At 36.6% G+C, this 72,089-nt stretch overlaps 1 protein-coding gene across 1 annotated transcript; it reads right to left on the bottom strand.

Annotated features, from left to right (window-relative positions):
• Positions 1 to 34,926: 34,926 nt before the first annotated feature.
• On the bottom strand, positions 34,927 to 71,867 carry MS3_00000756 (uncharacterized protein). The gene is made up of 11 exons (XM_051208401.1): positions 71,837 to 71,867; positions 71,334 to 71,796; positions 67,082 to 68,949; positions 64,453 to 65,061; positions 60,263 to 61,041; positions 54,405 to 54,724; positions 52,240 to 53,010; positions 50,373 to 50,903; positions 47,786 to 48,245; positions 41,491 to 41,981; positions 34,927 to 39,133 (listed from the first exon to the last, which is right to left on the bottom strand). The coding sequence occupies exons 2-11, from the start codon at positions 71,628 to 71,630 to the stop codon at positions 39,092 to 39,094; spliced, it is 6,168 nt and encodes a 2,055-aa protein (XP_051064236.1). The 5' UTR covers positions 71,631 to 71,796; positions 71,837 to 71,867; the 3' UTR covers positions 34,927 to 39,091.
• Positions 71,868 to 72,089: the final 222 nt, after the last annotated feature.

Genomic DNA, 72,089 nt, shown 5'->3' with positions numbered 1-72,089 from the left:
CCATTATTTTCTCTCTCACCCCATGTTGACCATATTTATTCTGATTATGTATCGCACAATTTCATTTCACTTATACACTGATTTCGTTGACTTGGACATGTACTAAAGATGTCCTCCCAGTGAATTCCACATCGTGCATTATTTGCTGATGTCGGGACTGGTTGGAAAAATCGGAGAGGTGGTCAGTTTTTAACATGGTGTTGTGGTATGAAAAAAGCTGTACGTGATTGGCTTCTGTTAGTTCTTCACAACTCCCTGGTTGGGGTTTTAGAGATGATTTGACACGGTAACTTGGGTTGTTGTCAGAAATAGCTCAGAATATAAGTTAGTGATGAAACTCTTGTATCTTTCTTTCATTTTCTTAATGTAAGTGAGAGGAACTCCTGGTTTCGATTTTAATGTGTTTGTTTATTGCTGATTGATCTAAATGTATGAACATCAACTGGTAGTCAAACACCATGGTATTATCTTCGCGGATATCGATGCACATGGACAACTAGGGACATACATTCAACTGGAAAAATGTTGATGTCTTGGATGAAGGGAATACTAAAAACACCGAAGAAATTTTAAAAGCTTAGCACTCAGGTCAGTCAGCAGTCCATAGACATACTGAAATCGATCCAATTTACCAAACAAACAGAAAAGCGATGAACAAATATAAGGCTACGAATCAGATGAAAAAGTTATACAATCAAAATAAAGATACTCGCAATAACAGGTTAAAGGTCAATAATAATCAATTAAGATCGAGGTCGACAGGACAAACTAATCATCACATATAAAGAACTTTGAACGCTTCACTTCTACCTGGAGTTTTTGGTGATAATATTTGTTTAATAGGTCAATGAAATCTCCATCCAGCTCAAAATAACGGAACTCCACCGAAATTATCCATTTGAACTACAAATCTTCTCAACCATCTCAAAGTCATTACCCATTCACTGTTGTTAATCTCACCTCAGTGATTTCGATAATTTTCGTTTATAATGAAAACTATCCATTTAAACTATCATTACTCTACTTTTATTATTACTATTATTTCAATGGTTGAGATCATGAGTCAATTGAAGCTAGACCACCATGGAAAACCTGGAAGCACTGGACTGCCGTTTCGTCCTAGTATGGGGCTCATCGGTTAGAAACAGGTATCTACCTCAGTACAATGGAAGATGGTCGCTCAATTTCGTGGATTGGTTGAGGTTAGATATTAACACCATTGGATGCCGGCCAGCTCAGTGGTCTAGTTAGTTAGGCGCCTGGCGCGAGACTGACAGGTCCTGAGTTCGAATCCCGCGGGGTGCGGGATCGTGAAGCGCACTGCTGAGGAGTCCCATACTAGGACGAAAATGCCGTTCAGTGCTTCCAGGTTTTCCATGGTAGTCTAGCTTCAGTTGACTCATGATCTCAACCATTGAAATAATAGTAATAATAAAAGTAATGATAATTTAAATGGATAGTTTTCATTATAAACTAGCTTCAAATATACGAAACTGATCGAAATCACTGAAGTGAGATTAACAACAGTGTATGGGTAATGACTTTGAGATTGTTGAGAAGATTTGTAGTTCAAATGGATTATTTCGGTGGAGTTCCGTTATTTTGAGCTGAATGGAGATTTCATAACAATCTCCACAACCCATAAACTGATAATTACTATTATTATTAAAACCACTGATAATTATGTTATTTTATGTTCATCATCATAGATCAACTATTTGACTTTATAATTATTAATATAAACACAACAACAACAACAACAACACCAACAACAGAATGCATTGAAGCATGTGATCTTTGATGTATGAATAGAATAGAGTTAGAAAATCGATCCGATACGTGAAACTTATTTACTTTGTTACTAAGCCTGTATTATTATTACTATTACTATTACCATTACTATTGTAAAGCATATTGAATACTTTCAATGTTTTTATTTATGTATCTGAGTTTTAATTCCTTTTTTTACTGTGTCAGGCGCGTTTATTTCAAATTCCTTAGTGTTTTTTTTAAAAAAATTTGTTTTGTTTGTTTGTTTCGTTCAAAAATACAAAAAAAAAAGAAACTCTTACGATGTAAATATTTGCATTGATTAAGATTGTTATTGCAGTGGGTTTATGGTTTTTGTTCTGTTCCTAAGATAAAAAAAAACAACTTTTTTTTTGTATTTTCACTATGATTTGTACCGATTGTCTGACATATGTAGGTAAGTGTGTGTGTGTGTGTGTGCGTATGTATGTACGTTGTCATAGTCTTTAAATGTATACTATATTGACAATATTGTCGGAATGGATACAAAGTGACATTTCATTCTATCCCTATATATTGGATAATCACTGATTAATAGTAGTCAATGTCATGATTATGTAATTCTTTAGTGTTGATAGGGTTGTTATTGATAAGCTTGACTTCTACTGTTGTTACGTTGATGATACTTTCATTATTATCAGTATAGGTTTGTGGAGATTGTTAAGTTATTAACTGAGGTCTTGAAGCCATGACCAGTGGAGCTAATCAGTGTTGGGTAGAGACAGATATCTACCTCAGTACAATGGAAGATGGTTGCTCAATTTCATGGATTGATTGAGATTAGACATTAACGCCGTTGGATGCCGGCCAACTCAGTGGTCTAGTAGGCTAAGCGTTCGTACGCGAGACTGAGGGCCCTGGGTTCGAACTCCGCGAGCGGGATCGTGGATGCGCGCCGCTGATGAATCCCACAATAGGACGAAACGGCCATCCAGGTCTTCAACGGTGGTCTAACATCAAACCAGTTCAGGATCTCAATCAATAACTTTCATTATTGTCGATCAGAACATTAGAAAATATGAACTATTAGAGCTATTTAACAACAAACATCCAGGAATTAAATTTACATATGAAAAGGAACTAGACAATAAACTACATTTCCATGATGTTTTGTTAAACACAAAAGAACACGGTCCTATCAGTAGAAATGCGTATAGATAAAGTTCTTCATCAAGCCAATACACACATTTCTTAAGCTTTGTACCCCTTCATTATAAGAGAAACTTAGTCGAATGTCTGGCAAATACAGCTATTAAGATATGCTCAGTCGATACAATTAACGAGGAATTAGAGTACATGTATAATATATTAATTGAAACGGGTTATCTGCAGAGTTACCTGAAGAAACACTTGTGTGTAACAAACAAGAAAATAGCGACATCAACGGCTAGTAAGAAACTTCTCTTCCTGAAGCTGAAATTCAATGGAGATGTAGCTGTTTATGTACTATGTGATATACGGACTAGAGCAGTGAAGAGAACATTTAATGCAACCAACCTCTGTCTATCGTACTCAACCTGATCTACGGTGATTCCCCGACTAAAGGATAAGTTACATGGTTATGCCACTTCTATGTGTATTGACGAATTCAGCTGCTCCTGTAGAGAAAGCGATCATATTCCTACTAGTTTTCCTTATGGCGTTAGTTCTCGTCTTGTACACATAACAGAAGCTATGGAAATTCGAGTTAACAATCTAAGTCTTTGTATTCATAAGAAATTTGTAACACCTTTATTTCTCCCTTGGCCTTAATAAATGATTTTATTGTTTTTCATACTCTTTCTTCGTTTATTTTTCTTCGCCCTTCTTGCCCTTTTGTTTTTTCTCTCAAACATACGTTTCACGGTCCAGTTATCTGAACATTTCTTATTATCATTAATTTAAAGGATTCTATATTGTAATGAATTTTGTTTGATGATCAGATAATTAAAATGAACCATAGACTAGGTTTCATGTTTGCTAGTACGCATCATCAATCGTGTGATTGGATTCTTAAGGGAACTGTCGTTTCCTGTGAAATTCGATTATGTATCATCTTGTGGCCGTGATGAAAGGTATTATCACTGATCTACTTGAGTCATAACTGATCCCAATAAGCAGGAACTTTACTTACTTACGTACTTACGCTTGTTAATCCCCATGGAAAAGCATAGGTCGCCCACCATCACTCTCTATTCAACCCTGTCCTGGGCAGTCCTTTCCAGTTCTTTCATTTCCATTTTTTTTAATTCAATAGTCTCTACAATCCAATACTGATACTTATCATGTGCTCAATAAGAACTCTGCTTCAAGATGGATTTCCTGAAGTCCTAGTGAGAAGACATAACCAGTGGAGTTCGACCGGGTCTGTTGTGAAGCAGTCACTCACTGAAGACAATTGAAGAATATCGTGCAATATCGTGGATTAGTTGAAGTGAGATATTAACACCGTTCGATGCCAGCCGTCTCAGTTGTCTAGAAGTTGAGCATTCACGCACGACACCGAGGTCTTTGACTTCGAATCCCAGGTGAGGGATCGTGGGTGCTCACTACTCAATAGTCCCATACTATTACAGAACGGCAGTCCAATGATTCCAGGTTTTCCATGGTGGTCTAGCTTCATAACCACTTACTAGTCCATAGTCCCCTAGTACTGTTATAATCGAGAAGTTGGGTGGGAAAACCGTTCACAACTTAACATAAAATTACCGAGTTATTTAATAAAATATAAAAACCATATGTTCAATCATTTATTTGCAAAATGTCTATTAATTGTCTTAGACTTTATTATCCCTTCATTTCCATACCAGTCACTCTCTGTTCCTGTTCGCTTCTATCCGATTATTCATAACCTTCTACTGTCAGACATTCCATTTCTGATTGGTCTTATATACTACTTATGTCGACATAAGTAGCACACTACATAGTACATGTGATCATGAACTGTTACAAAGAATGTGTTGAAATCAATAACAAAATCGATAACTACTCAATAAAATAATAACAACGTGATTCATTATTATTTATAGTTCTTTTTAAGAATTACTGATAAATGATGCTTGATCAAAGTATTATTGCCTTACTTAATTGCGCCTGTTACTCCTCGTGGAGGAGCATAGTTCGCCCACCATCACTCACTAGCCCACCCTGTTCTGGTCAATCCTTTCCAGTTCTTTCCAGTTGTTATTCATCCTTTTCATATGTGCTTCTATTTCCTGACGTAGTGTGTTCTTTGATCTTCCTCTTTTCAGCTTCCCTTCAGAATTCCAACTTACGGCTTGCCTCATGATGAATAATTAGCAGGGAACTTAGATCAAAATCTTTCTACTGACTGAATAGTAGCTCAAGCTGAAATCTAATGTTGATGAAAACTCGAATCTAGTCATTCTCACTTCAAATGAGAAAGCATTATCTATTCACGAAAGTCGTCAAGATGAAATGTTACTACATTCAGTCATTATGTTCCAATGAAGAATAAAATCATACATCTTGGCATTCATTTGTGTAAGTTTAATTATTCTTTTCTCATCGTTCAGTAAAACTACAATATCTAGTTTGTTTGTTTTCCGGAACTTTTTCATTCATTTAATGGATGAGTTCTAGATGTAAAAGTATAGTTTTCACCGGAGCTTTCAGTTTAATCATCTAAATATGTCTTCTATCAACACAACTCTGTAGCATATCTAACTTGCCTGTTGAAAAAAGCGTATAGAGTGAAACTCAGTGCTTGAAATAAACTTTTCAGTACACTGGTTCTTTTTGTATTTGTTTGCACTTTTAGATCGATCAATTTATTTTGACTTTAGATATTGTTTATGTCTAGTTTTCTTCTGGAACCCTCTGGATGATAACTGAACAGTGCAAAAAAGGTAACTGTCAACTCCCAGGTTGTGGATACATCGTAGGAAGTGGTATGCAATATGATGAGTGTAAAAGATGGTACCAAAAATTCTGCATGAATCTAACGTCTGAGGTTTCAACTGGTTTAGTACAAATAGTTGCGTATGGTTGTGTCAGCAATGCTACTCGGGCGCAAACAGCTTTCTCTCCGAAGCCATTGCATTGGTGAATGCTGCAAAAAGAAGTATTACCAAGAGCAATCGAGATACGTCAAGTGGTGCTCACTCGCTCGTTATACCAATAGACGTGAAGTTACCTCATATAAGCTCAGAATCGATCGACTTACAAGGGCCAAAGGAGGAACGACCGCCTTCAAAGAGGTCCTCTAGATATAAAAGCTCAAGAAAAGAATTTTCTTCTGTACTATACCCTCCAAATGGCAGTCAGCAGAAAACGCCCAGAAAATCTAATCGAAACTAGATTATATCGTCGAGAATTATGTCGTGTTCGTACGTTGGGTCGCCATTTCTATAGTGTCTTAGCTTCGTCAATCAATCATCTTGACAACCGTATTTATGTAAATCTCAACGGTTTTTGAAATTAGAAGGCAATAAGAAGCAACAACTACAGTTTATTAGCGGATAGCAAATCGAGCAAATTTGAAGTACAGAGGTGAATGTGTGTGTGCGAACAAATACAGAGGCAAATTTACAGTCAAATCGAATTAAAGCGCAGATATGAAAAGCAAAGGTTAATAGTAGGATTCGCGTACATATATACATGGGGAAGAGAATGATTGGTCTATCGATATTCAAGCGGTTAACATTCTAGCTAGAGAGATATGTGCGTAGGCTTTTATATGTGATCAAGCGTACATGTTTATACAGATATGGTAATGATCATAATATTACAAGGAAATAAAGGAATTGTTACTGTTCGACTAACATCGTCTGTTAAGTAAGTTGACTAAAAGGGTTTAATAAAATTTAACCATAATCGAAATTAATTGTAGGAGAGTTGCTACAATTCTAAGGAATACCCAAAACACTTTCACTCGTACATAAACCAAAAGACTAAGCGAATAGGAAATATTCCAGCATTATGGGGAGATAGTAGTACTTCGTCGATGGTGGAGGACGACTATGGTAGAGCTCAGGTATTCTCAAAATACTTTAGCGATGTATATATCGTAGAGAAACACCTCCCTTCCAGTTCATATAAACCTCCACAAACACTCTGGACAACGTGAACATTAAAGAACTCGATGTATTCGATCTGCTAAATAAGCTTGATATAGGCGAATCCACGGGATCCAGTGAAATGCATTCTAGGTTACTAAAGAAACTAGTGGATTTTGCCGAGAGTCCCTCAAATATATGTTTTAATATATCTGTATCTCAGTGTTGATTATCAAAAGACTAGGAGAACGCCATAATAAGTCCTGTATTCAAAACAGGTACGAAACATAAACCTGAGTACTATTGACCCGTTAGCCCAACTAGCGTTGTTGTTAAAATTTTAGAAAAGATTAGTCGGAAGGAGTTGTTTAAGTATTTCGACGAAAACCGGATTCTTTCTGAAACGCGGAATGGCTTTAGAACAGGTCACTCATGTTTTGCTAACCTATTAGTAACTCGTGAAAGTTGGTACGCTCTTAAAGACTGAAAGTTACCTATAGACGTAGCCTACATTGACTTCAAATAAACTTTTGACAAAGTTCCTCACAACCCACTGTTAAATAAGCTTAGTAATATCGGGATCGTGGGTAATTCATTGATGTAGATAAAGGACTCCGTAGTTGGGCGTCAACAAAGCGCACAAGTGAACTCGAAGTTGTCTAGCTTGGAAACTGTGCCCATCGAAGTGTTTGGGGGGCCAGTGTTGTTCCTGTTGTATGTAAATGACCATCCTCGTCTCCTATCATCATCGGTCTTATTATACGCTGACGACGTCAAGATATGAAGAGCGATAATAAAAGAATGTGGTAGTTTAGAGCTTCAAAATGACCTGGAGGGATTATCTTAATGGCCTGAAACTTGGCAATCGCTAACAAATGCTTCCAAGTGCATTATGATGCATATTGGTCATCAAACATGTGTTGAGATAATGGATTCCAATCGTTGATGATTCAACGGGATAGTCGGTAGTCAGCTGAAATTTAGCTACCTGTTGTCCAGACACACAATAATTTGGGAGTCATCGTTAACCAAAACTTAAAAACTACTGCACACTACTGTGTGATAGCCACCAAAGGTTTTAGAACCCCATGGTAAATGCATGCGATCGTTAGCCCTGTTGACGTTAAAACCTTTTTAACTTTGTATACAGTATTCGTTGTTCTAAACTCGAATACTGTATACAAGCGGCTAGCCTATGCCTAAAAAGAGACAGTGAGCTGTTGGTAAAGATTCAAATAACTTCAGCTAAGCTGATTCTCAGTATAGAAAAGCTCTTGTATCATGCTTGACTGGCTAAACTAAACCTAATTCCATTGTTATATTGAAGAACCAGAGGTGACTTGACCATAGTTTTTAATTTACTTAGTGATGAATTCGAATATAAAATGCCTTCATTTCTTTTGTTTTTCAAAAAAGCGTTTTTATGAAGACACTCTAAAATAGTTCACATGGAATTCATTATGTCAATATATGATTAAAGTTCCATCTAGCGACGCTTTCAAATGAAAGTTGAGTCAATGGAAAGACCTTCATTGTCAGGACTAACATAGGCCTCCTGTCCTTTCCAAATTGAAATTGAAAATACTGAGAAATTCTCGATATTGCTTACTTACTTACTTACTTACTTACTTACTTACTTACTTACTTACTTACTTACTTACTTACTTACTTACTTACTTACTTATGCCTGTTATCCCCAATGGAGCATAGGCCACCGACCAGCAATCTCCAAACCACTCTGTCCTGGGCGTCCCTTTCTAGCTCTATCCAATTCTTGTTCATTCTTCTCATAGCTGTTCCCATTTCTCGGCGTAATATGTTCTTTGGTCTTCCTCTTCCCTTTTAGCCTTAAGGATTCCAAATGATGAGGGCTTGCCATGTGATGCAGTTGCGTGCTTTCTTTAATGTGTGTCCTATACACTTCCGGAGTTTCTTCCTGATTTCTTCCTCCGCTGGGATCTGATTTGTTCTCTTCCACAATAAGTTGTTGCTAATAGTGTCTGGCCAACGGATCTGAAGTATTTTACGTAGATAACTGTTAATGAACACTTGTATTTTCGGGATGATCGCTTTCGTAGTTCTCCAAGTTTCCGCTTCATACAGTAGAACTGTCTTGACATTTGTAATGAAAATTGCGACTTTGATGTTGGTTGATAGACAGTTGTTTTGAGTTTCAATTTAGAGTTCTTCAGTTGTAGATATACTGCCGTTGCTTTGCTGATACGCTTCTTCACATCTACACCTGATCTATCATGTTTCTGCACTTTTATTAAATCATTATAAAAAAGGATAATTAATGGTGGAGATTTGTAGCTCAGGTAGATGATTTTGATAGAGTTTTGTTCTCTGAGCTGGATGGTTTGGTCTCCTATTGGGAGACACAACCAAAACAAAGAAGTAAACAATGACAAATTTAAAGTCAATAAGAATCAACAAGCTGTGAAACGCATATGAAGAAATTCGAACACTTCACTTCTATCTGAAGTTTGTGCTGATGATGTGTCGTTCAGAAGAACGATGAAAGCTCCACGATCAAACTATCCAGTTCAAAGAACAAAACTCCATCAAAAGGATAACTAATCTCACACCCATCACATGAATCACATATCAAATTACTTTTCATTGAATATCCAATACTAAGCTTTAACTGTTTCGGGATTTGTTCAAAGGTCTACCATGGTAAATGACTAATATGTATATACATATGACTAAGTAGACATTCTAATCCAACGGAATGAAAAAATCAATATAATTATAGTAGTAGTCACAGATAAACCCAATATACCTATGTACTCCTTCCCTCCTATGAACGAATAAGGTAAAGTAAATTGTGACCAGTATAGACAATGATATAGAGAAAGCTTATAGGTATATTATTGTACATGTATATACATATACATAGAAGTAGAAAATACAAAGAATTTGGACGGTGGACTATGATTTATTTATTTTGAATTGAACAAAAAGAAACTGTAATATCACTCTATCACACACACACATACACACCATAAGTGAATGATGAAAAGTATGCCTATTACTTAGGTTTATCTTATCTTAGTTCACCTGTCTCATGGTTCAGTACATGTATAAACATACACGTACCAAGAAAGTTATATTTATATATAGCGTATGCTACTTATGTTGACAGATATAAGTAGTGTCGGAAGGGGTTTTGTGGATATGATAGTAATTTTAATAGTCAATTGAAGCTAGACCATTATGGGAAACCTGGAAGCACTGGATGACCATTTCGTGTTAGCACGGGACTCCTCAGTGGCAGTGCGAATCCATAATCCCGACTCGAACCCAAGATCTATCAGTCTTGAGCGCAAGCGTTTAACCACTAGACCACTGAGTTGGCCGGCATCCAACGGTGTTAATGTCTAACTTCAACTAATCCATGAAATTGAATGACACATTCACCATTGTCATCAGTGAATTACTATCTCATAACAGACCCGGCTGAACTCCATTGGTCACTATATCTCACTAGAACTCCAGAAAATACCTCTTGAAGCCAGTCATAATTAGTATAAATCATGAATCGGAGGTGGACTGTATGCCAGCAGAAGATTGAGAAGATTCAATTGAACAAAACAGGAAGCGAAACAGAAAATAATTGTAATAACAACAAAAATGAAAGAATGATAAAGTATGTCAAAGACAACTGATGGAAGATTTGAAAATTATGTATTTAATGTATGGTTCCTATAAAATCATCAGATATACACCCCACAATACACTTACATACACACAAATGAGTATATAGATGATATGTGCTACCAAATGATTTAGAAAGTATACTGAATTCTTTTAAAGGAGAAGTTTCATTTAATTTAAAAAATCCAAAGAATATTGTTAGTAGAAGAATCCAAGCCTGGATGTACCTGACTTCATTGAGAACCACAAGCAAATGAACTCCATATCAAGATATAATCCACTTAGGATGTATACTTACCAATATAGATTGATCAGTTGTTATCCTTAGTATTGTTTAGTTGTATTGTATTGTATCGCATAGAGAACATCAATTCTATCAAAACTGAATATGTGTCTTGCTAACGTATATCAAATGGAATGACACTCAAACCCCAGAGTTTCCTGTCGATTACCTCCAACCACCGAACATCTCAATAATAACGCACACGATATCGAGTTATTTTGATTATAGGTAGCAATGAAACTTGATCGATAGAACTAAATAGGAATCCAAGGACTGAACAAGCATGACATTGGAAACTATTCAGTGATGAAAAGTTTCTGGAGGCCGTTTTCACAGGAAAATTTTCATGGTGAATTGATGGTCAATTGAAAAGTCTAAAGAAGAAAAACGATTCATAGAACAGCTTTTGTTGAAGGTATACTGTATGAATGAGTTTGAAACAGTTGTATTGAATTTTCAGACGATTTTTAACTTATCAAAAAAGTCTTTGTGAATGGATTTCGGTTAAAACAAGTATTGTACATTTGGTTATCATTATGTAATGTCACAACTTGATCTGATAGACCCTAATAAAAAGTAGGATGGAAGAAAACTAGGGGGGGGTGATCAAAATGTGGAATCAATTCACGAAATCATTGATTGTTGAATTGAGTTATGTTGATAGGTGTCAACTTCCTGTTTAGTATCCAATTAATTATGGCAAACAACAGTTTCAGAAGTTTGGTGAATGGGTTAGAATTGGTTACAAAGCTGTAAATGTATTCACTTTTTGTCTTCTCTTAAATCTTGAGTTTTATAATTACACTTTATACTTTTTCTTATTCTATGAATTTATTCTTTCTTTTTGAATCACATTGATAATGTCTAGCCTTCGACTTCAAGGTTTGATCCACAAGACAGTGAAGCAACGTCAGGAGATACAGTCCCATGGTAGCTGGTGACCAACGATTGGTTCACATGCCATTTGGTCTTTCAGGATACTGGAGCCCATGTGCATCATTGATTTGGAATGAGGGTTTTCTAACTCCTCTAGGTAGATTCCCCGTATCTATCAACCCGTTAAAGCTCTGAACATTCGCTTTTCGTCTTCCCAATTTCGTAAACAACAATAATGCCACGAGAAGTCAATGAGTAGGACTCCCCTGTCAGTGGTTGTATTCACGTAGCCATATGAGAGCATTTGGAGAGAGACAGCTAATCCTACCCACCCTCGACCGTACCAAGACATTTGAGGATAATACTTTGTAAGAAGTATATGCTGTTAGTGACAAAGTTAAAAATAAATATTGTTATCAAATAGAAGACTATGTAGAGTGTAGCAAATCTCTGTTATCACACCCCTATGCATTTGTTATAATCTTTGGACTGATAAATTATTTCAATTTTCTTCTTTGTCCTATCATTCATGTATATATAACCTCGACAACTACCTATGTGTAGAATTGAGTACTCTTCGTGCATATGTTGGCTAGTAAGTATGTATCTGTCTCTTCAATGTAGTCAGAACATTCAGCTGCCTTGTTTCATATCTCTCATCTCTTGTCTACATAAAGGTATGTTTAAACGATAATCTACCAACTTAATTCATATTTGGATTTTTATTACTACCGTTGCCTAAACCGAATTAACCTAAATAGAATATACAAAAACCAAATGGAAAATTTATATTCATAACAGAGTCAAACAGCAAAATTATAAGAGTAACGATCAACAGCAGTAACAAATTTATGTATTCACCAAACTTTAAATACTGGTATATTTCATAATTGAATTCATAAGTTAATTGAAACTAGACCATCATGGAAAACCTGAAAGCACCATAGTATGGGACTCCTTAGTGGCAGTGCGCATCCATGATCCTGCCCCGCGATAGATACGAACCCAACACCCATCAGTTTCACGAGTGAACGCTTAAGCTTTAGACCACTGAGCTAGCGTCATTCAATGGTGTTAGTGTCTAACTTCAATCAATTCACAAATATATTTTTGTATGCTTTGGACAAATACTTTATTGTAACCCATGTTCAATACTGTTATCACTAAGTATATTTCCAAAAATCCTATGTCATATTTTGTTTCTTATTTTTCACTTATTACAAATCATTTCAGGGGCATAGTACGAATACATCATCAAATGAAATGTCCATAGTATTTCTCGTGTTTGTAGACTATGGTATATTTCAATGGATTCCTTCGTTTTCCTTCTATTAATTAAAGATTGACAATGTGATCTAGTACATTTAAATAACCATACTACTAGTAGTGCTGTTATTGATCTTTTCTTTTTTTAGGAGGGTCGTAAGGGTGAGGTAGGGAGGGAGGAAGGATATGGTAGACTATTGGTTTCATTTCAGATCGTTTGACATTTTCCTATTTGTTTATTCGATCATCTTATTGTCGTTCTGATAGTAATAAGGGACACTGACAACTCTGTCTGAATTTGTAAGACACCATTATGATGTTATTTCCTACGAATAGAGAAAAATAAGTTGAAAAAACCCAGAGAAATAGAGAATTTCCTTGTTCTAATGTTAATGTACCACAGTGAAAACTATACAGTTGAATCACTGAATTGTAATTGTATTTGAAGATCTCGAAATAAGTATTCAGGAATCAGTGGAAATAGTAATGAAAATGAATAGGACTGCATCACGAGGCAAGCCGTAAGTTGGAATTCTGAAGGGAAGCTGAAAAGAGGAAGATCAAAGAACACACTACGTCAGGAAATAGAAGCACATATGAAAAGGATGAATAACAACTGGAAAGAACTGGAAAGGATTGACCAGAACAGGGTGGGCTAGTGAGTGATGGTGGGCGAACTATGCTCCTCCACGAGGAGTAACAGGCGCAATTAAGTAAGGCAATAATACTTTGATCAAGCATCATTTATCAGTAATTCTTAAAAAGAACTATAAATAATAATGAATCACGTTGTTATTATTTTATTGAGTAGTTATCGATTTTGTTATTGATTTCAACACATTCTTTGTAACAGTTCATGATCACATGTACTATGTAGTGTGCTACTTATGTCGACATAAGTAGTATATAAGACCAATCAGAAATGGAATGTCTGACAGTAGAAGGTTATGAATAATCGGATAGAAGCGAACAGGAACAGAGAGTGACTGGTATGGAAATGAAGGGATAATAAAGTCTAAGACAATTAATAGACATTTTGCAAATAAATGATTGAACATATGGTTTTTATATTTTATTAAATAACTCGGTAATTTTATGTTAAGTTGTGAACGGTTTTCCCACCCAACTTCTCGATTATAACAGTACTAGGGGACTATGGACTAGTAAGTGGTTATGAAGCTAGACCACCATGGAAAACCTGGAATCATTGGACTGCCGTTCTGTAATAGTATGGGACTATTGAGTAGTGAGCACCCACGATCCCTCACCTGGGATTCGAAGTCAAAGACCTCGGTGTCGTGCGTGAATGCTCAACTTCTAGACAACTGAGACGGCTGGCATCGAACGGTGTTAATATCTCACTTCAACTAATCCACGATATTGCACGATATTCTTCAATTGTCTTCAGTGAGTGACTGCTTCACAACAGACCCGGTCGAACTCCACTGGTTATGTCTTCTCACTAGAACTTCAGGAAATCCATCTTGAAGCAGAGTTCTTATTGAGCACATGATAAGTATCAGTATTGGATTGTAGAGACTATTGAATTAAAAAAAATGGAAATGATGAACAATAATCATCGTTGACAAGTGATTCACACTTAACATAGTTGAACTCCGACGGTCATATAGATTGACTGAAGTTGGAAATCTATGAACACCAGTGTAAGTATTATTATTGTCAGCTTTATTCAATATTATATTTTTGGTACAATATAGAATTCTCAGCACAAAGTATTTCAACAAATTTCCGTTTCTTACTTCTTGGTCTATCCTGACGACAAATTTTGAATGATCGCCAGCTAGATATTAGCGGCTCAGGGATGGAGATCTGAATAATGTACATTTGAAGCGAATAGTAATGCATGTGAGTCCAAGAGTGAACATCAACTTTGAGATGCAGGTACATTCAGCTGAAGAATGGCAAATGGGACGAAACTCGCGTCCTGGATTCCACTGTTAGTCACCATCCATCTTTATTCTTTTGTTATAGAATGTTCTTCTATATAAGATATATATATTTGTAATATTTTATTTGGTCACCGTACTACACTATTTTGATTTGTGTTCAAAGCAACAATCAACTAAACTCATCTATGTATTTTCAAATCATTTTTGTAATTATGACTTTTAAATATAAAAGGTTGACGAACAGTTAACAGAATAACTAACTAACTAACCAATCCAGGACTCGAGTTTCGTCCGAAACGTCAGTGGGAACGTTCAAACAAACTATACAAAATGAATTCACATCTCATTCCATCGCACAAACTAATGGCTATCTGTACTCAGTAACTAAATGAATAACGTGACGGCGTTTGAAGCAAACGGTAATATGTTCACATAACTAACTAACTAACTAACTAACTAACTAACTAACTAACTAACTAACTAACTAACTAACTAACTAACTAACTAACTAACTAACTAACTAACTAACTAACTAACTAACTAACTAACTAACTAACTAACTAACTAACTAACTAACTAACTAACTAACTAACTAACTAACTAACTAACTAACTAACTAACTAACTAACTAACTAACTAACTAACTAACTAACTAACTAACTAACTAACTAACTAACTAACTAACTAACTAACTAACTAACTAACTAACTAACTAACTAACTAACTAACTAACTAACTAACTAACTAACTAACTAACTAACTAACTAACTAACTAACTAACTAACTAACTAACTAACTAACTAACTAACTAACTGGTCATGTGACTGATCAATGGATTAAGTAATTAACGGACTATCTGTATATCTATCATGAATAATGATTAATAGTTTATATATATTTACTGCCTAAAACAGACTATTAATCTATTATACTACTATCATACTACTACCATTGCCATCATTACTATCACTATTGATAATTATACGCACATTAATACTTCCTGTTTGAAAATAGAAGAAAGATTACTAAATAAACAGGAACTTATAAATTGTGCATTATAGTCATAATTTTCTTCATTTCATTTTAAAAATCTTCTCATAAGTCAATTGAAGCTAGACCATTATGGAAAACCTGGAAACACTGGATGGCCGTTTTGTTCTAGTATAGAACTCCTCAGTGGCAGTGCACATCCACCCAGGGTCTGTCAGTCTCGAGCGTGAGCGCTTAACTACTAGACCACTGAGCCGGCGGTACCCAACGGTGTTAATATTGTATGCTCACTAGTGACTGGTTTCAAGAGGTATTTCCTGGAGTTCTAGTGAGATACAGCGACCAGCGGGGTTCAACCGGGTCTGTTGTGAGATAGTAACTCACTGATGACAATGGTGAATGTGTCACTCAATTTCATGGGTTAGTTGAGGTTAGACATTAATCGCTCGCGCGCGATACTGATAGGTTCTGGGTTTGAATCTCGCGAGTCGGGATCGTGGTTTCGCACTGACACTGAGGAGTCCCATACTAGGACGAAACGGTCATCCAGTGCTTCCAGGTTTCCCATAATGGTCTAGCTTCAAATGACTCATCATCTCAACTATTAACATGCTTATTTCACTATTATACCTATGAAAGTTAAATATAACAAGAATGACAGTTACGAAATCAAATTTTGTAATATCTACTAACTTACTTATCTACTTATCCACTTACATTGTATAGTTAATTATTCCAGTGATACATCTACATAAATACATCCTTATGAACATACCTACAAACATTTATATATTGTTTAATAATAATAACTGGTCATAGTTTGAAAGAAAATGGAGTGTATTTATACTCACTCACTTACTTACTTACTTGCGCCTATTGCCTCTCGTGAAGGAGTATAGGTTAACCTCTAGCACTCTTTATCCAACCCTGTTCTGGGCAATTCTTTCCAGTTCTTTCCAATTGTTATTCATCCTTTTCATATCTGCTTCTATTTCCCAACGTAATATGTTCTTTGATCTTCCTCTTTTCAGCTTCCCTTCAGGATTCCAAGTGAGGGCTTGCCTCATGATATAGTTTGACGATTTCCGTAATGTATGTGTCCTATCCATTTCCATCATTTTTGAAAGGAAAAAAAGGAGTGTATTTATAGGATATAGTTACTACTCACTATTAGTTTAACATTGATTCTTTTATATTTTGAATGTCAACTTATTAATTAAAGAAAAAAACAATAATGATATCATTGAATGAATATGTAATATATTAAGTAAATGAAATAGGGAATTGTAAAAGGGATAACGTGTGTATGCATATCTTTTCCTTATATTAGTATCATTAATGTTTTCGTTTTACAATTGATTGATCACTGTGTGGTGATCAACGTCATGCGTGTCAAGTCCTTATTTAGTGCAGATCGAATGCTATCGACCAAGTTACAATGTGGCCACCAGTCTAGATGACTCAACAGTGCGTACACTATGTTGAGATGAGATGGTGGTTGGAGGTAGTCAGCAAGAAACCCTGGATCCGGGTTTCGTGCTACATGGCACTCGTCAGCAAGGTGTACCTGTAATCTTGAGGAAACTGGTGCTCCCTGACGGGTTCGATCCCGTGACATCCAGCTTCGCAGTCAGAGACGTTACCACTGACACGGGACCGAATCCGCCAGGGAACACCAGTTCCCTCAAGATTACAGGTACATCTTGCTAACGAGTGCCAAGTAGCACGAAACCCGGGTCCAGGGTTTCCTGTCGACTACCTTCAACCGCCATCTAATAGTTTCCTTTCATTTCTCTTCTCTCTTCTTTTTTCTTCTCTTCTTTTTTTGAAATTGAAACAAAGAAAATAGTAACCCTGTTACATAATCACCATACTGTTTTCTTTCTTTTTAATTCAAAGAATGTTCACATCTGTTTTTAAATGTCATTTGTAAGTTGAATAACTTATTTAGATTAGTTTATGTAAAAGTTAATGAAGATACAAAGTTTTAGAAAGAAAGGTTTGCTTTCTGTTTTTTCTTTTTTTTTTAAAGTAGTGATTGTACAATTTAGGGATGTTTCACAACATAAACTAATATCTAAAGATGGATAGTCGCTAGTATACTGGAATCTAGGATATACGTTTCGTCCTATTTCGGACTTGTCACTTAAATCTAATTACATCTCAGAGTTGATATTCACTCTGAAACTTGAACTTAGTACCGTTCAGTTTAAACGTGATTATGTTATCCAGTTAGCTTCTGATAAGTTCTAATTAAGATGAAACATGCATCTTACCGGATTCCACCGCTAGCCATTACCCATCTTTGTTTATCATGCTTATGACTTTTAAGGTAATATCGAAGCAATACTTACAGTATACACATATGTCAATAAGGAAGAGACTGATTAATTGCAGTACTAAACATCAATGGGAAGATTCAAGTAAATAATACGAAGTGCATTAAGAGACTGATTTCGATTGGAAAATCATTAATACTCGGTAATATTAGAAGATGGTTTCATTATGGTATGATATTCTTCAATATTGTACATATTTGATCTTGTATGGAATCTAGTCCAAAATTGATATTAGAGGTGTGAACTAGTTAATATCAACTAAACTATTTAAAAGTTATGCACTTTCAATCAGGCCTAGTGTTTTTTTAAACGAGGATCTCTGATGACATCATAACTGAACACAGTTGAGGAATACAATACTAAAATAATATCATTGCCTATCACATATGCTAGTTATCTACGCAAGATACTCGAGTTCCATTGGTTACAAACTGTCAGCAATAACTTATTGTGATATAGAACATACCAGATTCCAAAGAGGAAAAGATTTGGAAAAGACTCTGGAGGTGGATAGGATGTACAATACATAAATCATTACACTTCTTTACGTAACAAACCCTAATTCGAAATTCTCAAAGCAAAAGGAAATGCGACAGACGACTGAACATATGGTGTAAGGAATTGTAGTCAGATATTAAAGATTGAGTAGTACTTGATAACAACTGGAAAGTAGACCCCAAGACAGGGTTGGTTGGAAATCTCTAGTTTGGAACTTATATCCCAAGAGGGATAGAAGACATAAATAATAATAATAACTAGTGATTGATAATTCATACACACTTTCGTATACTACTATTGCTGTGCAGTAAATTATTATAATTAGTAGTATATACTTTCATGTTTTTTTTCTCTAATTATCTTATATTTTTCGAGAAAAATGTGGTTAGAATTAGGTAGAATATGTATCAGTCAGTCAGCTACAACGTACGACCAGGTACATATATGCATCGGTTCAAGTCGTCATACCGCATTAGCACAACAAGATGAACACCGCATTGATAGAAGAAGTTAATTAAGTGGTGGTAATATATAAAAGAATGACTACATATAAGGATATAGTACAAGAACAAAGAATCAGTTCTCACGATTTAATGAAAGACAAAGAGTGTATACACCTACACCATTGTGATCGATTCTGAGCCATTTCACCCAGAGTCTCCAACCATTGGTTACGATAGTCACGCGTACCCCAACCAAGTAGTCTGCATGTACCATCAACTTGGCTCATACTAGAAGTTAGTAACTTCAAGGAATAGTGCCACGTTTTCGCTTGGCCGCCTCTCTCCATATATAACTTCGCATGAAACCTCTCTGGAGCTACTGACTGTCCCAAGCTCGGATAAAGGAGTAGGGTTGGGCATGGGGTTAGCAGCCCCATCCTGTAGAAAACTAACTCGCCGAAAAAACGCTAACCAGAAAAAATAATCTAACCATTTAAACTCTGCTCCGAGAGTTAAAAAGTCTTCATTTAGAAGAATTATAACGCCTCATGGTGGAAGCTGAGTTCCTTTGGGAGTCACGAAGCTGATGCCCCTTCTAACAATCAGAGCAACTATTTAGGTTCAAGAAAGAGTGAACTGCAGAATGCTGGTTGGCAGCCTATGCTTCACTGTCAATAACAGGCATAAGTAAGTAATCTATACATACATATATAAGAAGAACTCAATCTTCATGTTAAGAAATCCAATAACTATATTTATTCATCAAAAAATGAAAAAAATATGTACAACATTTTTCTCGTCGTTGTTTTACTTCTTCTTCCCCTAACAGGAAATGAATGAAACGGAAATCAACAACATTTTATAGACTGTTGATTTGTTCAATTATAAATTGTACTTTACTTTAACTTATAATTTGATTTATGAGACTGAATAGAATGGTGGAATAGTCTGAATTCAATTTTCTTTTTGCTGTTGTTGTTGTTGTTGTTTTCATCAGACTAGAAGTATCAAATGCATTTATCATAAATAATAGTAATCAATGATTATGTCAGAAGTTCAATAGTCTTGGATAAAACGATTCAAAAGATTACACTACACTACACTACACTACACTACACTACACTGCAATCAATCAGTTAGCTACAACATAGGACAAGGCATATATATATATATATATATGCATCGGTTCATGTTATTACATTTCATTGGTAGTTGCCATACTACACTGACAATGTGGTATGATCCCCGGTTTACTCTATGGTATTCTTATTTAAATTCATTCACTGTAGTATGTTATTATTATTATTATAGATCATTTCTAGATCATTTTTCACTTTTTTCAGATCTATAAAATCTTATCATATGTTTTCACTACTGGGTTTTGTTATGTCCCGATGAGAATAATGAATGGTAACTAATGGGATCCATTTATAAACCAATACTATACGTATATTTTTATTGTAGAGTTGTTAAGTAACTAAACTATTCATATCCGTATCCCTCTTATTATAAGCTTCATTGTGATCTATGAACTGTTATTATACGATTTACCATTCTTGAATTATTCTCTGTCTATTAATCACTACCCCCCCCACATTCACAGCCACATTTGGATAATTCTCGTACAAATGTTGTTTCCTATTTTATGGTATTATGTGGTCTCTCTGGCTGTTATATAAAGTAAGTATGTTTGTAGTAAATAATTGATATCACAGAGGCTGATATTGGTGTTCTGGACTTAACTGGTTGGGATAGGCAGGAAGCAGGACCGATAAGTACTCTAGACTGCTGGTACTTGTTTTGTGCATCATTGGTCCGGTCGATAAATCACTGTTCTCTAATTGGCGGTATTACTACGTATACATTAACAGGGCACACAGGCCACAACTTGTAACAGGTTTATCTATTAGTCTATAGATTGTTGGATAGTTTTATGATAGAATATACTGACCGAATGTTATTTAAATTATGATATACTCAATAGTCATAGGAGTTTGTGAAGATTATTGATCATTATAGATTGTATTAGGAATTGATTTCAGTAAGGCAATCATTGAAAACTGTATAGTACAGAACAGGCGTTTTATGTTAGTATGGAATTTCTCACACAATGATCAAATGAGAATCCGTGCCCAATGGAGTTCAATCAAAACCGGTATGAGATAGTTGCTTACTAGAAATAGTTAAAGATGATTGTGTAATACTATGACTTGATTGAAGTTGGATATGTAAATCATCGGCAACTGACTGAACCGTTTAAAAGTTTAGCGTTCGCCTTCAGGTTCTAGGTTTAATCACTGACAATGTTGTGGTTGCTTACTGCCTCTGAGGAGTCCCGTACTCGAAAGAAACAGCTACCCAAATCTTGGTGGTTTTTAATAGATGTTTAACTGAGACCAGTTCGTGCTAATATGTTTTGTTGAATTGTTTTTGGAGATTACTTCATTGAGTAAATAATTCTCTCGTTCTTATTTATGAATGTTTCTGATACAGTGGGTTAATCAGACATCAACCAAACAATAAGCTTATCGCAGTGGAAAAGATGAGACTTTCTTCTATAACGAATAAGATTAACGTCATTTGGTGGAAAAATGTAGATCAAATTCCAAAAGGACACATATATATAACTCAATCTCATTCTTGTCATTGAAGTACCCTGTTGGGTGTGTGAACAGGAAGCTTGTTTATCAGTTCAGAACCTCCTGATTTTCATCTGGAACTCGAGTTGATGTCAGTATTAAACGAAAAATATAGTTAAGTTGTAAACAGGTTGTGATTAATGTGAAATAACTGAATGAAATAAAATCTATTTCGCTGGTTTCATTTTAACATTAATCAAAAGTCCTATCATTATCACTCTATCCATTCTATTTCTGTGCTGAGTTATATTGGTTACTGATTGAGTTCAGCCATATTATAAGTGAGGCAGTTATCAGTGATACCAATGAATGATGATCACATAACATTGAGAAATGATAAGTGTTGAAGACGTGATCCGAAACTAACGCTATCACCTCAGGGTTTGAATGTCCTAGTTTCGACTCTTATCAGGGTCATACCTACAAATTAAGAATGGGTTCTACACACACACACTAATACCTATCACTTGCAATAATATAAGTGACCAAATTGAATTTCTTGTGTAAAAGTAATGAACAATACGGAATATCATGAATATATGTATAATATTCTTCTTACGCGAAATAGTGAATAATTGATTAAAGCAATCAGTTTTTGATTCTTTACTTGATTATGGCAAGATACCGTACACAACTAACGACATTCGAAAGTGTAGAACCTCACGGTCACAAACCAAAAGACAGAAGAAGGGGAAATGATTATTAAACAAGAATGAAAAATGTACAGAAAAACATGGATATTTATAAATATTAATAGTGGCCAATCCTTAAGGAGGCAAGTTATGAAATTGTCCAAACGTAGCATGCCATATTGATATTTAAAGTTTGTATCACTGACTGGCTTTAGTTATGCAACCTCTGAAAATCAGAAATATCTGGACATCTATTTCGTTCCAGTATGGGTCTCCTCAGGAGTATGGCTATACGACTTGCCCTGAGATCGAATACAGCAACTCGAGGTTTCATGGAGGGCACTTGACGTTTAAACTACCTAATCGGTATCTAGTGATTTCGAATGTTTAACTTAAATTAATTTGTGATATTACCCAATCATCTTCCAAAGTTAATGGATAACTGACTCATATCTGACATGTCTAGTTATAAATTCTGATATTTCTACAAGGATGATGATTGAAATTTGAATGATGGAGAATCGACTTAGTGTTTTATTCGTCATATGCTCATCTCGAAACACTGAGACTGTATATTTTCTATTTAATCCATAGTTTTTACTGTTCAAAAGTCACTATGATTAGATAAGCGTTGACCATTATCCGTCAACTAATCAGCGTGTAGTGGATAGATGATTCGTTTTAGTTTGGGGATCCGCTGATGAGTTCACTCATGACTATACACGGAATAGACACATAGGAAACTTTAGGTTATATGTTGATCGTATTGATTTTATAGCAGTGAGTCGAAATCCAATGATTTACACCTCTGAATTCAGTCAACTTGATATAAAGTGTGAAGATAATTCAGGGCCATCATTCTAAAAATCATTCTAATTGTTCAAAACTATGTCTCTATGTGAAACTTATTAACAGTCACAGAATACTTATCCACAATTCAGTTCGACACTATGGAGTACTTGAGAACATCGTCAATATCATACGTAATTCATAAGGCGGACTACAGTGCACAGTCGTGTATGGAGGACAGCTGATAGATGCATTGCAAGTAAGGATCGGAGTCAGACAAAGCTGCCTGTTCTCCTCCTCCCTCTTTCTTTTGGTGATTGACTGGATTATGAAGACCTCAACATTTGAGAGAAAGCACGGAATACAATGGATAGGTTGGATGCAACTAGACAATTTGGACTTCTTAGATGACCTGGGAAACATCATCGATGAACATGGAGGAACTGATGCAGATGTAAAGACACGGATTGGCAAAGCAAGGACAGCATTCTTACAGTTGAAGAACATACGGAACTCAAAACAACGGTCTTACAACAAAAATCAAGGTGAGAATCTTCGGTACAAGCGTTAAGACAGTCCTACTGTAGGGAGATGAAACTTCTGGAACTACCAGAATCATCATAAAGAGATTACTGCTCATATACAATCTATCGATGTTTCTTTAGAACTTGTTCATTTCATTTAAGGACATTATTCTTCTGTTGTGAAATGGTAACTCACTGAAGACAATGATAGATGGTAGCTCAATTTTGTAGATTGGTTGAAGTTAGACATTAACACGATTGGATGTTGGCCGTCTCAGTGGTCTAGAAGTTAAGTGTTCACGAGCGGAAGTGATAGCTCCTTGGTTCGGATCTCCAAAGGCCGGATCGTGGAGGTGAATTGCTGAGGAGTCCCGTACTAGGAAGACATGGCCGTCCAGGGATTTCAGGTTTTCCATCGTTATGGATATATTGTTATTAATATAATAATAGTGATGGTTAAGTCCGCTACTTGATTAATGTAGAATACGGTATACAACTAAACCATTCGAACATATAGTATCCACGCAGTCACAAATCAGAAAACTGGAAAAGTACTTGTTGGGTAAGAATCAGGAATGTACAGAAAATCATGGATATTTATAGATATTTCACATTTGGTATATCAATATTATAATTCAACCAGTCCTCAAACAAGCATGTTATGCTACTATTCAATAGTCGCATGTCATGTTGATATTCTACAAAGATTCATCATATTCCGATTGGATGGAAACTTTTCAACTCTTTTAAGGCCTCTGAAGCTCTTGGAAGCTGTCCCAATAACAACAATTATTATTATTATTATTATTATTATTATTATCTATACACTTTCCAATTGATAAAATTATAACTATGAAGTTTAATTATTCATGTGAACTAATTACTAAAATGGTGGTTCATCACAATTTTGGTGATTCTGGTTTTTGTTCTCTTTAAAAAAACTTTATTCCATTCTATTATTCTGTGTTTGTGGATTCATGTCTTCTTCTTCTTCTTCTTCTTCTCCCTGTTCTTCCTCTTTTCCTTCGTCGTCTTATTCTTCTTCTTTTTCCCCTTCTCCTTCCTCTTCTTCTTCTTCTTCTCCTTCTTTTTTTTAAGGGAAAGAATACATTCTTTTTGTGAAAGATTGATGTGGATGGTGTCATTCTGTAAAGATTTCTTTTCTGTTTTCCTTTCTTCTCTCTATTTCTGGTCATGTAAATGAATTGACAGCAAAGTGAATATTCTATTCATTTTAATCATAATTCAATACATCATAATGGTGTATGGAAAGAGATAGAGAGAAAGAATTCTTCATTGTTTAATAGTAATGAAAACATTAACTGATTATATAATAATGAAAAGTAATAAAGTCTAATCAATTGTTAAATGTCCCCATTAATCATATCATTAAATAAATGAATAAAAAGTGAGTGAGTGAGTGAGTGAGTGAGTGAGTAGGAGATTGTTGTGTAACAAGAGAAAAAGTATGAAATAAAGTATGAACATGGAAAATTCTCATACTTACTTACTTACTTACTTACGCCTGTTACTCCTTGTAGAGGAGCATAAGCTGTCCACCAGCACCCTTCATCCAACCCTGTCCTGTGGCAATCTTTTACAGCTGTGTCTAATTGAATAAACTTGAATAAACTATTCATTATTCAATTCCTCATTGTCGATTGTAAGAAATGATGTGTCACATTATTATTATTATAAGTAAATTAACACTAATGAATCGTTGGAGTTTATTCAGATGATCCAAGTAACAATAAAAAGCTTAGTAAGTAATCAAGCATATATATATATAAGCAAGAGCGGCTTATGCCAATCTAGGCCATCTTTCGCGCCTTCGTGATGTTAGTCTGGCTGTAAAAGGTCGGATCTACAACGCGTCGGTGAGAGCAGTTTTGCTCTATGCTTGTGAAACCTGGCCTCTCCGAGTTGAAGACGTTAGACGACTCTCTGTGTTCGATCATCGCTGTCTCCGAAGGATTGCTGACATCCAGTGGCAACACCATGTCAGTAATGCAGAGGTTCAGCATCGTGTGTTCAGGCACAGAGATGATAATTCAATTCGTGTCACCATCTTGAAACACCGACTTCGGTGGCTTGGACATGTTCTCCGAATGTCGTCCCAGAGAATTCCACGTCGTGCATTATTTGCCGACTCTGGGACTGGTTGGAAGAAGCGGAGAGGTGGTCAGTGCATGACATGGTATCGTGGTATGAAAGAAAGCTGCAAAGGACCGGCTTCTGTTGGTTCTTCACGACTCCCTAGTTGAGGTCCTAGAGATGGTGCAACACAGTGGCTAGAGACGTTATCAGATATGGCTCAGAATAAAAGCAAGTGGCGATCCTGCTGTAACCTTCTTTTACTTTCTTCATGAAAAGTAGTTGTGTCTCCCTTACCTGAAAGATTTCTTCTGATTGTATCTTTCCGTTCCCTCATTATTACTATTATTATTACTACACTCCCTTACACTAATCTCTTCGTTTTTGTTCTTTTTCATGCTCCTTATATATATATATATATATATATATATATATATATATATATATATATATATATATATATATATATATATATATATAAGTGGTTTAGCATAAGGGTGAAACTATAATTTATGAACGAATCAATCAGATAACTGACATTCAGCCCTAATAAGTAGGTGGACATTCTGAATGCTATTTTAGAGTCGCTTAAACGTCGTCCAATTCATCATTATAATAGTAATAAGTTTCCATGAAGAATCAACTTTAGATGTATTATTCATATTACTTATTTGATTCATAGTAATATGTAAAGTCTAATTAAGATATTAACTTAAACTGTTCTCCATACAGTCGTATACGAAAAGTATTAGTCGATGGGCAACAACACAGTATCTGAACTTAAATATACTTTCTTAAGTTTGTTAAATCTTAATTGAATTCTGTTCATTAAGTTTCAGTGTTATCATTAGTCTAAGTGACTTAAAATCCCGTGGATTATGTTGAGATTTTAGGTAGTTGGAAGTAGTAATAATAATAATGATTATAATAACAGTAATAGTAGAGGTAGTAGTAGTTGTGTGGTGTGAGCTACTTATATCCACATAAGTAGTGTATAACGATGGTCAGGAATGGAATATATTTCAGTAGAAGATCGATAAGGAAGGAGAGGGAACGGAACGCAATTAATATGAAAATGCAGGAACAAAGAAATCTGAGACGATGGACTGAGATTTGCAAAAGGAACAGTCAAGTTTAAGACGATGGATTGATATTTTGAAAATTAACTATTTACTGTATGATTCTCAGATTTTAGTGATATTCTCTGTAATTTCGTGTTCCTACTCATGTTCTCGTTCACTACAGTAGTAGTAAGGAGAAAACCGTAAACATAGGTTATATGCTATTTGATACTCAGCATGAAAGAGTATGTATAATCCCAAGGTAACCGAAGCTCTCTCTGTAGGATATGAACTCAGGTCAACCAGCTTTACAGTTTGAAATGTTACTATTATGTTTCAATCCGAGTGAAAATCGACAAGATAATCCGAGGTTACAAAATCAAAATAAGAGGGATAAGAAGTCAGAAAAAATGTTGAAATTACGAGTTTTAATGAAAATGAAGAGTCAATGCAATTAGTTTTGCACCAATATTACCCAGACTTCAACTAAGAAGTTTATATCTTTTGGCACAGACCTATTCAAGAGTCACTGTTGTTATAGAATAGTATAATATTTCTGTCTGACAACTTACTTACGTCTGTTTTCCCTTATGGAGAAACATAGGCTGTTCATCAGCATTCTGTGCCAAATGCTCTTCTCCACAATCCTTTACACTTGTTATTCATCCTTTTCATATCTGCTTCGTATTTTTGTCGATGCAGTATGCTCCTTGGGATTCCACTTTTTATCTTCCCTTAAGGATTTCAAGTTAGGGCTTGTCCTGTGATGCAATTAGATGATTCCCACAATATATGTTCTGTCCACCTCCAGCTTCTTCTAATTCCCTATTCAATTAGAATCTGGCTTATTCTCTCCCATAGTAGGCTACTACTGATTGTAACCCATCAGTGAGCATTGAATATCAAACGTAGACAAGTGTTTATAAATACTTGCACATTTTGATAATGGTTGTACTAGTTTTCCACGTTTCAGCTCCGTACAGTAGAAGTGTCTTGATATTCGTATTGAAGATCCTCACTTCGATGTTGGATGACAGTTGTTTAGAGTTCTATATGTTCTTCAACCTAACCTTATACCAACTTACAACTACGCTAGCTAACATTATGTGCCAGAATAAGTGATATATAAAATTTACAATAATTATTTGATTGAGATAATGAATGAATCAATGTTAAACCACTAAACAGTGTACATGTACGGTTCCGCACACGGGATTCCAATCCAGGACCTTCAGTCTCGTCGTGACTAATGGAGTTTAAATGAGTCTAGTGTGAGACAGTTACTCACTGAAGACAATGGATAACGGTCGCACAATATCGTGGATTGATTGAAGTTAGACATTAACACCGCCAAATGTTGGCTCACTGGTCAAGATGTTAAGCATCACGCACGAGACAGAACTTCCTAGGTCCGTGTATGTGCACTACTGAGGAGTCCCACAATAGGACGAAACAGCCTTTTAGTGCTTCCAAGTTTTCAGTGATGGTCTAACATTGATCAACAATCTCTACAACCCTACACAGCTCATTGATCTATATTTTAAGCATTCGTGCACGAGACAGAAGGTCCTAGGATTATGGATACGCATTTCTGAGGAGTCCTATAATAGAACGAAATGGCCATCCAGTGCTTTCAAGTTTTCTATGGTGGTTTAGCTTCAACTGACTCATGATCTCAACTATTAAAATTAACAGTTATTTGATAAATTAAGCTAACCGATAAAACATAGTTGACCTCAATTTCAGAATAATTCGTATAGTTAGAGATGAACTATTTTATTTTAATTGAAAATCAATACTTTTTTTGACAGTCACTAAAGTGAAAAATATATATAGATGATGGTTATTTCAACTAGATTTAACGTTTATATGCAAAGATGGAATTCAGGACGCGCGTTTCGACCTAGTTTTGACGAGTCAGCTGGATGTACATGCCTCTCAGATTTGATATTCACTCTGCGACTCAAACTCATTATCGTTCACTTCAAACGCCATCGTATTATCCACTTAACTACTGATTCCTGATAGCCACTTGCTTGAGCATCCTGGATTCTGCTGCTAACCACTATCCATCTCTTGCATATAATGCTTGTGAATTAAGGCAATATCTAGGCAATACGCACAGTATGCACAAATGCCAATAACAGACTGTTCAATTGCAGTCTTAAACCTCAACAGGAAGATTCAAGCAAAACAATACCAAGTGAATTTAGATTTAACGTTGATATGAAAAATTTGGTCAAATTTATGACGTTAGATGGATTAATTTCCAATAGGTTTGTTCGAAATGTAATGATTGGTCTAAGTGATTTCCGATGAGTACTGTTTATGCATTTATAGTAGTATGTGAATGAATACAAAATTAATGAGTAGTATCAGTCAATTTATCGTTTTTAGAGCGAGTTATTTTTCTACGGAATGGGGCCATTAACCTCATACCCAACCCTCCTACTTTATCCGGGCTTGGGACTGGCAGTAGCTCTGGAGGGGCTCCAGGCGGAGGAACGCACCCAACTGCGTCACAAGGCATGCGCTCACTTGGAATCCTCAATGCCAAATGATATGAGAAGAATGAACAACAAATAGACAGAACTAGAAAGGAAGATCCATGACAGAGTGGATTGGAGAATGTTGGATGGATTTCAACCTTATGAAATAGTAGTTACTCACTCACCGATCGGATTGGATAATATCGTGCTATAGTGACACCCGTTTGAAAAAGGAAATAATAACCATAGGATTTTAAATCATTGACCAACAGTTTAAGTTCTCATAACGAAATCTAAAGATCCTAGGCTTAATCTGTTAAACTATCGTGTGTGAGAAACGTTATGAAGTTGGAAACTAGTATGAAACAAATGGCATACTGATGCCCGATTCTCAGTTGATTTTAATATCTAATGTATATCAAACTCAATTACTGGTGAATGTTACCGAAAATAGAAAGCACTGAATGAAAGAGTTATCTAGTGTTTCCTAATTTCAGAGGTGTTTTAAATCAGGTCAGTTTCTATACACAGTAATATTCAATAATCTCTACAAACCCCTTAAACTGGTAACAGTATGTAGTTAGAATTGTTTCGGGATTACGAAATGGCATCTAGATTTTCTAAATATCCTTAGAATGATTATTTAACAATTATACTACTCATAAGTAGTTAAATGTAAATTCTAAAAGTACTAGTTTAATGGTTATATATGCTTAGTACCAAAGGTCAAATTATGCGATGTGTCCGGGTGTGTTCGATAGATAATTGACCTTAATAGTGAGTATCAATAACCTTGATTCTTGATAAAAAAACATACAGTCCATTCCTATTTGTAAGCAAAGAACTTAAGCATAGTATCAATTAAACGAATATGATCTCTAATGCTAGAAATTGATATGGATCCTCGAAATTCTAATGAAGAATCTTGATTTGTTGAGTTCAACAACAATCGGAGTAAGATAATCACCACTGATAATAGTGATTAGCAGTTGTACCATATCACGGAATGACCTCATTTAGAAATGTGGATCAATCAACATAAGCTCAATGATCTAAAAGATAATTCACTCACCGCAAGAATTGAGTATTTTAGGTTCGATCCCATATTAAGTCATAGGTATTTACTTCTGTGAAATCTTTAGGTAAAAAAGAAAGATCTGTATGGTGTCTTTTAGTTCTCCTTTGTCACTGTGCTCTCGTCAGCCCATAGAGAAATGTACAATTTATTGTTAAATATGAAAAATGTGTGTATAATTAACTTCCCTGTACTGATTCATTAATTTTCGATTTTTCTGTGTAAACAATAAAGCAAATTCACTTGATACGAATATTCGTCAAGATTAGAACGAACAGTTTGACAGAAATTGAGCGCCGAGTATAGAGAAGTCATTATAAGTGAAAATTATATTTGAAATAATCTCAGTGATTGAAATTTAAATAATTCCAACGTTTTGTCCAGCTAACTTGTCTGAACTTCTCCAGGCATAAGTGCGTATTGCCTTAAGTCACAATCATTACAAGCAAAGATGGACAGTGGCTAATAAGAGACTGATCAATTGCAATCCTACACATCGATGGGAAGATCCAAGTAAACAATACCAAGTGAATTCAAAACTCCAACCCATTGCACAAGCTAATGGCTATATGAACTCAGTAACTATGTGGATAACACGATGGCGTTTGAAGCGAACGGTACTGGGTTCGAGTCCCAAAGTAAATATCAACTCTGAGATGCATGTACATCAAGCTGACTCATCCCAAATAAGATGAAATGCGTCTCCTGAATTCCACTGCTAGATATTATTCATCTTTGGTTAGAATAATCATATTACCTCAACATAAACCAAAAATTCTCCAGTCAATACGTTTTCGAATGCATTATTTCTTTCTATGAACTAATTCCTTGTTCCTGTACTATATCCTTATATGCAATCCTTCTTTTATCTATTACCACCACTGAATTAACTTCTCCTATCAATCCGGTGTTCCCCCTGTTGTGCTAATGCGGTATGACAACTTGAACCGATGCCAATATGTGCCTGGTCGTACATTGTAGCTGACTGACTGATACATATTCTACCTAATTCTAGCCACTTTTTTCTCGAAAAATATAAGACAATTAAAGAAAAAACAAACATGAAAGTCTGTCGCATTTCCTTTTGCTTTGAGAATTTCGAATTAGGGTTTGTTACGTAAAGAAGTGTAATGACTTATGTATTGACCTCCAGAGTATTTTCCAAATCTTCTCCTCTTTGGAATCTGGCATGCAAGGTCCAGCGATATTCAATTTTACAAACCGACGTGTGAAGGGCTACTCGACGAATAAGTTGTAGAAATAGCGCTCAGACCATTTACCCGACCGAAGCTGCTACCTTGACGCGGTGGTCGGGCTTGCCTATCGTGATGACTCAACCGAGCTATATTGGCTGGAACATATGTTCCTGTAGGTTCTACCATGCCAGGCAGGTCGATCGGAGAACGGTAAGACTAAAAGCAGCAACTCAAGGTCTGAGGGCGAAGTCGTACTGCTGACTATAGAGAGGTATGACAGCAGTAAGGTGTTTCCCTCGGACAACCAGCATCTGCAGCGATGCTGCCTTCTCACAAGGAGGGGTGGGGTTAGAAAAGGTCCACCTAAAAGTGTTACACCTCACCTTACCTCACGGATCTCCGTCTCCGGCGGTAAGGCCCTTTGAAGAACGGAGCTACCACATTAAAAACCTCCCACGAAAAATCCGTGCGCGACCGGCCTCAAGCAGTTGTCCCTTGGGCTCTGCGGTCATGCTCCCAGGTCGTCAAGACCAACACTAATCCAATTTCCTTTTCAGGTTCCTCAAGAAATACCCTTCCACGGTGTGGGCAGCCGGAAAGTGATATCAACCCTCATACCCGTAACAGCACACGAGACCAAGTTGGTCAGATTCAAATCCTTCCTACACCTCCTAATACCTCTCTTATCTCCCCGACTAACCCTCCTCACGTCTCTTTATCACCTCGCACCGCTAGAGCAAACGATTTGAGTACGCGAACGTTATTCCTGGTCTCCTGAAACCACGCTCTAAACTACACGTAGGAGCTTTTAACGTCCGAACACTGTACCAAATAAGACAACAAGCTTCCTTAGCTAAAACTTTAGAATCTCGCGCCATCGATGTGTGCTGCGTCTCCGAAACGCTCATACAAGATCCGAGTAGCGTAATTCATTTGACCTCACCATGCCAAAATAAAGAACCAACTCTATTCACACTTCGTGTATCTGGAAGCCCTGATTTTGCTTCCCGTGGCCTCGCCGGCGTAGGTATAGCATTGAGTCCTAGGGCAGGAATAACTTTCTTAGAGTGGATCCCAGTAGACAATCGTTTGCGCGCTGTCCGACTGAACGGAACAGTAAGGATCCGGAAAGATAGGGACACTCGTCGTCTCTGCCTATTCTCCCACTGACTGCAGTGCAGATGATGTAAAAGATGAGTTTCACAGAAAGCTTTCGGACCTTCTCCGAAAAGCTAGGCGCTCGGATGTAGTAATAGTGGCCGATGACTTTAATGCTCAAGTAGGTAAACCAAGCGATAGGGAAAGACACCTGGGTGGATCTTATGGTGTCGTGGCTCAAAGAACAGATAATGGCGACCGTCTGTTGCAGCTGTGCTTAGATAACCGCCTCTTTCTTGCAAATACTAACTTTAGGCATAAGGAAAAACATCTTTTAGCATGGAGACCCCGTAATTCGTCCCAACGTTGGACCCAAATAGATCACATCGCTATCAGCCAACGATGGAGGGGCTCGATAGAAGACTGTCGCTCATTCTGGAGCACATGCTTAGATTCAGATCATGCTCTAGTACGAGCGCGTATCTGTCTGCGTCTTACTGGACGTAGGAAAGACGCTGCAAGGAAACCTCTTAGGGTCCTACTTAATGATAATCAAGCTAAGAGTATATTTCAGGAACAACTAGGAAAACAGTTAGGCAGCCATGTATGTGATGTCCACCCCGAGGCAGCATGGAACGATATCCGAAAAGCTGTGGAAACAGCAGTGATATCTGCAAGTACGGCAAACCACAAGGTTATGGAGAAACATTGGATCTCAGCAGCATCTACCACACTGATAGATGCTCGAAAACTCATTCTATCTGGATCTGAACATAACGAAAAGCGGAGTCAGCTTAAGCGCAAGCTGACAAGAAGTCTACGCAATGATCGTGAACAATGGTGGGTAGCGAAAGCGAGAGAGATGAAAAAGGCAGCGGCAATAGATAATACCAGACAATTGTTCAGACTTGTTAAGGAAACCGACTATTAGCGAAACACTGTCAGAGAAAGATGGACATATTATACATTCTCAATCCAGGAGGTTGGATCGATGGGCAAGACACTTTAGGGATCAGTTCAACTGGCCTTCAGCCACACTTCGGTTTCACACGATCTCCAGTCAACCTGAATGGCAAGTTAATGTAGGTCCTCCGTCCCTTTACGAAGTTGAAAAAGCCACAGGAAATCTGAAACGAGAGAGCAGCAGGCCCTGACATGCTTACTCCTGAGATTTTTAAGGATGGTGGTCCAGTATTAGCAGTGAGATTAACTGAGGTCTTAGGTAGGATTTGGGAACTGGACGTAATCCCATCTGACTGGTCTCAATCACTGATTGTGCCAGTTTTTAAGAAAGGACAAAAGTCCTCTTGTGACAATCACAGAGGAATCAGTTTGACTAATAAAGTGTCTAAAATATTAGCTTCAATAATACTTCGACGCCTAACGAAAGCTCGTGAAGAGCAGACTAGAGAAAATCAGGCCGGTTTTCGACCTGGACGTGGTTGTATAGATCAGATATTCACACTTCGTCAGGTTGTAGAACACAGACACACGTTCAGACGCCCCACAATCGTAGTATTTCTCGACCTTAAGGCGGCATTTGACTCTGTTGATCGTGAGGTTCTATGGCAGTGTTTGTCACTGAAAGGAGTACCAAAGAAGTACATTAACCTTATACAGGCTCTCTACTCGAACACAACTGGTCGAGTGAGAGCTTATGGCGAACTGCCATCAGAATTGATTACCTCAAGTGGTGTTCGTCAGGACTGTCCACTCTCCCCATTCTTGTTCAACTTTGTGGTCGAGGTACTTTTAGAGATAACACTCTCCTCATCTAAATTTACAGGGGTTGAACTTCTATCGGGAGGTTCACTTATTGACTTAGAATATGCTGATGACATAGTTTTATTTGGCGAAGACGCTGACAAAATGCAGAGTCTTTTGACCACTCTAAGCAACAATGCAAGCATGTTTGGGATGCGATTCTCCCCCTTGAAATGTAAAATGTTGTTTCAGGATTGGGTTGCATTGACACCCGAAGTAATGATAGGGAGTGAAGTAGTTGAGCGTGTCGATCGCTTCACTTATTTTGGAAGTCTCATCAGCCCTTGTGGTCTGGTGTGTGACGAAATCTCAGCACGGATACAGAAGGCTCGACTAGCTTTTACCAACTTGCGTCATTTATGGCGTAGGCGAGATATCCGTCTATCAACCAAAGGACGGGTTTACTGCGCAGCAGTTCGTTCCGTCCTACTTTATGGCAGTGAAACATGGCCGGTAAGAGTAGAGGATACTCGTAGGTTCCTAGTATTTGATCATAGGTGTCTTCGAAATATTGCTCGTATATCGTGGGACCATCGAGTAAGTAATGCAGTTGTTAGGAAACGGGTACTAGGTAAGGATGACAAATCAATTGATGACGTAGTGAAACTTCGTCAGTTGAGATGGCTTGGAAACGTGTTACGTATGCCGAACGACCGACTGCCTCGACGTGCTATGTTCAGTGGTATAGGAGTAGGTTGGAAGAAAGCTAGAGGCGGCCAGACCAAAACATGGCACAAGTCCATGAAGTCACTGACAAGTGGACTGAGTCATGTCGGTAGGTGTAAACTACCTGGTTGGGGACCGCGAGATGATAGCAACCGATGGTTAGAGACCCTGAATGACATGGCTCAAAATCGTTTGCAATGGCGTAGGTGCATCTACTCTTTGTGTTCTCCCAAATTTTGATCTCCTTATTCCTCCTTATCTCTTTTTTTTTCTCCTCTCAAATTTATTTCACTGGATTATACTCTTTAAATAACATCTCCAAACACTAATCTTCCCGATTACTGCTTATACTCTTACTACCTCTACCACTACGGGATTTGAATCGACAACTGCATCTCTGTGCTAAGGTGGTGTGGCAACTCGAACTGATGTACGTACGTACGAAGTTCTACGTTGTTACTGACTGCTCAGACCATTTGAATCACCAACTATGAACTTGAATGTAGTCACTAATCGAGATCACTTATCATGCATTTGCGGCACCCTGTTGAAGATTAAAATTGGAAAATACAAAGCCCTACGGCAATCATGTTGTAGTTTATACTAATCTCAAGGAAGACTGAATTTTAACACATTCCAAGTGTTTACTTTATTGTCGTGTATTCCCAGTGCTGAAGGACCAAGTTGTAGAGTGACCACTACTTTACGTATCTATGAATCACAATGGTCTTAAATAAACAATGATTAGTAACCGAAACTACCTAAGGACAATACTTTTAAACCTCATGTATAAAGAAGGATCAAGCTCTCTAAAAAAACTGATTCTCAAGAACATGACAAATGTTTTCACAACTGTCCACAATGTAGAATTGTCAATGAAATTGAAAATAAACTTGCAATAAACGAAAGAGTAGAGATTTCTGAAAACTCCTACAGTGATGAATTAGTTGTTGCTCGATAACATTTCAGACTCTGATGCTCGAAGTCATATTCGAATTCACTAAAGAATATCAATTCCTTTAATATTGTAGATAAAATTTACTGATGAATGCCAACTACGATAGAACCTAGATTTACAAGGTTCTCTACTAACTACTTTCAATACCTAATGTCCAAACATAGTTCACGAGAAGTTAAATCGTTTTTACTAATAACCACATTGTAATATGATCGATAGAATTCGACTTAGCAGACACACTGACCATATAATTGCAGGTACTGTATATATTTAAAATGTAGCCCATTTACAAAGTACATGTTTATACATACAACTTTGAGGAACACTTTTAGGTCTACGGGTCAAGTAATATTGCTAACGGGTTAACTTGGTTATGTAGAATTAGAAACTGAAAAGCCGAACGTCTGAAACCAATTTTTTTTGTTTATAACTATCCCATTAGTTCCTTTAAATACTACTGATAATTGTCCTTCCCTTTCTCCCGACTATAGCTGCTACCTTGACGTAGTGTTCAGGTTTGTTTATCGTGATGACCCAACCGAGCTATATTGGCTGGAACATGTGTACCTGTAGGTTCTACCATGCCAGGCAGGTCGATTGGAGAGTAGTAAGACTGAAAGCAGCAACTCAATGTCTGAGGGCGAAGTTGTACTGCTGAGTGTACAGGGCTGTGACAACAGTAAGGTGTTTCCCTCGAACAACCAACAACTGCAGCGATGCTGCCTTCTCACAAGAGAGGAAGGGGTTAGAAAAGGTCGACCCTAAGAATGTCACACCTCACGGATTTTTGTCTCCGGCGGTAAAGCCCTTTGAAGAACGGAGCTAACACATTAAAAATCTCCCGCGAAAAGACTGTGAGCGACCGGCCTCAAGCAGTTGTCCCTTTGACTCCGTAGTCACGCTCCCAAGTCGTTAAGACCGATATTAATCCGAATTCCTTTTCAGGTTCCTTAAGAAATACCCTACCACAGTATGAGCAACAGGGAAGTGACATCAGCTTTCATACTCGTAACAACACACAAGATCAAGTTGTTCACAACAATAAAATCAATAAATTGAGAACAAAACTATTATCATTGTTTCAATTTTCTTTGAATAGAAAAAAAGAGAGAATTATATCGTGCACAAAGTGTCGTCTACACATTAAAAAGAGTAAATTTTTTTTAAAAAAAACTGAAGGGTAAAATAGAAAAAAGAGAATGGGGGGAGGGGGATAAATATAGGAATATAAGAGAGCAAAGACAAAAAAAACTTACACACAAACACATCCACACACACACACACACAAAAGTACACAAGAGAAAAATGTTATTAACCACAATGAGATAATAATGATATTGAAACCAAAATGAAAATGATCCGACTACAATTTTGATAATACATAGAAATGTCTATTTTTTTTCAAGCCGTTTTTCTTTTCTTTTTTAAATATATTTCATTTCATTTCACTTAGTGACAACCTTTATTTCTTCTTTTCTCAAGGCACAAATAAATGTACATAAGTGTGTTTACGGTTCTTTTTTCTCTCTCTCTCCCCCTTTCAAAGTGGTGGTAGTAGTACGCTCGTATAAATATGTGAAAGACAACACCGGGAGGTCTCTTACATAACACATAAACCGACAAATACACAACCATAGTAAGAATGATGAAAACACCTATAGTATAATCACAAATTAAATGAGATGAAAGGGGTGAAACAATCATAATCATTTCTTGATTAACACACTGATTTATTCATTGTACGATTTTATTATTGTTGACCAATTAGTAGTAGTAGTGAGCAACGAAGAGTTGATAACAAGAAAATGTAATTACCTACTAAGTTATATTAGTTACGAGAGAACAGGGGTGTTGTCTTTGTTGTTAGCTGCACATGCGAGCGGAGAAATTATTGGTTGATCTACAATTAAATGTAATTTGAGCTTAATTTGTTTTGTTTTTTATTCCTATGGAAAGAAAGAGTTTGAAAAAAAATGAATAAGAAACGAATAGAACTAAAGGTATGGTTAACAAAAAGCGAAGAATTGAAGTTTAAAGATGAAGTGAGTTACAACAAAGAAAATTAGTTGTTTACACACAGGGAAGAACAATTTAGAACGATGGATAGAGTAGAGGGGGAAGGTAGTAAAGAGTAAATCATGTTTCATGTGTAAATATACAAACACATAACCATTTTCTTCTATTCGAACACATAAAATTAATGTCTCGGTCGTCTATTAACCAACACAATCATAATCATCATCTTCTACACATCATGATTTTTTCGAGTTCAGACAGAGAAAGAAAGGAAAGAGAAATGAAGTGAACCACACATAAGAGAACTACTAGGCGAAAATTGAGCAGAACAATAAGGATAAAATAAAACACATAAAAATATATGTAACAAAGAGTAGGCTATGGAGAAACGAAGTGATAAGTAAGGAAACCAGTATACATGATACTAAGAACGAGAGATATATATATATATATAGGACAAAGAGAGTAAAGTGAAATTACATATTAAGAAATTCTCATGATTATTATAGATGATTATTATCCAACTACTTACAGATGAACACTTTATCCAATCACAAAAACAAGCGCATTTCACGCACATACAATTTGAGAATGAAGAGAATAAAACTAAGGATTAAAAAAAAACACGAATAGAGCTAAGGGGGGTGGCAACAGGGTTCGATAAGATTTACAAAAACAAACAAATGTTAAAGAAGATAGGGATTATATTAAATCAAGGTGAAAGAGGGGGTGGCAGAACATTAAAAAATAAGATGAATTACAAAATGTTGGAAATTCACTATTGAGAGAAGAAGAACAACAACAACAACAAAAAAGACTAGTGAATCAAAATGATAACAAAAAGTACTAATGATTGTGTATGTGTGTGTGTTTATTCACAGAAGGTTTGCTTGATTTTTATTTACTCACAATCATGATTATAAGATGAGAGTGTGAGAGTGAGCAAAGATGAAAATTAACAAAAAAACAAATAATTATGAGAAAGATATTGGGGGGGGGGAGATACTGTCTGATCACATCTAGCTATCACCACCAACAACTAAATCTTCTTTGTTCCGCCGCTAGATAAATTTAGATAGGGAGAAAAGAACAATGAATATATAGATATATACAGAGTATTGATCGCTAGAAGTAGAAATCAACATTTTAAATCACTACTTGCAAATGTACGTAAAGTGATATTTTTCCTAAATATTTAATTCGTCAGTCAAAACTGTCGTCTCCTGATAGTCTGTAACTCATTGAGGTAAACGTATCCAGAAGGGTAATAATCATATTTGTTATCAATTCGTATGTATTATCAGAGGGAAATTTGTTCTGATCGTGTAATAATTCTCTTAGTCATATATTTATTTGTTTGAACACATAAATATTGGTACAAGGGGGTATCAAATACATATGCGCCGCACAATAACAATCAGGCCATTAGTCGTTATCATTAATTCATGTGAGGGCTGTGATATTGTCCGGGTGCCTAAATCAGAGTGAATCAACTTTGTTAATCTTAAACAATGAGATACAAATATGGAAATCTGGATTTCGTTCTCCACACATGATTTAATGACTCGATTATAAATGAGGGATGATAAAGCTTATAAAACAGTGTAACATGCCATATTAAATTCAACCTCAATTACAAATGAATATGATAGATTGAGAATTAAACGTAATAATTATATGTTAATTCAAATGTTCTGATACGACCGAGGGTGGGGAAAGTCCTCTTTCCCTCTTCAAATGCTCTCATATTGGTTACGCATATATGGTCATTGATAGTCGAGCGCTACTCACTTCCTTCTCGTGGCGGTGTTGTTGTTTATCAAGATGAGGACAAAAAGCGAATGTCTAGCGCTTAAACAATGTTAATGGATACAGAGTATCTACCGGAGTTGGAAGACTCTGATTCCAAACCAATGGTGCATATGATCTGCAGGATCCCGGGAGAATAAATAGCGCGTGAACCTGTACTTGGACACCGGGCACCATGAGACTACATCTTTTAACGTTGCTTCACTGCTTACTGAATCAGACCTCTAGGTTGAAGGCTTTGGTGCCCCATTTGTGCCAATGTTTATGTGTTTAAATAAGTAAATAAATAAACAAAATAATCCATTGTAGAATGAATGAGTGACTCACATAATCGATATCCTTTATCAATCATTTCATTTCTATTATCTAATCATAATATTTTGCCGTATGAAATAAAAACAATCCCCAAGGTAACTAACTGTTTATTCTTTTGATATCATAGTTAGTTTACTATCATTCATATTGTACTATCTATCTATAACTAATAGTTTCTTTCATTTAGACAGTAGAAAATTCGTTGAAATAATTCAATCTGAAATCTATGACTGAATGTTTGAAAGTTGAACATTTTAACCATTGAGCGCATTGATATACTATGATTTATCATGAATTATAAATGGATTATATAAAGTGTAATTGTATAGAATTCAATCTAATAGATATTTTCTTGAATATGAGTCAAAGGAAATGAACTTAACAAAAGTTTATCAATCAGCTATAATGTAGGATCAGGCAAATATATGCATCGATTCAAGTTGCCATACCTCATTACCACAATAAGATGAACATGAAATTCATAGAAGTAGTCATTTCAATGGTAGTAAAGTATAAAAGAAAGATTGTTTACAAGGATGTAGTACAGGAATGAAGAATTAGTCCGTAGAAAGAAAAATATGAAATAATTATAATCTCATAGTTTAAGGGAAGAAAGAGAGTGTTGTATACACCGACGCCATTGTGATCGATTCTGAGCCATGTCACCAAGAGTCTCTAACCATTCGTTACGATAGTCACGCGGACCCCAACCAAGTAGTCTGCATCTACCAACATGGTTCAGACTAGGGGTTAGTGACTGATGTCACGATTTGGTTTGTCTGCCCCTAATTCTCTTCCAACCATCTCTAACACCCGTTAGCATTACACGACGTGGTAATGGGTGTTCAGACACACGTAACACGTGAAACAACCATCTTAGTCGATGAAGATTTAAAACCTCATCAACTGATTTACCATCATCATTCCCTAATACCCTGCCGTCTAACTTCATTATTACTTACCCGACTATCCCAGGGTACTAGATAGTAATTTTCGATTGAATGCTTCAAATAGACTCTATACAGAAAAAAAAATTTGCTTTTAAATGATGTGTTTTTCTAGCGAGTTTAATTTAAGAATTCATGAATTGATTATTATAACTTCGCTGGTTAGAAGCATCGGTTATGAACAAGTCAGTTGTGTTGTAGAGTATCATTTATAAAGAAAGAATTTTCACAATACAATACCCGTTAAAAAGAACTCATTTGCTTAATTCAGATAATGGACAAAAATTTAATAGAAACAACACTGAATCATGTCAAAAATAAATGGGAAGAAAAGTGAAAAAACATACTGATTCTTGTAAATTCTGCTTTGTGCGTATTCCTTGATTTTTATCCCCATTTATTGTAGTATGATTTGTTTGTTTTGAACTGTGAACAAAATTTGAATGATGATTAATTTGATTTGGTGTATCCAATAAAGGCATACTATTTATAATAAATGGTTCCACTGAATGATTTCCACCACTGCATGGATTACGAAATCTAAATTTATTAGGATGTGATGAAATAGATGAACCACGATAACAGGAACCAGGAACAACTTGTGAATGAGTAGATGTGTGAACATGATTTAAACTTGTAGGTGGACGTGCCGGTGGTTGGAAAGGTAGGTTAGTGATAAACGTGTAACCAGTACCAGCTGATGGAAATCGTGTAGATTGTGAAGAGGATTGATCTATTTCAATATTGTGCTTGTCATCAACTGTATCACTGAAACGTCCACGTGGCCAACAATCATACAATGTTGGAGGTCCAATGCGCACAGGCCTCGTCGCGGTGGCTATTTTTATAAAATGAAATACAGACCAAACAAAAACGCAGAAATTTCAAAGTATTGATCGAGAGATTATTAGTCGAACACAACTCTTAAATATAATGAAATACATAACTAAACAGTTGAAAAATAAAGGTTGCTAGACTAAATGAAGCATAGATATACTTAAAAGTTTAGGGTATGAAGAAAACATTTGCCACGATATTGATCGAAACAAAAAAGTGCCAAGATATATATATATATATATATAAACACCGTTGGATACCAATTCGGAGGTCTAGGGTTCAAGCGTTTGTGTGCAAACACTACTGAGGAATTTCATACCAGAACAAAACGGCCTCCAGTGCTTCTACGTTTTTGATAGTGATCTGACTTAGATCGATCCATAACATCAAAAAAATTTAACGATCTCCACAACCTCATATTAAGAAGACAGAGAATATTACTTTTAAGAGTAAGTGACGTGAGAAATTTTAAATGAGTTGACTACTTGATAGTTTATTCAAATGATAGAAATGATATGTACTATTTTAATAAATAGAAAAAAGAGGACTTCTGATGTGCTATGACCTCGTACAAACTGCTTCAAAAAGTAGGTCCATTTTGTCTAGTGAATACATAAAATCAAGTCTAAACATGCTACCTGTAATTCTATTTTACAATATAGAAAGGAATTACATATGAAGTACTTTTTTCAAAAAAAATAACGTGATTTTTTAGGATATTTGTGATGAAGATTGATAGAAGGTTAAGGTCTTTATTAACTACCACTACTACTAATGTTCATATTTGACCTTTATCAGGAACATCAAAAAAGTTCCTAACCGAGTTAAATCCTTTGAATTGACAATCTCATACAAAAATGACTGAAAACAATTACCATTAAAATTATGTTATTGAAGTGTATGTTTTACATGTATGTTAACAGTTACATAATTTACTTAGTGTTTTTGATTGAACAAAAAAAAAGACAATCAGTCATACTATTAATCATTTAAGCAGATAATATTTTTATTACTGAGGATATAGATACAAGGGCGGCCTGCTTGAGCATCTGGGCTACCTGTTCCTGCCATCTAGATATTTCAACAAGTTGCCTATTTTTGTTTGTTTTAGTATATCATTGTTTATTAATCGCATAACCTATTCTGCTGCGTTTCTGAAAAGTGTACAACCTTTCGTCGTCAAAGTTACAAAAAACTCAATAAGAGACAATGTGGTTGCTGGCAATATACAACAAAAAGAATGCACATTATTCAGATGTTCATTCACTGAAATGCTAACATCTAACTGGCGATCCCTCAATATTTATCGCCAGGACCGACCAAGAACAAAGAAACGGAAACTTGTTGAAATACTTTACGCTGAGAATTCTATATTGTACCAAAAATATAACATTGAATAAAGCTAATAAAAATAATAATAATAATAATAATAGATATATATTCTCCATAGGCTATTTGTCTATCGATCATCAATAAACATGGATAGTTAGTGAATATACATAACAATTCGGTATTATATGCGTATAAACCAACTTAGCGTGTACCAAGAAAGGGAGATAGAGAGAAAGCGAGAGAGAAACGAAGAAAAACCCACAGATACTTTATGAACTCTTATATGTTCTATACTAAAGTTAAAATTATGTTTACATATTTCATTAAGACATACAATGAATAAGCCTAACAAAAGAAAAATCTCCTTCAAATACATACAATAAAAAAAAATAATATTCAGGTCAATAATGAAAACTAGAAATTGATAATTCAGTTGTAAAATAAATTGTCATTTATATATTTTTTAAAAGAATACCTCATTGAATGCGTGCGTGTTTGTAAGAGAGAAATAAACGGTATGAGTGATGTGAATTAATAGTAATTTTAATAGTTGAGATGCTGAGTCAATTGAAGCAAGACCATTATGGAAAACCTGGAACCACCGGACGGCTGTTTCGTCCTATTGCGGGACTTCTCAGCAGTGCCCAACCACGATCTCGCCTCGCGGGATTTGAACCCAGGACTTAATCAGTCTCACGTGCGAGCGCTTAACCTCTAGACCACTGAGCCAACCGGCATCCAACGGTGTTAATGTCTAACTTCAACTAATCCACGAAATTAAGCGACACATCCACCATTGTCTTCGGTTTGGGCACCCGGGCAGTATCACAGCCCTCACACATATCGAATGAGATTTGTGTGACGTATATGTATTTGGTGCCTCCTTGTACCAATACTTATGTGTTAAAAGTCACTGTTTCTCACTAGGACTCTAGGAAATATCTCTTGAAGCCAGTCACTAGTGAGCATAAAAACCCCTTCTGAATTAATAGTGTTTATACATTTATTCTAATCGTGAATAACGGATTAGTGTGATCCGTCATACTAAATATAGAACTGATTATGCCACTTAAACATATGAGTTGTGAATTTAAAAACAAATACAATCATGTAAGATTATATTTTGTCTTCGGTTTTAATATGACTGATCACATAACACGACAAGGGACATATTGATAAGTCCAGAGTTTAGATTATCATTATTTATTTGAATAATATATAACAATATTTAATTTTCAGATAAGGAATTTCATATAACGATCAGTGATCTTGAGTGCTGTTAGAGGTTTGAAGGCGGTTTTCACTTCCCGATTGCCCACACCGTAGAAGGGTTCTTCTGAATGTATCTGAAAAGGAAATTGGGTTGGGGGTGGTTTTAGTGACCGTAGTGCCCAACGGACAACTGCTCAAGGACGGTCACACACGACCTTTACGTGAGTAATTTTCGTGTTAGCTCCGTACTTGTGGAAACCTTACCGTCGGAGACAGATACTCATGTGATAAGGTAAGGTGTGCATTTTTAGGATCACGTTGAAAAAAACCTGAAAAACTAGGTGAATGGGATCTCTAACTGCTGAACTTTAATTTATGATTTGTGATACTTTGGGAAGGTTCATGGAATTTTTATCAAAGTCAAATAGGAAACAGTCAATGTCTTATAATAAATTATAGACACGACGACAAAATTTCTATTATTACTTAATATACTATTTAATTTGAGTTCTTTTAGGCTTCTGTAATGTATCTATTAGTAAAGATACATTTTTAATTCACTAGGTATTCAGTGACTATTTCTGTGAATTTTTACAAACAGCTTACATATAGTATTAATAAAAAGTCGAGAATGTGGTGATGTTGTGAATTGTTCCTACTTGAATCCCCTTTACAGGTTGTCCTTAAAATCCTAATAACATGGAAAAACTGCTTTATAAATATAAATAAAATCTGATTTCAAATGTGACCGGAAATCCTTTACGCTCTCTATACATGGGAGCATAATTACTATAGTATTTTTAATGGAGGATATAATTAGTCAGCCATAAGTAGCATAGAACGTCGTGGCGCGTGTACATCGGTTCAATCTGTCATAACCCAACATTGACACAGTGAAATAAAATTGTCACCACCAATCACAGAGTAGTAGTGGTAGTAAAAGTATTAGTGGTAATAGAAAAGAAAATATAAATTAGTAATATAATAAGGCAAGTTCATGATGAATTTAGAAACTTAGGATCTAAGGGCAGATTGAATGATTTTGAGCCATGTCATTTAAAGTCTAACCATTGGTTACGACAATAAGGCAGACACAAATCAAGTAGTCTTCACCTACCTACATAGATCAGTCCAATAGTTCGTATTATTACAAACCAATACTGTTTTTGTTTGACCGCCCTTAGCTTTCCTCCAACCTAACCTTACACCGGTCATCATCAAGCTTCGTGGTAGTCGGTGGATGGACACGGGTAGTACATATTCTAATCATTTCAATCGATTTTCCATTCTCATTTAACACTTTGCGTCTAATCTCAGGATTGCTAACTCAATGGTCCCAAAGTAAACAAGCAATGCTTTGAAGACACCTATGATCGGATGCTAGTAACTTATGAATTTCTTTTATTTTTAGTCACGTTTCACAGCTATAAAGCATAACTCAGCGAACTGCTGAGCAGTATACTCGTCCTTTAGTTAGCAAGGTGTACCTGCAATATTGAGGGAACTGTTACTCCCTGACGGACTCGATCCCGTGTCACCCAGCTTCACAGTCAAAGACGTTACCACTGAGCTATCCGGGTCACGCGTATATGGCCTCTCCCAGGGAAGTCATACTCACTGCCTTCTCATGGCATTATTGTTGTTTATGAAATTGAGAGGACGAAAAGCGAATGTCCGGCACCAGCTTTAACTGGGTTGGTGGACATAGAGAGTCCACCTAGGGGAGTTGGAAAACCCTCATTCCAAACCAATGGTGCACATGGGCTCCAGTATCCTGAAGGAACAAATGTCGTATGAACCCAATCGTTGGCCACCGACTACCATGGAACTGCATCTCCTTACGATGCTCCACTGTCCTGTGGATTAGACCTTCAGGTCGAAGGCTCCGGGTGTGGCTTCCTAATAAAACCACCTGTCTCGGTTTGGGCACCCAGGTAGTATCACAGCCCTCACTCATATCAAATGAGATTTGTGTGGCGCATATGTATTTGGTGCCTCCTTGTACCAATATCTATGTGTTCAAATAAATAAAATGGTGCTTCCTTTAGTTAGCAGAAAAAAACCGAACCTTCTGAATCTGTTACGAGATTTAGTCAGACATCAGTCCACTAAGGTTGAAGAGACTTCCAAAATAAGTGAAGTAGTCGAGAAGTTCAACTGATTCACTCCCTATCATTAGTTCAAATGTTGACACAGACCACTGTTGAAGCAAGATTTTTGCATCTAGAGGGAGAGAAACACATACTAAGCATACTAGCGTTGCTGCTTAAGGTGGTCAGAAGACTTTTTTCAGCGTCTTCACCAAACAGAACTGTCATATGCGTATTCAAAGTCAACAAGGGCACACTCTGATTAGTCGGATGGTTGGTGTTGTCTTTCGAAGAATGTCTAACAAAATTAAACCATAGTGGAGACAGCCCTGACAAACATTACTCGAAGGTATCGATTCCGATGACAATTCGCCATAAGCTCTGATTCAATCAGTAGTGTTTGAGTAGAGAGCATATGCAAGGTTGATGTACTTTGTTGGTATATCTTTTAATGACAGACACTGTCATAAAACCTGTCGATCTATGGAGCGAGTGATTACCTTAAGGTCCAGATATACAACTATGGCTAGGAGTTGGTACGTATGTCTGTATTCAGATGTAATTAGTGTTGTGAAATGATGGGGAAGATTTGTAGCCTAGGTTGATGCGTTTTCTAAGCTGGATGATTTCATTACAACGCTTTCATTATCGTTCTGGACAAAATTATCAGCACCTAACTCAAATAAAAATTCGTTTAGGAGGTGAATTAGAAAGATATCACATTGCATTTTATGTTCCTAGTCTACTAAAACCGGCATACAAAACTAGATGTTACAGGTTTTCACATTTGAACACTATGTTAAGTCGAATATTGATAATTCGGCTTTAGATCATAGTGCGAAATCACGACTCCTATGAACGATTGAATGTTTTTGTCAACCAAGAGATCTATAACACCATGAAGGGATGATATATCAGTATACGCATTACATTGTTTTTCAGCTGAACATTTTTGTTTACTCGTTTAGAGACTTATGAGCATATATTGTTGAAAAGAATGGGAACCTATCTCTTGGTTTGCAAAGGTTGACAGATTTACGCTAGCATGTATTGAGAACTATCCAAATTGTCAATAAATCGACTATTACTGACGTATTCAGAGAAACGAATTAACCTTAATGAAAACTATAACCAAACATATAACATAATTTAACTAAAAGTAATAGCTTACGGTCTGATATCATCGTCTGTCCTGAGTATTTGCTATTGGCTATTCCATGCCAATTTATCAAGGGATATCGAGGATAGAAAAAAGGTTGAGCGAGATTTGTGCAATTTGAACGGTCTGGGAGCATTGGTGTTGAGTAGTTAGGGGGACCTGTAGTGGAGGATCCAAAATTCGGAATACCTCCAGGCAACAATGGTATATGAAATGGTTGTCTCAGAGAATTTAAAAAAGCATCTTGACGACCGGGCATAAGTGTCCAATAATCAGGTTGATCTGTATTATGTCGATTAGACTTAGAATATGATCGACTGTTAGCTGAATCCGAGGTTGACATATTAGCTGGACGTCCATTGGGCAGTACATATACGATTGGAGCTTGAATAAACGATTGAACAGAGGTGCCAGCAAGAGATTGTCCATATAACCATAAGGCTAACATATGATGCAGATTTGTTAAAATAAGCTGTAAATTTAAGTAAGAGTAGTGGATGTAGTAAATTACAGGAATCATAATCTCTTTAATAAACAAGTATCGGTTAACTATATCCTTTAAACAGTTACGCTGCTATAAAAAATGAGAAAGCATTTAAATACTACGCGAAGATATGGACTACATATCAATCAGTCATTAACAACATAGGACCTAGGAAAAGTGTGCTTTTCTACAAGTTATCACAACCGATGTTAGGGAGTCACGAGGAGACCAAGATAAGAAGCATCATACGGGGAAAAATCTCGACTCCAAAGAAGAGTTAAACATGGGAAATATAATACAAAAAGAACAAATAAAATTGAAGAATGGAAAGTTATGCGTATCATTGAACTTTAGATTTCGCAACATTGGGACCTGTTTTTCCACAGTACCTAATCTATACCTATCGACAACTTTTAGACCAAGTCAATAGATTCACAAACTGACGCTATGTCTTGATTAGATCATCTCTAGCCCATTACTGTACTAACCAACACAGTACGTTGGGATAAACATGCATCGGAGGTTTATGGAACCTCTGACTGAGTACATAATGCATGACCTCACCATTACTAGCTCGATAGTTCCAATAAAATGTGAACAATACTTTGAAAGTATTTATAATCAGATATATCTAGTCCCCGGATGCTTTCGAATTTAATATGCTGTTTCATAGTTACATATCAATACAGAGTGGATTGAAGCGCAGTATCGATGCGTAATGATGGACATCTCACCTAACCTATAGGTCAGAAACAAATCAGATCTGTAATTGTTAATTTGTTTAAAGCAGTGATATACTAACAAAACGAGGTCTGCTTAACAGCTTTAATGTATGATGATTCAGAATGAAGTAAAACTGTAAGCAGTGACATCAAATGTAATTTTGATCGATTTATCAAAAGACAAAGTATTCAGAAATAATAATAACGATATATCTTGATTTATAAAAATAAACAAACATTTGGCCACTTGAATGAATCTCTCAAAATAACAATCAAAACAGTAACTATTTCCCGTCACTAACAGTTGCTTTAAATAAATTGAAGTTCTTGAATCCAGTATTCTCAAAGTTTTGTTAAAAAGACATTTAGTATCAAGATTGGTAGTCATTACAGTAATCATGTTTTAATAGGCTTTAGACTTTAGGCTGATGAATTTATTTATTTGAACACAAATATTGGCACAAATGGGCACCGAATATATATGCGCTACACACGTCACTTGATTTGTGCGTGAGCTGTGATACTACCCGGGTGCCCAGACCGAAGCAGGTGTTTTTTAAGGGGCCTTCGACCTAAAGGTCTAATCCATAAGGCAGTGGAGTAACATCAGGTAATGCAGTCACATGGTAATTAGCGATCAAAACAGGTCCATATGCCATTTGTCTCTTCAGGATACTGGAACCTATGTACACCGTTGGTTTGGAATCAGGGTTTTCCAACTCCCCTAGGCGGATTCTCCATATACACCAATCCGGTTAAAGCGCCGGATATTCGCTTTTCGTCCTCTTAATTTCGTAAACACCCTTGCTGCGAGGTACTGAGTAGGATTTCTCTGGCAGTGGCTGTATACGCATAGACATGTGAGAGCATTTGGAGAGGGAGAGCTGACTCAACCCACCCTCGACCGTAAAAGGGTATTCGGGGGCTAGACTAATGAAAATCTGTTGTGACGGGTGGTGTCCAAATCTGGTACTGATACACAGTCTGTGGCGCGCTACCCTCCCCCCCAACTGACTACTTGAGCGAGAAAGTGTATTGGGCTATTTACTTATTTATATACCACTCTAATCCTTAGGAAATTGATCAATCTCTTAGCCAATGAAACGCACTTGTCCTTTAGGTCACTTCTAATTGCCGTCGATTGACCTTTTCATTAGGCTACTTCTGATTGGCTCACCATATCAAAATCACTGATAAAACTGTTGTTGCATAATTAAATCTCTTTCCATTTATCTTTAGTGATATAATTGGCATTCACGTTTTCAATTATGGTCTAACTTAGATCGGTTTATGATTTCGATGAAATCCAACAACCCATAAAACTCCTTGCTGCCGAATAAATAGTAATAGTAACATTAATAATAATGAATATATTAAACTGGAAATGACTTACTTGTGTAGTATCAAAGTCAGCATATATTTCTAATGGTATACGATTAGGATGAGCCCACAACTGATCTAAACCATCATTAGTTAATCCTCTTGGTGGTAAAATAAGTGATTTAGATAAACAATTACCACCAGTATAGTTTAATTGTTGTTGTTGGCCACGTAGAGTAGCATTGATCCGTTTAAGTTGTTGTTGAACTAAACGTTTACGTCGTCTAGGCTCAGGTAGTACATGAATGAATTTTTTAACTGAATCATTTGATGATAAATTTGCATTTAAACGTCTACTAGCTAATGATTGAATCCAATTCAATGGAGACGTTCCAGATTTATTGTTATTATTAGTATTACCAGAGTCATCGGACTTTGAGAAGACAGTTGATGTAAGAATGGAGGATGATTGAGATGTTTCTATGAATCCAGGATTATGAGTTGTAAGCCACCAGAGAAATCGATACGGTAGACATATTAAAGTGGCTAAACAAAATAATTTCTGACTTGAATTATCATTTGATGAAGAAGACCCAGTGGTCATCTAGTAAAAAATAAGGGACAAATCAGTGGTGGAATATCCATTAGAAAAAGGTGTAGAGTCGGACTGGTTAATAAGCATACTTTAAATAGATTCCAGGTTTTATACTTTCAGATTAAGGTCCACCATAACTTTAGCTTATAAACTATTACTTACAAAATATATTGCTAGCAGTCGAGTAAATTATTCAGTCATAATCAATGTACAGGATGGTATAAACGTGAGCTAACGCAAGTCATCATTCTAAATCAGCGCAACGAAATGAAGTTAAATGATGAATATAAGAGTTAAGATAATAATGATATCGATGATAGCGAGGAAGAACGAAAATTAAAAGTATGAAATGAAAAGATACATGTGAAGGAAGGTGTAAAGATTGATTTCTTTTCATAGACAGAAAGTAATACGGAGCCGTATGTTAAGACCTAAGTTTCGTGCTACTCAGCACTCGTCAATAAGCTCTATCTGCAATCTTGGGAGAACTGGTGCACTCCTTGGAGGACTCGAACCCGTACCAACCAGCTTTACAGTCTGTGTTACCACTGAGCTATTGCGGCTGCGGTTGAATTGGTCGATAAAATTCAAGCAGCACGAAAAAGGGCTAGATAAACGTTGGTCATTACTCAATGATCAATCAATTGTAAATAGGTTAGGACACGAGCTACGCTTGATGTGATAACTTACTGGTTGAAAGTGAATTGCTTAATTTACTAAGCTATTGGATCGACTTCTATAGTCAATCAACCATGTTCATCATAGAGTTTGAAATAGATGCGCGTTGGGACAAGCTGTCATTATCCAATTTGCGCAAGTTGAACATAAGATGAATAACAAAAGCGACCGAACTAAAGTAGTAGTAATAACAATAAGAAAGATTAATCATTGAGAGTATGGTTTAAAAAGACAAGATGGAAAGGTATGTATAAAAGAATAATGGAATTCAAGAATGAGAGGAAGATAAAGAGCGAATAGATATTCACCGATGTGAGCAATGCTACCGAAAGTCTGCAGACATCGATCACAGTTATTGTGTCAACCTCGACCGGACACTCTGGATCTATCAGGATGGCTCAGACCAACAGTCAATATATTCATGGATTGATGTTACATCTAGTTTTGGTGACAACCAGCTACCTTTTAACCTACTTCCATTCCAGAAAACATCGTTCATAACGGTGGAGCATGATTAAGCATACGTAACACATCTTAACGACCTCAATATAAGCCAGAAAGAAGACATATATACCCAGAAACACATACACAATAATGAATAATCGAGTATTTGTTATAAACTTTATCTATAATGATGGCATACAATGACATACGAACACATACATACCTGACGTTTATGTAAATTTTTAAGACGTTGAAATATTTGCCATTGAGCCATAATTTGTGATTGAGCTGAACCAGACAAACTAACTAAACGATATGATTGATTTGATGTTGATGATAGCAATGTATTGGAAGTTTTTTGTTCCATAGATTCCAATATTTGATTATCTGAAATTTTTTCAGCAATCGTACAATTTGAATGTGTTGAAGAACTTTTCACTAGAGGATGATGATGATTACAACAATTAGATATAGTATCTGATGTTTGATTAACTGGAACATCATTGATAATATTTTTATTATCATTACTATGAGTATCATTATTCAGTGAAGAAATCACTTCTGTACATTCTTTTATTGTGACATTCATTCCATTATCATTATTGTCTACAATAGACAATTTATTTGTACAAATGTTTTCTTCATCAACATCATTGTTAATAAGTTTATTGGATTGTTGTTTAGTAGAATCATCATCATCATTATTTTCATCATTGATATCCATTGAAGATAATAATTTATCATTTATAATATTTATAGATTGATTAATATCAGTATTGTCATCATTATCATTATTGGATTTAGATAATGATTGATCAATTTTACTGTTAACAATAGATGAAGAATCACAGTTTATACCAGTGACAGTATCATTAAAGAAAGAGTCAACAAGAGATATACATGTTGGTGATTTTTCATTAGATAGTATAACATTATTATTTGAATAAGTACGTTTAGTAATTGGATTTAATGCATAAGGTGGACTTATTGGAACCTTGAAAATAAAAAAAAATTAAAGAAAAATTTGTTGGTAACACTGTAATGTTTTATAATGCAAAAGATTACTTTATAATGGTTACAACTATTGGTTAGAATAAGAAATATTTTATTCACAAAAAGTGAAGTTACTTCGAGAGAAATTGAACTAACAGGAATATAGATGATACAATAAAGATTCACGACAGGAGGAACCAGTTAGTAGTGCACGTTGAGTAATTTAAAATCTTATGACAATCAACAAGTTAATGCTAGATAAAGTAAGTATTTTATTTCTATGGTTTTTAACAATCTACCAATGCTCAACTTATTTGAAATCATCAAGTCAAACCTTGATAATGATACCTACAAAATCATTCAATTTGTATATGGGCTAGGATACTGTTTAGTTTCCTAAACCGAAACAGATGGTTTTCTTGGGGATTCACTCTTCAAGCCTTTGATATAGAGGCCTAATTCACAAGGTAGTGGAGCAACGTTAAGAGATGCAATTCCATGTCAGTCGGTGTCCAACAATAGGTTTAAACACTATTTATGTAGACTAACGGTTTGGAACCAGGGTTTTTCAACTCCCTGCCAACCGCAAGAAAGCAGGACTTCTCTGGCAGTGGTTATATACGCATGGCCACATGAGAGCATTAGAAGAGGGGGAGCAAACTCGTCCCACCCTCGGTCGTACGTGGCTATTCGGGGTTAGTAAAGAATAGAAATATACAGAATGAGTGAGAGATATGGAAGTTGCACTTTAAAAGCCAGATTATAGCACAGAAAACAAGGTATTTATTTAATAATAGGCGACATTGACATTTTGGAGGTTTCAGGAGAAGGTACTAAAATTAGTAATCAATTAGAAAATTTGTTGTCCAATCAAAATTGAGAAAGCATGGTGATTTTTCTGAACTGCTTCCCAAGAACGCCAGTTGAATTTATTCACCATAAAATAATGACTAAATGGAGTAGCAGCTTAGTGGTTAAGAAATTTAACTTCCAGCAGTTAAATCATACGTGATAACTCTACTGCCCTACCTAATTCAATTTGCCCAACCGGTTAATGTCGCTAGTCCTTACAATCAGTGTTGCTCATAATCAGGTACACGAATCTGTATCTAATAAATGAGATCGGAATCAAAGAAATGATTGCATAATTGCTCATCCATTTGGCTTTAACAAAACATTTTTCATTCTAATCTTTATAAGGTTATAAACAAAAGTTCATATACATCCTAATTGTTGTTTGGTCATAAATTATCCATTCATATCACCTAAAAATCAGTTTTTCAACAACTGTGTCAAGTTTTTGAAGTTTTTTCACATACAGTAATACAGTACAGTTTTAACAAACATTCCTTTGGATATGCCATGGAGTATAGAAAGGGAAGAATATCGTCTTACCTTGCCGACATGTATTTCAGCTCCTGTAACTTGCATAAGTTGTTGGATTCGAGACCCTTCCGACCCAATCAATGCACCAGCTTCGTTGTACGAAACACGCATATAAAGCATACCACCGGTAGCTAACCAAGCTATTGGACCTACAGCTGCAATTAATGACTGCTGAACAGCGGTCACCATAGTAAGGTTAGTTTCTTTAGGGTTTGTTGAACGAGCTAAGCGTTCAAATGCACATTGGTCAGATTTTAATTGATCTAGTTTATCCGATTTTTGCATATCCGAATCAATACAATTATTAGATGGCGATTGCAATTCTGTTTCTGAACGAAGAAATTAATGTGGAGAAAAAATGTGAATACATTTAACAAGTATAAGAAACAAAGACTAAAAAAGGTACCGGAGATAAACAAAAGTGAGAATATTGTAACTCCCAACCAACTGCAGTTGAAGTTTCGTTCTTTAAAAATTAATAATAGTGACGTATTGGATGAGTAAAATAAAAATAAAAGTACACAGTGCACTGTATGTGTTCAGTAACATGGAGAATATATGTTTGTGATGTACTGAAAAATTCAATAATCGGAGTTTCATCAACCTTGGTGGGTAAGTAAGTGACCAGATCTGGCTACGGGTGACAATAGATGGCTTGATATTCGCCAGCTTACAAAAAATATTCAATAGCCTGCTAAATCAAAAGTACAATTCGCATCAGATGACTATGTATTACTTCATGGCTGTGATACAGTATTTGAAGGTAGATGGAATTCGTACACTGGTAGCATTTTGATCATAGATGGATTTTAAATCTCGCTAGGGCATGGATGAACCACTGAGGTTAGTCGTAATGACTTTATTATTATTATTTGAACACATAGATATTGGTACAAGGAAGCACCAAATACACATGCGCCACACAAATCACATTTGATATTAGTGAGGGCTGTGATACTGACCGGGTGCCCAAACCGAAACAGGTGGTTTTATTAGGAGGCCACACCCGTAGCTCTTCTAGAGTTACTGCCGGTCCCAAGCCCGGGTAAAGGAGGAGGGTTGGGCATGGGGTTAGCGTCCCCATCCCGTAGAAAACTAACTCGCTAAAAAAACGCTTACCAGAAAAAATAATTCAAACCATTTTAACTCTGCCCTGAGAGTTAGAAGGTCTTCATTTAGAAGAATTATGACGCTTCATGGTGAAAGCCGAGTTCCTTCGGAAGCCACGAGGCCGATGCCCCTTCTAACAACCAGAGCAAAAATTTTTATAGGTACATGGAACGTTAGAACAATGTGGGAAACCGGGAAGACCAGCCAAATAGCAACGGAAATGAGGAGATACAACTTAGCAGTACTGGGAATCAGCGAAACCCACTGAACCCAAGCTGGACAGAAAAGGCTAGCTACGGGAGAGATGCTGCTATACTCCGGTCACGAAGAGGAAAATGCTCCACACACTCAGGGAGTTGCTCTAATGCTGTCCAAAGTAGCACGAAATGCACTTGTAGGATGGGAATCCCACGGATCCAGAATCATCAAAGCATCATTCAAAACAAAGAAGGAGGGGATCTTAATGAATATTATCCAATGTTATGCACCCACCAATGATAGCAACGACGACATTAAAGATCAATTCTACGAGCGGCTGCAGTCAATCATAGAGAAATGCTCAAGAAAGGACCTCACCATTCTGATGGGAGATCTAAATGCCAAGGTCGGAATAGACAACACTGGATATGAAGATATTATGGGACGACATGGACTGGGAGAGAGGAACGAAAATGGAGAAAGATTTGCAAATTTGTGTGCATTCAACAAATTAGTCATAGGAGGCACAATATTTCCACACAAACGTATACACAAGGCTACATGGATCTCACCGGACCACACTACAGAGAACCAGATAGATCATATTTGCATCAACAAAAAATTCCGAAGGACAATGGAAGATGTGAGAACCAGGAGAGGAGCTGACGTAGCTTCAGATCACCACCTAGTTGTAGCCAATTTAAAACTGAAGCTAAAAAAGAACTGGACAAGTGGACAAACAGCAATACAAAGGTTCAATACAGCCTTCCTTCGAGATACTGACAAACTCAATGAATTCAAGATAGCTCTCAACAACAGATTCCAAGCCTTTCAAGTTCTACTGAAGGAAGAAGAAACTACCATGGAGGACAACTGGAAAGGCATCAAAGAAACATTGACTTCAACGTGTCAAGAGGTTCTGGGCCTCAAGAAACACCATCATAAGGAATGGATCTCTATAGAAACACTGGACAAGATCAAAGAAAGGAAGAACAAGAAGACAGCAATAAACAACAGCCGAACACGAGCAGAGAAAGTCCAAGCACAAGCTGAATACATAGAAGCAAACAAGCAAGTGAAGAGGAGCATTAGAGCCGACAGGAAGAAATACGTGGAAGAATTAGCAACGACGGCAGAAAAAGCTGCTAGAGAAGGAAATATGAAACAGCTCTACGATACAACGAAGAAACTATCAGGGAAATACAGTAAACCAGAGAGGCCGGTCAAAGACAAAGAAGGCAAGCCAATCACTGAAATTCAACAACAGCGAAACAGATGGGTAGAATACTTCGAGGAACTCCTGAATAGGCCGGCTCCAATGAATCCACCGAACATCGAAGCAGCACACACAGATCTTCCTATAGATGTCAACCCACCAACGACGGAAGAAATTAGAATGGCCGTCAGACAAATCAAGAACGGGAAAGCAGCAGGACCCGACAACATACCAGCTGAAGCACTGAAATCAGACGTCGAAGTAACCACAAGCATGCTTTACCCTCTATTCAAAAAGATTTGGGAGGAGGAACAAGTGCCAATGGACTGGAAAGAAGGACACCTCATCAAGATTCCAAAGAAAGGAGATCTGAGCAAATGTGAAAACTACAGAGGCATTACACTACTGTCAATACCAGGGAAAGTCTTCAACAGAGTGTTGCTGAACCGGATGAAGGATGCAGTAGATGCCCAACTTCGAGATCAACAAGCTGGATTCCGAAAGGATCGGTCGTGCACAGACCAAATTGCAACACTACGGATCATCGTCGAACAATCAGTTGAGTGGAACTCGTCACTATACATCAACTTCATTGATTATGAAAAGGCATTCGACAGTGTAGATAGGAGGACATTATGGAAACTTCTTCGACACTACGGAGTTCCTGAAAAGATTGTCAATATTATCCGGAACTCATACGACGGACTACAGTGCAAAGTAGTGCATGGAGGACAGCTGACAGATGCATTCCAAGTAAGGACCGGAGTCAGACAAGGCTGTTTACTGAGATTAGATGGTGGTTGGAGGTAGTCAACAGGAAACCCTGGACCCGGGTTTCGTGCTACTTGGCACTCGTCAGCAAGGTGTACCTGTAATCTTGAGGGAACTGGTGCTCCCTGGCGGATTCGATCTCGTGTCACCCAGCTTCACAGTCAGAGACGTTACCACTGAGCTATCCGAGCCGTGACTAACCTCCTGTAGGACTGAGATGTAATCACAATTGATTGATCACTGGGTGGTGATCAATCTCATGCTTGTCTAGTCCTTATTAGTGCAGATCGAATGCTATCGATCATGTTGCAATGTGGCCACCAGTCTAGGTGACTCGACACTGCATTCGATCTGCACTAATAGGGACTAGACAAGCATGAGATTGATCACCACCCAGTGATCAATCAACTGTGAAGGCTGTTTACTCTCTCCCTTCCTCTTTCTTCTCGTGGTCGACTGGATTATGAAGACCTCGACATCTGAAGGAAAACACGGAATACAATGGACAACTCAGAATCAATTAGACGATCTGGACTTCGCAGATGACCTAGCCCTCCTATCACGTACACGTGAACAAATTCAGATAAAGACAGCCAATGTAGCAGCAGTCTCTGCATCAGTAGGCCTTAACATACACAAAGGGAAAACCAAGGTCCTCAAATTCAAAGCGGAGAACAGCAATCCAATCACCCTTGATGGCGAAACTCTGGAAGATGTAGAATCCTTCACATATCTGGGAAGCATCGTCGATAGACATGGAGGTTCAAATGCAGACGTAAAGGTGAGGATTGGCAAAGCAAGGGCCGCATTCCTACAATTGAAGAACATATGGAACTCAAAACAACTTTCAACCAATATCAAAGTGAGAATCTTCAATACGAACGTCAAGGCAATTCTACTGTATGGAGCTGAAACTTGGAGAACTACAACAACCACAATCAAGAAAGTACAAGTATTTATAAATAGCTGTCTACGCAAGATACTCAACATCCATTGGCCGGATACCATCAGCAATAGCCTTCTGTGGGAGAGAACAAACCAACTTCCAGCTGAAGAGGAAATTAGGAAAAGACGATGGAAATGGATAGGACATACATTACGCAAATCGTCAAACTGCATCACGAGGCAAGCTCTAACTTGGAATCCTGAAGGGAAGCGGAAAAGAGGAAGGCCAAAGAACACATTACGTCGGATAATAGAAGCAGATATGAAAAGGATGAATTACAACTGGAAGGAGCTGGAAAGGATTGCCCAGGACAGGGTTGGATGGAGAATGCTGGTGAGCGACCTATGCTCCTTCACGAGGAGTAACAGGTGTAAGTAAGTAAGTAAGTAACACCCGGAGCCTTCTACTTGAAGGTCTGATCCACAGGACAGTGGAGCATCGTAAGGAGATGCAGTTCCATGGTAGTCGGTGGCCAACGACTGGTTCGTACGACATTTGTTCCTTCAGGATACTGGAGCCCATGTGCACCATTGGTTTGGAATGAGGGTTTTCCAACTCCCCTAGGTGAACTCTCCATGTCCACCAACTCGGTCGTAGTAACTTAAGTAGGTATGTTAAATCGGATAATGGTATTGCCAAATTTAGTCGGTTCAAGTTGTTGGGATATATGTTACATATACTTTGTCACTACCTAGACTAACATGGTATGCTGGTCAGCATAGGATTAAGTTGGAAGATGGCTAGAGATATTCAAACAGAACATGGCATCAATCTATGAGGTTATCAACTGTTTGGCTGAACCTTACAAAAAGGAGATCTTCAAGATAATCGTAATCTGAGACGTGGTGATAAGGCTAAAAGCTGGTTCAAGTGGAGTAGACGCGTCTATTCCTTTTATCCCTTCAAATATTGGGGCTTATTAATATTACAAACGTCTGAAATGTGTTTTCTACGTTTAGCCTTTAATTATTAATATTCTTTTAATTCACTTGTTTTTTAGTCTTGTTAGTTTCTTATTTTAACTCAATCTTAAGTGTTGAGCTAGAAAAGATATACATATCTGCTACAGGCTTGTCTTATATTGTGTTTGTAACTAGCCGAACCATGTGAATGAAGTACTACTATTAGTAGTACATGACACTAATATCTTTTTATGTCCATTTACTAGTGTACTATTAAACATAAGAAATTGAGTATGATTACCGTCATATGTTAATGATAAACGAAGAGATATATTTACAACTCTACATCATATCTTGGAGTACTACATAACAAGTCTGGAACTACGTGGAAAAAAGTGGCTGGTACGACAAAGTGACCAGAAATGTACGACACAAAACGAATTGATAATATTATGGAGGAAATCAAGTGAGCAGAGAGGGAGAGGTTTGGAGATAGAGAAATCATACAATCGATTAGTATACTTGACGTTTTTCAAATCACATCTTTGTCTATCCCTAAACAAATATTATGTATAGGATATGTTTACTTACAAGGAAATGAGTACAAACAAAATATTATTAGGGAAGGATTCAGTGGGATAAAACATTGATTTGCCATAAAATAAAAGCCATTTAACATATTATGAAAAATATGATTTTAAAAAACACATGCTCCCTTGATTACCTTTATTCTCGCTAGACATTTCTAAAACAACAGTGGATTCATTTTTGTCTTGTTCAAAATCAGATGATACAACACTATCAATAGTTTTATTGTGTATTGCTTCCTGATCCTCTCCTTCTTCATCACCGTCATCATCATTATCATCATCAACCGACAATTCAATGTTAATTGATGAGTGATCAAATGTATTGTCAATATTCTCTTTTGTTTTGGGGTTGATCTTACTTTTCTCATCATCGTCATCAATAGTTTCTAAGTTGTCAGTATTATCATTTATACTTTTGTCTTGTTCTTGTTTATTTGTGTCGTTTTCATCATCAACATTTACTATATTTGTTGAGTTGAGATTATTATTTTCAATGTTTTTAGATAATGTAATATCACTTTTTGGAGTATTCATACTTCGCACTAAAGATCGTTTGTTATAATATTGAAAATTAGTATTTTTTCCAAGTTTAGCACATACAGACTGAGGCCAAAATATAGATCCCAATGACATAATTAATGAACATACTGATTGTGGATCATAACTAAACGATAAATTGGAAGATTTCGATGATCTATTATTACTATTCACTGGAAGAGAAGGAAGATGATTGAGTAAAGGCCAAAAATTAGATGGAATAGACGATTCAATTGTTGCCCATCGAATTTGTTCACTGAGAAATGCTTCAGCTGCACAAATAGAATGTAATTGACCACGAACAACTAATACTCTGTCGGTAGGAGCTAAATTGGATTGTTCAACGTCATTAGAAGAACGAATTTGAAGTGGTGTTCTTGATACACAGAGAGAAAATAAACAATTTAATGTTTATTTAGGATATGTAATAGGGTACTTTTTAAAAAATTACCGAGGCCTATCAAAACATAATTTTACATACATGTAAGTAGTACTTGTCATAGACTGATCTCCTTTAGTGTACTATTGGAAAACAGAGGGGGGCACTGAACAATTATCTTATCCTAGTGTGGGACTCCTCAGTAATGCACACCCATGACCCTACCATGGACGAAACCCAGGATCTTTAGGTCTCACCGAGGACACTTAACTACTAAAGTCACTGGAAAAGCGTCTAGTGGCACAATTTTAACCTCAGTCAGCTCACAATAAAGAGTGACAATCATTCCCAGTGACACTAACGACCTATATTATGCTCTTGACATTTCTGAACACCAGTCACGACTTATCTCTAGAAGTTTAATAACACTCTGGAGTAAGCCACTAGTGAACTATCACAGTTTAGTTGGGGGAGATTTTGAAGGTTAATCTGTGGGTAGTATATATATATGAAGTGCACGAAGTTTTAAACTAAACAGATAACCAAGGAGACAGACGATTTCCCGATGATAAGATCAACTTTTCATACAACAGACTGGTTATTGAAAGATCTAGCTATTCATCCCATGCGAAGGATAAGAATATCTGGAAATAAAATTTATTTGAGCTTTGTCATTTTTTTTTCTAACCATCCATTACGACAAGTCAAGATAAGTGCATCTAACTCAACATAATTCACTTCATTGTGATAGAATCAATTACAAATCTGAAATAGTTATTAAAACCTCTTACAAAAAGCACGCAAGGAAATGATCTAATTGATGAGCTGAACTACTTAATTAAAATTTACTAGAGTGAATGAGACTGGATTAAAAATAAAGCTTCTTTGGTAGCTAAACCAAAAGTCCAAGCCAAAGTCGTAGGTCTAATTAGTGTCCGCCTTGAACAATTTTCAATATTAATCAATATCTACAAACCAATTTAAAATATGCCCCCAAATGCCCTGGTACAGCCGAAAGTGAGGAGAGTCAGCTCTCCCTCTCCAAATGCTCTCACATGGCCATGTGCATACAACCACTGACAGGGAAGTCCTACTCACTGCCCCAAGAGAGTTCATCTTCAACTTTGCCATCGATGACATTTTGGAAACAGCTCTGATGGATGTAAGTAATGGTGGTGTGGATCTGCTGCCTGGAGAAAGACTTCTCGACCTTGAATATGTGGACGATATTGTCTTACTGTGCGATAATGCCCAGGGCATGCAATCCGCACTTAATCAGTTGGCAATCAGTGTCCGTAGGTATGGTATGTGCTTTGCACCTTCGGAGTGCAAAGTACTTCCACAAGACTGGCAGAATTCCAATCCTGTACTCACCCTGGATGGTGAGCAGATAGAAGTAGTCGAGAAGTTCGTGTATCTGGGTAGCTGCATAAGTGATGGTGGTGACATGAGTGATGAGATCAATGCACGTATAGTGAAAGACAGGGTGGCTTATGCCAATCTGGGCCACCTTTGGTGCCTTCGTGATGTTAGTCTGGCTGTAAAAGGTCGGATCTACAACGCGTCGGTGAGAGCAGTTTTGCTCTATGCTTGTGAAACCTGGCCTCTCCGAGTTGAAGACGTTAGACGACTCTCTGTGTTCGATCATCGCTGTCTCCGAAGGATTGCTGACATCCAGTGGCAACACCATGTCAGTAATGCAGAGGTTCAGCATCGTGTGTTCAGGCACAGAGATGATAATTCAATTCGTGTCACCATCTTGAAACACCGACTTCGGTGGCTTGGACATGTTCTCCGAATGTCGTCCCAGAGAATTCCACGTCGTGCATTATTTGCCGACTCTGGGACTGGTTGGAAGAAGCGGAGAGGTGGTCAGTGCATGACATGGTATCGTGGCATGAAAGAAAGCTGCAAAGGACTGGCTTCTGTTGGTCCTTCACGACTCCCTGGTTGGGGTCCGAGAGATGGTGCAACACAGTGGCTAGAGACGTTATCAGATATGGCTCAGGATAGAAGCCAGTGGCGATCCTGCTGTAACCTTCTTTTACTTTCTTCATGAAAAGTAGTTGTGTCTTTCTTACCTGAAAGATTTCTTCCGATTGTACCTTTCCGTTCCCCCATTATTACTATTATTATTGCTACACTCCCTTACACCAATCTCTTCGTTATTGTTCTCTTTTTTTACGCTCCTTACCTTTTTTTCTTTTCGAATTCTCATTGTTTTGTGTGGCGCATATATATTGGCGCTCTCTTGTACCAATATTTATGTGTTCAAATAAATAAATAAATAAATAAACTCACTGCCCTCTCGCGACATTATTGTCGTTTACGAAACTGAGAGGACGAAAAGCGAATGGCATGTCCCTCAACCGGGTTGGTGGACACTGAGGGTCCATCTAGGGGAGTTGGGAAACTCTGAATCCAAACCAATGGTGCACATGGGCTCCAGTATCCTGAAGGAACAAATGTCGTATGAACCAACCGTTGGTCACCTGATGCTATGGAACTGCATCTCCTGACGTTACTTCACTGCCTTGTGGATCAGACCTTCAGGTCGAAGGCTCCAGGTGTGGCCCCCTAAGGAAACCACCTGTTTCAGTTTGAGCACCCAGGCAGTATCACAGCCCTCACACATATCAAATAAGATTTGTGTGGCGCATATGTATTTGGTGTCTCTTTGTACCAATGTTTATGTGCTTAAATAAATAAATAATTTAAAATGTAAGAGTATATTTATGACATAGGTAGGTGTGCTTGTTTATTAGGAGAAAGATAAGTAATTGTTAGGTCAGAATAACTGCTTATTTAGACTTTATCGGACTTATTTTTCTTTCTTTAAAGGGTTGGAAATGTTGAGACGTTAGTTGGACATGGATTAAGTTACATTAATTTCTTTTTTGTGTCAATCAAATGATGTGTAACGATAACAACATTCCTCAGCAATTAAGTATGAATTTACACTAAACTTTAAGATCATAAGGTTTAGTGTGAGACATAATGAGTGTTTTATTTCTTAAATAAAAACAAAGAAGAGGATAGTTTCTACTTTTGGTAAAATGACTGAGAATTCAGTTTTCAAATTATTAAGCTATAGATGAGTTTAATTATTACTGATTATTATGGGATTAGTGTAGTTAGTGTTGAGATGATCAAACACCAATGCATTTTGGTCATAATCGAAGTCAGGACTGGATGAGCACATGTTTTAACATCCTATTCAGCACTCAAAGTAGGTAAGCGATTATCTACTCGTTAAGCTAATATTCTACACACACCACTGAAGTACTGGTTCAAACAGACTAATTGTCTCATCTGTTTATGGAAGTAGCTACCGAGTTGTATTCATTATCTCATCTACTAAATGGTTAAATGTATGTGGTCTAAAAGTGCATGTTGAGTCCAACTTACCCCGTTACTGATATGCGTGCGCCTGTAGCAGTATGAATAGCATTGAAATATTTTTTCCCTTTATTCATTATCAGTTGTGCATAAATATGCTGTTCAACAAGTAGACCTAAGCAAGGATCAGAGAAGCCACGATGTTTAGATTCACGGAAACATATTGTAAGAATTTCACATAATGCCGCTGAACATTGTTCCCTTGATCCGAAAAGAATAGCAAGCTGACTCTCGTCTGATTGAACCTCTAAGTTGGATTGAGATTTATTAGCTAATATAGATTCAGTATTGATATTTGAACATGTTTCTGGTGCTTGATCAACCTTTGTATTGCCATTAACATTTGTAAAAGCATCTTTATTGTCAGACAGTTGACTTGTTTCTTCTTTTTCCCCTTCTTCTTCCTCTCTAAAGTGATTAGTACTTGCAACTTGATTGGTACTGACAGAATCAGATGACTTGAATGTCTTTTTTCCTTTCCCAGGCAAAGAGAACTGTGAAAACGTGATAATATCCTGTTTCATCCCTATTTTAGCCCCCGTTTTTGTTGTAATCTGACGAATAGTTCGACCACCTCGACCAATAATCGAACCAACTAATGATGTGCTAAGTAACAATCTAGAAGAGAAAACAATATATATAACATAGTTTAATCTACACAAGATACTTTCAATAGATGATAAATTTCTAGTTGTTCTATTTAACTTCAGAATAGTTTAAGATGGATAGCTGTAATCCAGAGTCTAAAGATACTATGAGTACCAGTAGGGTTGTGTTGTTTTAAACACTAGTATAGTTATGAAAAGAACATATTTTTAGATCATGGTGATTAATCAATATTCGCTACTGCGATACTTCAATGGGGACCCATTGTGGTATATTTTCTTGCTATGTTAAGGTGAGCAAATATATTACCTATGCCAAAAGTAGTATTCCGTGATTTTAGAGATCCAACCAAAATAGCATGCTGGTGGTTACAAAAATGAGCAGGCAAATGAGTCGTCATTGTAGCGCCAGTATACATGTATCTACGAACGGTATGTATTCTTTGCAAACGTCATTTCTGAAATTGTAGATCCTAACAATCTCAACAAAATATTGCAACCACTAGCGACTTATTGTAAATGTAGATATAATATCATCAAGTGAAAGGGCGGCCTGCTTGAGCATCTGGGCTACCTGTTCCTGCCATCTAGATATTTCAACAAGTTATCTATGTTTGTTTTAATATATCATTATGTTTATTAATCGCATAACCTATTCTGCTGCGTTTCTGAAAAGTGTACAACCTTTCGTCGTCAAAGTTACAAAAAACTCAATAAGAGACAATGTGGTTGCTGGCAATATACAACAAAAAGAATGCACATTATTCAGATGTTCATTCACTGAAATGCTAACATCTAACTGGCGATCCCTCAATATTTATCGCCAGGACCGACCAAGAACAAAGAAACGGAAACTTGTTTAAATACTTTGCGCTGAGAATTCTATATTGTACCAAAAATATAATATTGAATAAAGCTAATAATAATAATAATCAAAAAGAAAGAGAATCAAAGATAGCCCAGTTTGAATAATTTATTGAACTCTATAGTCAAGTACGTTAGCATTCTTTAGAGGTACATGAAAAGAATAAAAAGTAAGAAAAATTTATGGAACAATACTAGGCGCAGTACTTATGAACAATTAGGTATCCATAAGAAACTCGATTCTTAATGATCGATGAATACGACGGGTAGGACACACTTTTTTTCGTGAATCCATCGAAGTGAAAATGGAAAGCTATTTATCAGATCAGTAATAGCAGAAATCAATGGCATGTGAACGGCTTCGTAGTAACCAACATGGAAAAGTACAAACAATAAGAACTGACACAAATCGCTTTGATTGCTTAGAAATCTTTCGTTCATTGATAAAAAAGCAGTTGTTTCATAAGTAGATAGATTGCAGTTAGATTACTAAACACTTTCGCTTTCCAAGCAGGATCAAAAGAGATTCCATGAATAATTTAGAGATATATGATTGTTACTGTAATGAAAGTGAACATAATCTACTCAGGAATTAAGTACCTCTTTTAGAACAAGCTGTCCAGACTGACAATAGCTACGATAAAACCAGGCATCCAAAAAAGTCAATTTAGAGTTATATACACTGAAAATAATTGATATAAAGTGAAATAGATTATGCACTAAAATACGAAAATGTGAGTTTGTAAAGATGTTATCGACATTAACCAATTACTCAAGTATTTAAGGTTTGATAACCGGGATAAGTCTGGCGGTTAAGGCATCCGCAACTCAGTCACTAAGTCAGATTCGGACCCCAATCCACCCACTACAGTTAGGAAAACTGAGTGGTATTACTATCTGTCATGCTTAGAGTATGGCTTGAAGCCAAGTACACGAGTTTGTACCTGACAATGAGTAGAAATTCAATTACCAAGATTCAGAATTAGTCGGATTAATGTGGATTTTACAAACCACGTAAATGGATAAAAGTAAACCTTATTTCATTTCAAAGTAGGATACCAGTAAGAAAAAGATAACTGTATTTCTAATATTTACTGATAACTCTTGTTACATAAACAATGTCACGATAGGTGCCATTTATAAGTATATGAGAGTATATGAAGACTTACCTTGTTGGACATGAATCAAGAACCAAGCGAAAACCACTTAATTTCAAACTACCTATCAGATTTTCAGGAAGACCTTGAACATAATTAGACAGTACGTTATTATTGGCAAGAGATGATTGATAATTTTGCAAATGCTTTGGTGGTCCTCCAACACATTGCTCATTAGTCTGGTTTACCGTCCCATAAACATTTGTATAGAACTGTGGATAGTCGAAATGGGTGCTTTTTGTATTCAGCTGGTGGTTTGAATTAAAGTCCTGGTTAGTTGCAGATAAGGAAGATATGAGACCTTGACTACCTGAGGATACGAAACTCGACGTTGTTTGAACAGTAAAAGAGTTAGTGTTTTTTTCCGTTTGTGTTAACCTATCATTTATCGAACTAGAATTAGGTTTACGGTCATTAAGACCAGCTTGTTTGTCTGAAGAGAAATTCTTAATTACGTTTTTTGATTTTGTATTGTTTAAACGAGAGTGATTAGAACTTGATGGAGGTTTATAATTGATTGCATCTTTAGATTTATTCCACTCACGAGGCTTGTGACTTATGCGCGGATAATTATCTTTTACGGGATAAGCTGATTGTTGTAGTGTTTTTGAATTATCAGAATTAAAAACATAAGCATGCGAAGAGACAGTATGGTTGTTATTGCTGCCAATATAGTTATTATTGCTTTGAACGGGTATACAAGATGGAACTGATGATAAGTATGAACTATTGTGAACCTGATAGTTCGATCTTGAAGGCAACTGACCTACTGGAACAGAAGTCATATATGAAACATCATTACTGGGAAAATCTACTTTGTTGGTCATAGATGAGGAAGAATTAAATTGTAAAGAAGCGGGATTTTGATAACTGCATGGATGTTTTTGTGTTTCGCCATGTTGGAATGTAACTGAACCAGGTAATTTAGAGATATCTGGCTTTTGACCATCTGTTTGGTAAAAAGATGACTGATTAAAACCAGAAAAATATGGATTGGCTGTATATTGAGTAAATGAACCATGGGAGTTCAAATTATATTCGTTGACTGTAGATGGGAAGTCATTTGGAACTAAAACCTTTTCGTTTTTTATTTTCCTAACAGATGAATCGTGATTCACAGCAGAGGACATATTATCTTCGAGACCAGCCCAAGTGTTGTGGCGTATACGTGAATTAAAGTTTGTATTTATTGTTGAATCGAATCCAGCGTTTATTTGCGCAGGATAGTGCCCAAACAAGGCTGCAGATTGCTGTGTATATGGAACATGAACATTTGGATTAGTAGGATAGACGGCTTGAACATACTCTACCATCCCATGTAACGACGGTGGCTGAAGTGTAGGACTCGTGTATAGTTGATGGTGTGAGACAACGGGATGTTGTTGAACTGGGACAGATGGGACGTAGGCTGATTGGTTCATTGATACATTAACGTCAAGAATTCGAGGGTGAAGGTCACGTGCAGTGTTCGTATTGTTAAGATTATTTACCTGCTTTGAACCAGATGTTAGAAGTGGTTGAGTGGAACCAGATTCTCTGTATGCTGGAGACAGGTTATCCTGTGTCAATGTTCTTATAGTCGGTTGCCCTACAATTCCTGGAATAAGAAATGGTTGACCTAAAGAGCCAGATGGATGTTGAGAGTTTGGATGAAGGACACCAGTTTGTTCAGAGCGTATTGATGTAGATGGATTTTGTAGGCCTGTATGTGGCTGAACTAAACCATTGGGAGTAGCCGCCACGGCAAAATGAACTTGTTGGGCTCCAAGAGTAATCGATCCATGATTACCACCAGCATTTCCGTTTGATGGTTGAAAAGAATGGGCACACGATCTTGCATTTAATTCATTTATTTTGACGTTGGGTGCATATTTATAATTCTGATTTGAGGAAAAAAAATATTTAAAACTGGCTTAAATAAAATACGCAATCCGTAGACAACTCAGAATAATATTGTCTTATTTCACTTGTTACAGCATTACAAGAGATTATGAAGAATAATGAGAGAAATCGAGTAGCACTATTTTCGAAAAATGCATATGATATCAGCTATAAAATGGAGAAAGTGGACAGCCTTGATGGACACCACTTGAGGTTGCAAAAGCAGATGACAATTCGCCATAAGCTCTGACTTTTTGTGTTTAAAAGTATACGAATAAAGAAAACGTAGGATTTTATTGCCTTCCAGGATTGAGTCTAAGAAAATACCTAACGTGAGCTGCAAAGATTTACCATTACAGCAGGATGGCCTAAACCAAAATTTATTCGGTAGATTATAACTATTATCGAATGACTAAGTACATGAAACAGGATATTCGGATACACGATATAAATAACTGACAAATAGAGGGGTCTTTAACCTTAAAGCTTTATGGGCTAGGTCAGCAATCTTCACTGGTGAAAAGACTATTTACTTAGATACATCGATAAGATGGTACAATATATCTGCAGGTATCAGATGCAAGGTCTTCTGAGAGTTAGCTTTCGTCACTCAACACAATCTTATTCGTTGTGTATATTTGATTCAGAGATCCTCAATGTCGAATACATAGTGAGAGAACTAGTTAGGAATATTTATTCGGTAGTATTTTTGATGTTTGTGCATTCCAGTCAAAACTATAAGGTCATGATCTCTTGTAACAGCAAATCTTAGTAAAAATAAGTGGATCTTATCCTAGCACAGCTTGGAGAGAAAAACCAATTTCCTACGGGAACAACAATAGAGATAGTAACCTATCACAGTCTTGGTACAGCTGAAGAAGCTATACAACACTTGATGCTTGAGAAACATTTCAGGTAAAAGTGAAAGTGGGTGTTTGATAACGATGTAGTTCCTGACGTAATGAGAAATCATGAAAGGAAATTTTATCCGATTTTATAACAGAATGGTATGTAGTACAGATTAGTTTCATTATTTTACTTAGAACTACTGCATACTCTCGATTCGTGTGTATGCGTTTACTCTTCAGGTGCCGATATCTTATACGAATATTTGATCAGTTTTAATGTGGGTAAAATCAAAATAAGTGCACTTTTAGTGCTACGATAATAAATAGTGCGTGCTTTGCACCTTTAATTAAAACTAATATTGGGACAGGTTATTATTAGTGTGGTAGACAACCTATCTATTTCTTCATTGTAAATCATGTGGTGAGCGAAGTTAATGTCCGTGTAAGGGGAACATGTATAAATACAAGCACTAGGTTTTGAGCCAAACATTGTATGTTAGTAGTTTTCAGCTGTTGGAAACGAAGTATTTAGTGAATTTGAACTAGTAATATAGTGTGACTCGAACTGACGACTCAGTTTTGTGATTGTGAACATCGCACTTTTACACTTGCCTGGAATTTTTCCAAGTTTACTGTTAAGATATAATTACACAGATATAGATCCAAAGAACACGAACAACTAACTAAAGAGAAACGCCTCAAAAGAGACATCACATGGCGTACGAATAGTGATAAAATACTTCAAATTGAAAGACGGTGTGACAGCACATTAGTGTCACATGATTCAAAGTTTGAGAACATGTACTTCTACACACAACACAGGCTAACAACCAATTGTTTCCTCAGATTGTTCGTACATCGATTGGAATATGCGACTCCATCATAGCTGTGCGAAGGCTTGATGGCTAAGGAGTTCGACTTATAGCCGCTAGATAGCAAGTCTGAGTACTTCAGTTTGAGCAGCAACCCGAAGCTGAAAACGCGAATCTGCACATGATAAATGAACTACATCAAGTCGAACATTCGCTTAGATGCAACTTCATCAAAGGACTGATGAAAACACTAACTACTGTGGTTTTGTAAAGCACTTTACATCCTTCTTATTAGGCAGATAATCTGTGTTAAAGTAATAATTGTTCTGTGGCCTTATAGAAACTGCTAACAACAGGTGATATACACCTACCTTATGAACTCAGAATAGCCATAAAGATTTCACAGGAAGGATGGGGATAAATATATATAAATGCCTTATTGGTATGCCACTAAAATTACAAGTGAAATAACCAGTAAGAGTACACGCTATTAAAGTGAACGGAATTGAAAAGTAGTAAAAATACAAAGGAACACAGTTGCTAATGTGTTTGGAGTTTTTGTGAAGATTTCCAGTGAGACTATTCAGAACAAAGTGATAGGTTTCGGAAAACGGCAATAGGTATCTTTGAACTAAACTTAAGATAAACTAAAAGGCTAGGTTATTTGATGAGAGGCGTAACCCAGATAAGTTAGCTTAGAGATGTTTTGTGTCTTTTCCTTACCTCATTTGACTGACTGATTGGTGTTTGTTCCATATCTGTCATGTTTTGCCCAGGAAATACATTAATCATTTTATTTAAGCCATTAACATACATGCCTTGCGTCTGAGTCCACGACCCATCCATAGGGCCAAGGTTTTGATAAGGCTGTGAGAGAGCAACTTGATATTGTGTGTGAACATTTGGTCCAGCGTTAGACGTTGAAGCCGACCGACTACGTTGAGTAACTATGTGCTGTTGCTGCTGATGCGGTATGAGGGAAGATAATGCAGTATTGGAATACATAAAATTAGCTGACATGTCGAAAAAACTCCCCCAGGAACACTATTTCTTTGTCACCGGATTAGGAAATATTTGTTAAGATATGAAGACATGAAAATAACTACAATATCCACAAAAATAGTGAGACAACAATCAAGACGATGGAGTCGAATCTACCGGGCTTTAAGGTCCGGCAGCAACGAACCTAAACAAAACACGGCTTTAATGTAATTATGATCACAAACTTTTGGAATGGAGAAGGTATCACTGGTTATATGAATAATTTTACTCTGTATCTTTGGATTGACATAAAGAAAACAAAACAAGCTTCTATATTGTATTCAGTAGCACTGAGTTTCGACTGGACTTCCAATATCCAATATCTTTGTGGCAACTTATATAACCCTATCGGTTTCTTTATGCTATTTTCATATTGTTTCGGTACAGAAACAGATCTTTGGTGCCCACAAAATAGGCGTAGTCTAACCACTCTATTGC

Source organism: Schistosoma haematobium, chromosome 7 (assembly GCF_000699445.3).
Source record: "Schistosoma haematobium chromosome 7, whole genome shotgun sequence".
NCBI classification, from domain to species: domain Eukaryota; kingdom Metazoa; phylum Platyhelminthes; class Trematoda; order Strigeidida; family Schistosomatidae; genus Schistosoma; species Schistosoma haematobium.
Note: the sequence above shows the minus strand (reverse complement) of the source record. Positions and strands in the feature narration are given on the sequence as shown.

Coding starts and splice junctions, on each gene's coding strand:
- MS3_00000756 (XM_051208401.1), bottom strand. CDS start 71,630: ATGTCAGCTAATTTTATGTATTCCAATACTGCATTATCTTCCCTCATA. Junction 54,725..60,262: donor AATGTCTAGCGAGAATAAAG/GTAATCAAGGGA, acceptor TTCTTCGTTCAG/AAACAGAATTGCAATCGCCA. Junction 50,904..52,239: donor AAAATTTACATAAACGTCAG/GTATGTATGTGT, acceptor ATTTTTTACTAG/ATGACCACTGGGTCTTCTTC.